The 70,636-nt window shown below is 47.4% G+C and overlaps 3 protein-coding genes across 3 annotated transcripts; 1 reads left to right on the top strand and 2 right to left on the bottom strand.

The window, feature by feature from the left end:
- Positions 1-13,788: 13,788 nt before the first annotated feature.
- Positions 13,789-23,463, bottom strand: CLDN1 (claudin 1). The gene is made up of 4 exons (XM_059822745.1): positions 23,241-23,463; positions 15,013-15,177; positions 14,456-14,540; positions 13,789-13,951 (listed from the first exon to the last, which is right to left on the bottom strand). Exons 1-4 carry the CDS (start codon positions 23,461-23,463, stop codon positions 13,789-13,791), a joined length of 636 nt encoding a protein of 211 aa, XP_059678728.1.
- Positions 23,464-37,885: 14,422 nt separating this feature from the next.
- On the top strand, positions 37,886-44,981 carry CLDN16 (claudin 16). Its single transcript, XM_009818855.2, has 5 exons — positions 37,886-38,005; positions 42,671-42,773; positions 43,034-43,198; positions 44,308-44,499; positions 44,842-44,981. The coding sequence occupies exons 1-5, from the start codon at positions 37,892-37,894 to the stop codon at positions 44,979-44,981; spliced, it is 714 nt and encodes a 237-aa protein (XP_009817157.1). The 5' UTR covers positions 37,886-37,891.
- Positions 44,982-53,685: 8,704 nt separating this feature from the next.
- TMEM207 (transmembrane protein 207) lies at positions 53,686-57,760 on the bottom strand. Its single transcript, XM_009818854.2, has 5 exons — positions 57,683-57,760; positions 55,853-55,890; positions 55,389-55,433; positions 54,800-54,942; positions 53,686-53,834 (listed from the first exon to the last, which is right to left on the bottom strand). The coding sequence occupies exons 1-5, from the start codon at positions 57,755-57,757 to the stop codon at positions 53,686-53,688; spliced, it is 450 nt and encodes a 149-aa protein (XP_009817156.1). The 5' UTR covers positions 57,758-57,760.
- Positions 57,761-70,636: the final 12,876 nt, after the last annotated feature.

Below are 70,636 nucleotides of genomic sequence, written 5' to 3'. Positions count from 1 at the left end.
CTCCGTAAAGCTGAATGGGAGAGTTGGGCTGAGTCAGCCACCGAGACTGCTGATCGACTGGTCTCAGCTGGTGGGAATGGGCTGGGCTCCCAGGCCGTAGTTCCTCACTCAAGGGTGTCCATGTACCCAGCAGGATCCCAAGGTTTCACCAAGCTGTGCCAAAGTGCCGAAGAGCTGAGGCCCTGCAAAGGAGCTGCTCAAGCTGGATGCCCTAAAGGAGAACTCACGGCATTGCCCCAGCCTCTGCCCCAGGCGTGCTCAAAGCCAAAAACAGGGCCAGCTTGAGCAAAGGCAGCCTGTGCAGGTGCTGGCAGTTGGGATGTCCACATGAGAGGTAGAAGATTTAATTCACGTTCCTGCTTTGGTCAGTTTGGAGGCTGCAAACGTCCTCCCAAGGGAGTGCCCCAACCTTGGGCTGGTGGCTGTTCTGGGTGGCTCACTGTCCTCCGCTCTGGTCAAGGTGTGCCTGGGTGTGAAAACACTTGTCGGGAAAGGTGGGACTCAGACAAGACTCCTGGTGAGTCAGTCTGACTCCGGACTTCTGAGTCACTCCGTATTTGTACCCAAAGGCCCGGCTCCAGCAGGTGCAATCCCTCCATTCCCGCTCCCCGCCTGGTGCTGCTGGGTCAACGCTGTCACAGGAAAACGGCTCTGCGGCTGGTCTTTGGGTGGCTGGGTACAAGCGTGCGAGGGACGTGGGGATCGTTAAGGTTTCATCAGACTTCTGAGACGCTGGCGTTGGAGCAAGCCTGAGCATGACTGAGCGAGGCAGTTGGGACAGCAAATTCCAGGGGAGGAGAAACTGCACCAGAACAAAGGAAGTTTGTCTGAGGACAGAAACACAAAGAAAAGTCCTCGTTGTTGCAGCTCTAAGAGGGAGATGAAACTGTTTCTAAAGTTAGGCAAAGCTCCCTGCCTCCCAGCCATCCCTCATTTGTCACCCAAATTACATTGAGTCCTGGGGCAGCACCTACCTTTATTAAACTGAGTTATTTGCATCTGAAAAGAGTCTTTAAAAAAGAAGGTTCAGGCAATGCTACTGATCTTGTTCACCTGACCTCCTTTAAGATTACGGTCTGATTTTGGATTTTATTTACACTTCTCTGGCATTTGATTCCAGTGGAGTTATACCTTGCTGCAGTGTAACTGAGCTGACAATCAGATTTATCGATGCAAAGAACATACTTCCCCGAGCGGTGCCAACAAGGAGCTGTGGCAGAGGCAGACGCGGGATGCCTTCCTCCACCTGCTGCCAGTGCTGCCAGCTCAGCCTGGCGCTGTGCTTAGGCAGCGTGCCCTGCCTGCTCCCCGCCGAAACTGCTTCTGACCTTAACGGAAAAGGGGAGAGTCTTTCTGGATGACTCACAGCATTGAATATTATGTTGGGAAATGAGCAGTTTAGATCAGTAAATTAGCTTGCTTTCGTTTTCGGGAGTGACTGTTCTGTTGGCCGGGGATCAGGGAGGCAAAGGGTGGTTTGTTTATGCACAAGGAGAAAGGGCTTAGTTGAAGTTTTGGTGGCTGATCAGAGTCCAGAGTCGGTAGGTGAAGATTGCCTTGGGGCACTTCCAGATCGGAAAATCTGATGGCATTTTCAAATAGTAACAGTCTGGAGAGATTGGGATCATTTCTGGACTGGAACTAACATGAGCACCCAAATGTAGCAGGGGCTCACCATGTGTTTTGTCAGAAGCTCGTTAATCACATTTAAGACGTTTTAGGTCAAAACTCAAGAGCTTTCTATTCGATCAGCTGCAGTCAGGAGTTTCTATCAACAGAATCAAGTGAGACCCTTTCCTAATGCGGTCCAATATAACCCTTCCTGCACTAGCGTAAGGAAAGGTAAACATGTTACATCTCTGATCTGCTGCTTGCTTAATTTAATCTAGATAAAAGCTGGCTGTAGCTTGTTACTGTTTACTGAATGGTAGCTACGGACCAGATCCAGTTTGAATACAGACCTCAACCAGACGAGAAAAGGGGTATGATGACAAAGGTAGCTGTAATAGCAGGATAAAAGGAAAACCTCTTCCCTTCCTGTGTTGTTACAGCAAACAAATGGACTTAGCCTTTTTCCCAGTGGGAACCCCATATAAAAATAACAGAAATTGCCCCAGAAATGGCAGCAGCCCCAAGCTTTCATTACTCTTATGATGCCGCTAGAAGCCTTTTTCAAGCAGATGCTGTGATCTTCTCTAATGTTCTGGCATTCACCCTTGCAAAGTTAGTCCAGTGTGCATATGTCACCTACACGTGTGTGTATGTCACCTACAGGTGTGCACACCTGCACAAACACACTTCTACTCCTGCAGGTCCTAGAACACGTACCCATTCTCCACTCCACTGAGTAGTTAAACTTCACCCTGCTGGAAGGCTGCCTGTGTTGGGTTGTGCTATGTTACGCTGACACACATGCGCAGCGTTTCCAAAAGACAGAATTATCCTGAGAGTCTAACTTCACCAGTCAGCTTAAAATTTGACTGATCATCTGTAACAGAATCTCGCTAACTGGTTTTCACAGATGAGTAAGAACAGATACTGCTGCTTTTTTTAATTGCTACCATCAAGCTTAATTGGATGTTCAAGCTGAATGAGTGTAAGTATACCGAGGCGGGTGTGGGAATGTGTCCCAGATTGCACCCACCACATTCTTCTGGTCTTCTCTGGAAGGAGATATCATCATTATAGTAACCATCCTTAGCCATCCCACAGGTTTTGGGCTGGATGGAGCCCAGAGCCTCCTTTCCCCACCCACCCTGGTCAACCAGAGATAACATGTGGGAAGCTGACACTGCCCCCACCCCGTTCTTCTGGTCTGAGCATACAGCAGCCTCCACAAGCTTGAGCTCTCTGCCTTTGCCAGAATTAAATACACATGAGAAACATCCACCAGAAGAAAAGAAGTCTCTGACACAGAAGAGATTGCACTGCCAAGGGGGCTCCGAGTAGCACAGGGAGGAAGGGAGCTGGTGCTGAGTCAGCAGTGTTAGGAGCAGACCCATGTGCCATGCTTGTGGGAAGGGACACCTTGTCCCATACCAGGCTGGGTGCTACGGCACATCCATCAGCAAGTGCACCGGTGGTCTCCACAAATATGTGTGGCCACCTATCCTGAGAAGAAAAACACCGCTACAGATGCTGACAGAAACAGCCTTACGTAGGAAATTACCTTGATTGCTCTTGAGAGGAAAAGGCACGACTCTGAGAGGAACCTTTCTGGTCTCAATTAGCTGTATTGTGAGTTGTTTTGCAGATGAATTCCAGGGGGAAAAGGAAGAGTGTTTGTTTAGCTTTTATCAGCATTTCTTCTGAACTTCTTTCAGTTCTGCAAAAAAGTGAAAACTCAAATGACCTGCAAGAATCTCCTGTGGGAAGTCATGGATGTTTTAATCACTGCTTTTAGCTCCCATTTGTCCAGGAGATGTGAATCAAAATCACAGATGTCGCAGGGGAACCCCAAACAAGCCTTTCTCTAAATCTCCTCGTGGAAATACTCACACTGCTTTACTTGCACATCTCCCCTCTGGCAGGGAGGCAGCAGGGCATGCCCTGCACTTCATGTGTCATCTGCAGCTGTTCTGTAAGAAATGCTTAACTGACCAAAACAGGGATGGGACTGTGGTCAGTCCTGGGACTCCACGTGCTTTATTTGTCCTATCATTTCCAGAGGTATCCCTTCTTTAAAATCAGTAGAAACAGTCAAGTTGCACCCTGAAGGGGAGTCCAGGTGCTGCAATTCCCAGTGCAGGCTCAGGGACACTGGAGGCAATACTGCCTGCTTCACCAGAGCTATTACTGCGCTTCGGTCATGCATGAGCAAGTTGATTTAAGTGTATATATTGGTTCTGTCCCACCCTTAATACATTATTTATTTTTTCAAGCTCTGAGCTGTTTGTACAGCACTTGGCAAAAACTAAACTGAAGCCACTGGTCAGAGGGGCTGGGGAACGGTATCATTTCTATAATACTGGAAGAATTGGGGTTAGCAGAGCACTGATGGAAACCTCTGCCAGTTTGCGTGCAGAGTTATCACTGCCCCTTTCACACAGCACGAATTTCATTATCCAGGTGAATAATAGGAGGAAAGGGAGGGCTAACTTCTGAAAGCCAGGACATAGATAAGCAAGTTTGCCAATATTAGGAGGGGGTAAGCTGGCTTAGAGCAGGTACTTTACGAATCAGCTTGAATTCCCTCCAAAGCCCTTGTGTTTTTGGGTCCAAGCAGACAAAGCAATGCAATCCTTCAAGTGTTCTCAGTGTTGACACACACTGCTGAGCTCCATGTATGCCAAGATAAAAAGAGGCAGCCTCCACTATTCCATTATTCAGTGCTAGACAACTTGATTATGATGGAAACAAACTACGCTTTTGCAATATTGACATTGTGATCTACAGTAACAAACAAGTTATAAAAGGCCTGTCACATTTTGAACTACTGCTATGGCTGTAATTCATGTTTTTCACTTTATCTGAAACACCTGATCTGTCTTCTTGGGGATAAGGTTCATGCATAGTGTGATTCTGTGAGAGCAATTTTCATGTGCTCCTAACTTGGGTCATGATGTCATCACCTTTCAAAGCTTGCCGGAGCCTGGTTCTGGGGAAAAATCGTAAGGAAATTCCTATTAAAGCATGGTCTTGTGGTGATAAGAGCTGCTCTGCGCCAGGACTAATTCATGCCTTCAGCAGAATTAGGTGTGTGCAAGGAAAGCTTGGTCACTTCTCTGCAGCATAAAATACCAGACAGAGTCTTACTTTTTGTGTTCCAGTGTCTGAGAAATTCTGCAGAAAGCCTGGGAGCTTTGCTGGCCTGCCATGCCCCGGGGCTCACCAGTGCCAAAAGCATGGTCCTACCCCACTGCTCTGCTGTTCTCCCCCACCTCCAAGCTGAAGGGTCTCAGCCCTGCTCCCTGCCTTCTTCTGCTGGTCTGACCACCACATGACAAACCTGGCAGAGAACTATTTGCTCAGCTCAGTGCGCTCCAGAGACGGCAAAAAGAAGGAGGCAAGAGTACACGGCCGGCGAGGATAAAGCAAGGCAGACCTCCCCCTTTCCAGGGCAGCTTGAGGACTAAGTGGTCCATCTTTATCCTGTGTCTGCACCCAGAGCAGAATAACTCATGACAGCTGATCAGTCCCAAACGAACACGCACAGAGCTCTCCGAGTGCGTGGTGGATTTGTGGAGGAGGAGAAGGAAGGTTAGAGCACCAGTACGGATGACAGGAGACTCACGTTCAAAGCCTTATAGGTCTGTAGGCACCTCCCTTGATTTCAGGGCTATAGCTTGCCTGCTGCCCATCTGTAAGCAGAGTGAACACACAGTCCTAACCCGCCAGGCTGCTTTGAGCATGATGAAGACTTCAGGTGTGCAGATCAAACTGTAAAGAGCCACGTAAGTCCTGTGGAGATAAATACCCACTCTGGAGTTGGCTTGAATTTCAGACAAGTACTTTGTCTATCTGCAGGGCTTAGTCCTGCAGACTTACACTGAAACGTGAAGCAGACAGCCTGGAGCAGTCCCATGAGGTCAAGTGCTGCATAGGTGTAAGCAATTATTAATGACAAATCTGCTAGGCAAATGGGGAGGTGTGTTTGAGCTATGACAATGTTCTGTCCCAAAGTAGGACCAGATCACAGAGCAGTACTTGTTTGCTCTTGGTGCAAGTCTGTCTGTCCAGTGTCCATGCAGGGTATATCACCCTGGCACCCCGGTCTGTGCCTTCAGATCATTCATGTTATTTCTGCTACTGTTGTTGGTACTAACAACAATATCCTCACCATCGTTGTCTGGACTCAAAAAGCAGCAGTTAGGGGAAAGGTTGTAGATGGGGGGTGGAGCTTTGTTTTTCCGCAGTCATCAGTGATTTGGGGCCAGTTTCAAAGCTTTAGGGAAATATTGCATGATCCAGTACTAACACTTTGAGTCTAATTAACCTGGGCAATAGCTCTTAACGAAGAGCCAGCATGACTGCAGCAGGTGTCAGGCTGGCACATCCGAATTGGCTCTAGAGTGTTCAGGGGGCTGCTCCCACCTCATGGATGCCCCGACAGCTCAGCCCAGCTGAGCTGCTGCCCCGTTATTTTCACAAGGATGGTCCAGCCACAGCCCAGTGTGGTGTTGTTTTTCATATCGATGGAACATACCACAGCTCCAATGTGAGCGAACACGTTAACATCAACAGAGCCTTTTCCCCAAGCTAAACATATTACAGCATCAGCAAATTACAGGGCACTGTAAATTAGACTCCCTTTCGTGCAGACTCTGCTTGCTGGGCCAAGGCCACATCCCTCCCTTACGGAAGGCAGCGGCAGAGGGTTTCGTTACTCCTCAGTCTCGCCTGCTCCTCGCACAGGGCTGTGTGCTTGGCCACAGGCACGGTTGCATTTCTGCTTATGGTCCCCAAGCATCCATCCCATGCATGCTCCCCAAGGGATGCTTTTGTCATGTTACACCATGCCAGTGACCAGTAAACTGCCACAAAAGAAACAATTCATAGGTCTGGGTCAGTGGTAGGGCTTTTTTACTGATAAAGAAAAAAATACACACAGGAAGGGACTGGCTTCCCCTTGCTGCCCCCAGTTTCTGAACACCTGAAGTGAGGAAAGGTTCAAACAACTCCCCAGAGCACCTGCTTTGAAATCCTGGAGTCAGGTAAACAAGCAGACCTGGCTCGCTGACAGATGTGTTTTGGCCGATGTGTTTTTACCAGACCTTTTCTAGAGAACTGCAAAGTGTGGAGAAATGCTGTTGCAGGTCTGGGAAAAACAATAATTAAAATGAACCGTTGAGCTCTTTTCTCTGGAAAAACAACAAATGTAGCCCACACTCTCCCATCCCCCTTACCGCAGCTGGCAGCTTTGCTCGCAGGAGTAACCCGGGGCCACCGGCTCCAGCTCTGGTCGCGTGTGGCAGAGCTCTGCCAGCTCCGGCGCCGAGGCTGTGCCACGCACACTTCAGAAGAGCCACCCCTCCAGGAGCTGCATTTTAGAAGAAAGGCCCTAAAAAAAGTACACACAGGTAAATGGTGATTTACAGCTACTGCGTGGGGAGCGTTACACAAGGGGAGGGTGGAGCGCGTTCCACCGCCCTTCCACAGCTTATGGGCAGAAAAGCCTATCACTGCCGTGGTGTTTCTACTCCCCCAAGATGGAGTTAATGCTGTTTACCTTGTAATAAGAATGCTATTTCTTGCTTTTTTTCCCCTCGGCTGAGCTTGTTTTCATGGCTCCCCAGCTGCTCTCCCGCTGGGGGAGCCGGCTCTGAAGGCAGCCGGGAGTGTTGGGCTGGGAGTACCAGCATCCCACCCCTCCCACCTGCCAAACGCTGCTGTGTGGTTCGCAAATTAAAAACCAAAGCCCTTGCCTGCAGTGGGAGGCGAATCCATGGCAGGAGAGAGCACTAGTACTAGCATTGAGCAGCTCTCACATAGCTGGGTCTTTCCTAGCAGCCAGGGAAATAGGAAAGCTTGGCACTAGCTAGTCCCATGTTTTTCTTCCCTCCCTACCTCCTGCAGGATAGAGTCTTTCTCACCTTTTTTTTTTTTTTCCCTTCATTAAAAGCCACCTGCAAACTATAGGGCATTGGCAAAGGCTGTCTTTGTACACCTCAGTCCTGGGGATCCTTGCTGGGAATGGAGGTCCTTAACTGTGATGAGATGGTTTGTTCTCAGCCCTGATGTGAAAATGCAGTTCTTTTCTTAAGTCAGTCACATCCTTCACCTTCCTGGACAGGAGTCAGTGATGTACCTTTCACAGGTATGGTATTTTGTGATGTGGTAGGTGAAGTACAAAAATACCATGGTCAGAACGGGACTTGTGCAATGTCCTAGACAGAATGTGCCAGCAGCTCATGTAATCCAGCCTGGCTGTGCCGGTCAGGAACAGCCTGGTATGGTCAGATGGACCTGGTGATGCAAGGACTTTGGAAAAGTCCTTCCTCAAGGAGGAGGACCTGGACAACTGTAGAGAAGAAGGGCAGGAGGGGAGTGAAGGCCAGCTTCAGAGCAAGGCAAAAACCGAACACACAAAAATACCTAAATATGGGAAACTTAATGTCAAAATTCAGGTTCCTGACATGAAACCTGCTCCTGGGCCCGGCTGATGAACCAAACAGGAGTGGAGGGCAGTGTCTGTGCCTCGAGGCAAACCCGACGGATGGGTTGCCGGGGTGCTTGCAGCCCCTGTGGCAGCAAAGCAGAAGCACCCACAGGTTCCCATGGCCAGGGGCTCCTGGTGTCTCCAGCAGGTCTCTGTAGGAAATGTAGACCCTAGAAACACCAAGTCCCTGACGCAGTATGCTAGGAATCCAGGCAGGGCTTTTCTGGAAAAGCTGTAGGAGTTGGGATGTTTTCCAATTGAGCACATGAGGCTCAACAAAGGAGTGTTTTTCCCTTTCTGCTCAGTGATGCAGATGCCATAGTATGCAGGACTTCTGCGGGGACTGCAGACAGGGTCAAAAGCAATGTGCTATAGAAGAGCAAAGTCCTTGACGCAGGCTGGACTTCTAGAAGCAGGGAAACAGCAAGCAGGCAAATTGAAGATCTAGTGGGACTGGAGGAATGAAGAGTCTAATGAAGGGGGATAATGAAAAAATCCTTGCAACGCTGTTTGTGTTGCAATCAAAGGGCCAGTTTGGAAAGTCCATGTCAGTTGCCCAGCTGGATGCAAAGCCCCGGCTGAAACATGTGGTTGTTCTGAGTCTGCGGCTGGTGGGGTAAACTGCAGCGCTCTCTGAAAAATGAGTGCACCTGGGCCAGGTCTGCAAAGAGCATTCTTATTCCTCTGGGACCTCTGCAGAGACAACAAACATCTGAACAGTGGCTGAGAAGGGGAATTTTTCTTGAATATAGTGATGGGGCTCATGGAGAGTTTAGAGGGACTTTGTGAGAGGCAAACCCTTCATAGGTGGGGTATACATATTAAGACTTGTGCAGGTTGAAAGGGAAGGAGGAATGAAAAAGCCTCAAGAAGAGCAGACAAATGCAGTCACAGGCAGTGATAAGCTCCTTCTGGGGATGCAGGTAAAGAGATCCAAGTTCCCGAGGTGGCAAGGTCTGCTGTCCTCTATCTTACCTCACAGCACCCATTCCTGTGGGCAAGGAGGGAGGGAACCCACTTGCACACCTCTGCTCTGCATGACACCAGCCATCTCCTCTGCCAGTTGATGGGCGCTAAGGTGGTGGGCAAACAACATCGTGGGGGAGAAATCCTGATGGCATACACACACACAGAGGTGCTACTTGCTGGCAGGACTGTTTGGCCACTTGCGAGGTTTTACATTGCAAAATTTGACTCCAGCTCTGCCACTGTGCAAACAGCTGACTCTGCAGGATGTCTTTTCAGGTAGACACAGATGCAAGACCTTGGAAGAAGATGCTGCTACTGTTGGCATCTTTTAGATGTCCGTTGTGAAAACACTGAGACAATTTTGTATCACTGTCAATTCACTGGCTGCCCCAGAGTTATTCCATATGTCTCCATGCTCAGAACAAAGGCTCAAGCTCTTTCACTCTGGTTACTTATCTAGATTTGTAAATCTGCTACATTTGAGCAACTTCAGGAAGTTACTGGCATTTCTGGGGTTTCCTCTTAAGCAGAAGTGCTGCACTAACTTCTTTCTCTCACTAATGCCATTATTTCTTCTTCTGCCTTATATTAAAAAGATTCTGAGCTTGTATGAATATTTCACAAACATTTATCACCAGCTGTCACCAGCTCTATTGGTTATTTCTGGGATCTCCATTGTCAGAGAGTTTTCAGTGCTTCAATACACTGTATCTATGTGCTCAGAGCAGTAGAGAAAACAAAGGCAGATTTATTATAAGAAGCTCATGCGTACATCAGAAGCTGAATCTGATAAAGGCATTAGCATGGACAGTTTCTTAGAATTACCAAGGTGGAGAAGCCAAGAAATCCAACAGGCTGATGCTATTCCAAAAACATCTTGAGCTCTCTTACTACTTTGAAATATCTAAGCAATATAAACAAGCATGTAATTCCCACTGACAGTGAAGTTCCCGGCACAGTATACACAGCTCTGGCACCATGTGAATAATAAATACGGTGTGTAAGAAGATGCCAAGAAGCAGTCAAAGTTCCCATTGTTTGTACAGACAAATGCCATCATTTCATTGCAAGATGGCTTTAGCAACAGGAATGTCGGTCACATGCAAGAATTGAAATCCAGTGGGAAACTCTTCCCCCAACTTTCAAGCCACATTACTCCTTTTCCACACAACCTGCAGCAGAGATGGCCAAAGGGCCGTAGAAAACACGGCCGAGGGGAATTGCATGATCATACATGGGGGAAAAGGGTTGGAAAGCTCCTTCCCAAATAGGGTCAGGGTCATCTCTTGAGACATAAGCCCTCCAAGAGATACTGCCCCTTGTCACCACTGAACAGGAATTAGGATCATGAGCCATATGAAATTGTTTACCCCCAAACCTCTTCCTTGGCTTTCTAGCCAGCCTGCTAGCAATCCACAAACTGCATCCAAATGGAAGTTTGGCTGTGAATTTTGTTGCATTAGAAGTACAGCAAACAAACAAGCTAGCCTCTGACTCCTTCCTCTGTGCTGGTCTCACACACACATCTGTCTCCCACAGCAGCCTGTTTTGGCCAGCAGCTGAGAAGTCCTACTGACCATTTTATAGGTGGGATTGCTTTCCTTCTCTGTTCTTCTGCCCAGGACCTTACTTCTGAAGTTTCCTGTGCAGAGTTAAACTTGCAAAAGTCCTTGGAGAAGGAGTGAGCATGAAAACATGGGAAAAAATTAATCTCAATGGAAATCCTTGACTAATTGACAGGTTGGAATAAGAATGACCATAGACCCCCAAACTATGCCAGGCAACCAGTCTGCTCCAGGCACTGCAAGCTCACTCAGCCAGCCACATGCCTGGCTGTTTTGTTCTGCCAGCTTTACAAGGCCTAATTAGCACTATTCCTTTTGTTTGTAATTACAAAAGCAAACAGCCCTTGGAGAGTGAGGGAATAGAAAAGGCAGCTCCTTGACTGAGTATAAGAAAATGTTTTAAATAAAGTTCACCTCTCATCACATGTACTTGAATATATGAAAGGGATGAACACAAGAGCCCTGGTGAATGGAAAAAGGTTTCCAGGCCAGGGAGAAGCAAGGGGGATAGAGCCTTGCTACCCTGGGGAGGTATCAGTGCCAATTAGAAGAGACCATCCCCAGCTGGAACCATTATCTACTTGGCCTGCAGAAATGGTACACCTGACTGGTTGTGCTCATTGTCACAGCTGGGAGAAGCTCAGTACCCTCCCAAGGGGCTTTACAGCAAGATGCATCCTCCTACAGCCCATCCCTTCATGATCCTGTAACCCAGAAATGTCAAGGAATTCCATGTAAGAGTTTAAGAGACACATAGATCAGCAGGTCTCTTCCTGCTCTGGAGGCAGAGCATCTCATGCAGATAGCCACAGCCTGTGCATACCCTACTCCAGATAAGCTAGAGAGCAAAACATCACTGAAACAGAGCACCTCTCCTGGGAGCGCCTTGGCTCCACACCCCCATCCCTTCCCCATTCCTGCAGCTCCCACTCCCCTGCAAGGGAGCCATCTGCCTTCCCCCTGCCCCTTCCTGCTCCACCCAGGGCGCAGCCAGCCTCGCCAAGGAGCAGACCTTCTGGTTCCTGGGCTGCAATCGTAGCAGATTACTGGGTGAGTTTCTGCCAGAGGCCACAACTGCCTGACTCACTGCAGAAGCTCTGTCCCCACCTACGACTGCTGTAGATACACACAGCTAAACAAGCTCCATCCTGGCAAGCAGGCTCCCAAAAGCCCAAGCCCCCCTCTTCCATGCACACTGTCCAAGTTCTGCTCAAAACCAAGAAATTAAGTAATGCAGTCTGATTTTCCTTAAAAAAGTCCATTTATTGAAATTGTTTAAACACTTTATACAAGTTCCCAATACAAGCGTCTGCTCCCTGGCTCAGGGTTAATGCAAATACAAAAGCACAGACTTCAGCAACTCTTTAATGTGACCCGAGCTGCCACCTCCTAAACAAGGTCTCATGAGGCAGCTGCTGTGCACAGGCAATTCCCCATGGAGAACTGGAAGCCACATGGTGCAGCTCCAAGTACAGGCCAACATCAAATCAAGCCTGAAGCAAATGCTCTGGTTGGTTTCTTTTAGTAACTTTGATTTATGTTGCAGAGTCAGGTCAAACAGAGGTACAAGGCTTACACAAACCACCAACACCATGGTTGTACATCACTCAGCCCCAGAGACTCTCCCTGTCTACAGAAGGAAACCAAGAAATCTGATGCCTCTGAACACATACACAATTATAAAGCTTGGTCAGAAACAACCAGTTTTCTTCTGTAGGAAAAAGCAAGGTTGAGCTTTGGAGAACTGGTACCATCCTTCTAGGAATTACAAGACAACTCCTGACAGCCTCAGCCAGTGTTAGTCAAACACCAAGTGACTGACTGGGTGTTTCAGAGGAAGGGTTGGGAACCTTTGATGATCTGCATTATTTTTTTAGATATGACTTAATATACAAGGATGGCTTTATCTTTAAAATGCTAGTTTCTTCCTCTTTGGTGAGCTTGGATTAAAAGAAAATGCCATAACCTTTGGGTAAGTTTCCTTGGAATTTGCCTTCATATCATCACTGAAAGTGTTTACAAGAAAAAAGACAGGATCAAATGGCAGCATGTGAGGTATCCTTGGGGAAACATCAGGGAGCAGCAGTGCATTCAGTTTGGTTTAACACATCTAGCTGCAAAAGGCAAACTGAGATTGGTAACTAAGCCTAAATGAGAAAGACTCAAGGAAATAAGAGAGTTTGTTAAAAAGTGGCCTGTAGCACACACAAGGAGATAAAGCTTCAAGCTCAGTTAGGTACTAGGATGGGAACATGGACAAACAATCACTGGCAGCACTTGGTGTCTAAGGAACAGCAGCAACAGCCCCACCAGAGACACCCAGTGAAAACAGAAGGCAGTAATTTTCTTTAGCTCTCCCCTGGCACCAGGGAAACCTTCAGCTGCTTTGGGAGTTTCCTAACCTCCGCAGTTACAATTTTGCAGCCTTTGGCTCAGACACAATCAACTTACAAGATCTTGTCAAAAGAGTGATGACATACAGTTAAGCCAAGCCACCTTACATCGCATCTTCTGTTGGCCAACAGCATGTGCGTGGACAGTTACAGATTTCAATTTAAGTAACAGCAATTTAATTGTGTCTGACCCTTTACCATGCCGATCTGCACAGAAAGGAGGGTGCTGAAGATGACACTGAGAAGACAGTACGAGAGCATTTTAGATCTCTTCAAACATTCCTACATGTAAAGTCTTTTCCCTAAAATTATGTTTCCCCTTAAGCTATTGGTTTCACTTTGTATAATATATGTTCCTTTAATTTCTACACACACCACACTGGGCTCTAACTTAATGGGATATGGGACTGAGTTGTTACCATCTATTTTTTTCTTTAAAAAACAACTAAAAAAGCACCAACATCCATCTAAAAAACCAGTATCATTTTTCCCTTTTACTCCCAAATACTAACTTAACCCAAGCTTGGAGGTTTCATCTTTCCAGTGGCAATACCTATGAACCTAGGCTAGCCTTCCTCCATGGGCTGGGAGAGAAAGGAGAAGTTATGTCCAGTAGCAAAAGAGGATTATAAAAATATACACATTTTTGGGAGAAGAGGAAGGCAGAACCTAGAGTCTGAACTCTGCTCAGGACAGTGGCATTGTAGTGTCCTCTCCAAAATGCTTTCACTACCAGCGCTGGCAGGTCCTCTTCTTTGTTTCATTATACATAATCCTTCCCTGTGGAGGGGGCATTTTTTGGATAGCCTCGGGTGGGTGGATACGAAGTTTCTCTCCGTGGACAGGAGCAGCAGAGGAATGCTCCCCCCAGCATGGCCAGAGAAGCAGCTGCCCAGCCAATGAAGAGAGCTGATCCAAACTCAAATCTGGGGGGAGAAAGAAGGAAGAAGTGAATACTACAAGTAATGCCTTTGGATTACAGTGTTACCATGTCCACACAAAGCAGAAGGGAGCTGAAATTGGGATGGAAGTGGCTTCCCGCAAGACAGCTGTTTGCAGCAGCCTGAGACTCCGCTGACCCTCAAAGTCCGGAGCTTTGCACACCGGGTTAGTCCAGTCTGGCAGCTCACCCCGCACGGCTGCAGCAGGGCCAAGTCTCTGCAAGCCAGGCTTTAAGCGTTTAGTGGAGGAAAAACCACAGAAGTCACAGCAGTTACATCTCTGGCAGTGACGGTGCCTTAAGTCTTGGCTTTGTTTTAAGAGCCACATGGATAATGAGATCTGGTCCTAACGCTCCATCTGCACAGTGTGAAGCCAACTCAGCTGGCTCAGGAAATTCCCTTCTTTGTTTTGAGCCACCGCTACTCAGAACTCAGCCCCGTGAGCATTTGTCACGCTATACCATAGTGTTATATCAAATGGGTCAGTACCTGGTATTGACAGGGGTGAAAGGGTCATAAAAGGCCCGAGCCACTCTGTTGCCATACCATGACGTGGCCACCAGCGCTGCCAAACCTGCACATGAAGGAAACACAATGTCATGCCTTAAGAGGAAACCCAAAATAAACAAAATCACTGCAAAAATTGTGTGTAGCAGAACCAGCATCTGGAGTGATGAGCTGTTACTTAGTGCTGGTTGGGAGAGAAATTAAGAACGGATTTGGGGTCACCCACAGTTACATTGCACCAAAAGCAGGACTGCTGACAGCCTTGCACTGAAGCAGGGAGTACAGGTCAAACTCAGCTCTGCTAATAGAGATGGAAGGCACGCAGTCCATACAGAAAGCATAATGCTAGTGCTAAGAGATTATTTGATGCCTCAGATAGCCAGCAGCTACTGTGCCAAAGTCTGCTAGGGAATTCCCAGCCCAAAGTGCTCTTCGAGCAATGACAGCAAGCCCTCCCCATCCTCTCAAATCCTATGCAGGATAAATACCATTTAGGAAATGGCACATTTTAATATTAAACACACCTGTATGTTACCAACCTGCAATGATGAAGATCACCCCACCAAAGACAGCCATCCGCATCTTCTTCACCTGGTCATCTTCCATACACTTCATGCATTTCATGCCAGTCACAGCAACAAATACAGCAACAAGGCCCAGGAGTATTGCAGCCACCATCAAAGCCCGAGTGGCCTGCAGACTGCCTAGAAGACATTAGGATTTGAGTTACCACAAAGAAAACTCAAGATACAAATAGAAATTCAAATTACTGGGCTCAGCAACCTTGTGTCAAAATAATCTACTCCGTGTTACACAGGACAGAACCAAGCAAGACATTCCTTTTTAGCTTTAAGCTCCAAGAGACTGTCAAGCATCAGGATCAGAAGACTCTCAGCCTCTTCTAAAATGCATGGCAAACAAGGGCATGCAGCTCTTTGCAGGAAATGACCTGGGAATTGCCCTCAGACATCTTTTGTTCCTTGATCATTTGAATCCCAATTGGAAGGACATATCTGTTTATCAAAAGAAGTATTCAGATTTAGGCTCTACCTTGACAATGCATTTAGGCACATGTTTTAATATGAATAGTGCCATACATATGAATAGTCCCACAGCAGACAGCAAGGCCCCTTTATTGCTCAACACTTCCAAAACCTGTCTCATACAAATACCTCAGTGCCCTCAATTTGAATCCCAGAGGGTACAAAAAACAATTGCAACAGAAACACGATTTTCCCAGCCAACTGAAAAATAGGGGGGTTTCTGCCTAAAATATTTAGACATCTTGAATATCTTTGAGTCTAAAGATATCTAAAGTGTTTTAAGAGCCTCTTGTGCTTTTGAAGAATTGGAGCATGGAGTGAGTGATGCCTCCTCTAGGCAAGGGTTGTATTTGCCTGGGTTCTCAGCAGACAGACTCGATGTACTTTATCCAAGATTTGGAGTTATATTGACTCATCTCAAGGCACAGACACATCAATCCTATGTACATGAGCTACTGAATTCAGATTTTTTTTATACCAAAGGAGAAAGAAAATAACGATATAAATTAAGTCTCATAATATATAATTAAGTCTCAATATATTAAGTCTCATAATATATAAATAATATAAATTAAAACTCAGGTGACAAACACCTGAGTAGCAGTGAAATAAGAGCCTGAGCTTTATTGCCTGGCAAGTCAGGTTTGTTTGAACAGTATAGGTTTCAATACACAGTCCTGTTAAGATCTGGAAACAAACAGGGCTGGTTAATCAAAGGAACAGGCTCCCAGGACCATGCTGTAACCAAGGCAAAAGTGTCCACTGACACAGAAGGTTATCCAGCAGTGACATATGTACAGTTTTAGCAAAGTATTACCAGAATCTGTTCCAAGTCTGGAGCTCACCCCTCAGAAAGCACACTGACTGAGAGCTCTGCAAAGCACTTCAAGCTTGGACAACTGCAGCTGCAAGAATTGAGCCTTCAACAGAGCACCTGCAAACTCAGTCAGCACTGGTATGGTGAACCCATTGGAGTCTGTGCTACAACAGGCTCTTTGGTTCAACCCGAAGCAGACTGGAGCTCAAATCTGACACCGGCCAGGAGAGTAGCACAGCCATACAACTATCCTCTGCAGCTTCTTTACTATACTTGGCCCCACAACACCACTGTGTGGGAAAATTCTTGTGACCCACACCAACAACAGGCTACCAGGTTCTAGTTCTACATTAAAACAGATCTGGACCAGCCTCTATATACACAACCTTTTTGTTCTGTAAATAGATTATGAAACCAGTTAAAAACAATACAATAAAAAGGCAATATTGAGAGCAATAGGAAGTGACACACTAAGTGGCTCTTGGCTTTCTCGGGAAAAATCCCACAATCAGCTTGGCTAGATGTCATCTCTCACTTCCTTCAAAGGGGAAGGGGTGACACATCTCTGCACCACCCAGGTGTTAATCAAAACCCATCTGCTGCATTGATTGCAGAAATCCATTCACAAAGCCGTTTATCACTTTAGCATAAGTCACTACAGCAGTGTCCAAACACATTTAAGAGATTTCTCCAATGTCAGAGATTACACTCTAAAAATAATTTCTAGCTTACAAAAGTATGCCAATTTTCAGAAAGACTTCAGATGACAGGTTACCTACCACCCAGACAACCAATTCAGCTACCATACATTTAAGGCTAAATTGAGCATTACAGCAGCAGCTCTGGAGAGGCCAATGGCTGAACACGAGTTCATACTTTGCATGAGGAAAGGACATTTTCTGCAGCGGTACCAAATCTGTTTCATCAAGTCTACAGTAAATTGGGCTTAGCCTTGCTGCAGAAGCAATTACTCTGTGGAGAGGGTTTTGAAAGAGTTCTTTCATGAGGCTGAAAATATGAAATGTTATCTCAAACAACTAGAAAACTAGTTATAAGGGTGGGAAGAGACCTCTCAGCCTTCAAACACAGTACTACAGGACAAACACAGGAAGATGCTTGAAAAAGTTTCTATGACCTGAGAAGACCTAGCTATGAAACCTGCTAAAATCTCAAGATGTACAAGTATTACCTGGATGCTTGCCATGACAGCTTTGCAGAAGCAGCCAAACAAAAAGCAGCATTGTGAGTATTTCCCAAGGCTGCCTGCTTTCAGTGCCTTCAGTCCCCTGAAGGGACATCTCCTGGTGTCTTCACCCCTCCCTTACACATGGCGTAAGAGGACAGAGGCATTTAGGAAACTTGCAGTAGGACAGAAAAACAGGTTGGAGCATTTGCAGAACGTACTGTCCCTTTATCCCAAGAAGTTTTAGTGTGACATGACTGTATCAGCCAACCATCCTCCCCTCTGCCTGACTGCCCTGTGCTCACAGCACGCACTGAGAGACAGCACTTTTGTCTTCCTACCACTTTTGCAATTGTGCAGTACATTGACTGCCATTAATCATCATAAAAGCTATTAGTTACTATGTACACATTAACAACCACGTTGTCAGTGGAAGCTGCACATCCAGAGGCTGAGAAAGGTAGTTTAATATTAGTTCTGTTGTTCACATGGGCCTTTCCAGGTGCTTCAAAAATCCCCAATGTTCTAACACACTAAACAGGACTGGCTACCGACAACAAGCAGAAGTACTCTACAGCAATTTAACTTTACAACTTCTACCATATTAGAGAGAAACAGGATTTTCCCCCTTGCTGCTGCAACTGTCTCACCAACAGGAACAGGTAAAGCAATTCTTGTGGCCTACCATGCCATACACCAGTGTCAGAAAGCCCAGGCAATCTCAGGAGCCCTTGGGGAAAACAGTTCTGCACAAGGGGAGACAAATGGGCCAGGCACCCAACAACAGCTGTCAGATGGCAACAGTATTTTGTCAATATAAACCACTATTGACTTGGAAGCCAAGCCTTTTTATTGCTGGTTAGTAATGAGACCTGGCCTGAAAAGCCTATAGAAAGAAAGCAGCAAGTACTGAAGTATTGAGGCTTAAAACTACTGAGGATGGCTAATAACAAATGTGAATTCTGCAAGCTGTAAAATACTGTGCAAGTCCACAAAAATGACATAGCAGCTCATCTGTTTCATGTAATGAAACCCACTTTTTTAAAAACATGTTAATAGCTCTGATTTATTGTTAGTGGGTTTGGACACAAACTACATGATAGAGTTTATCTGAAGCCTACATAAGACTTTTCCTTCCCGCAACTATCATTACCTGACACAGAAGTAATTGCCGGCAACTGCTTAGTTATGAAGAGGGACTTCACCAGCATATGTTTGAGGTTATTTTTCTGTCATCAAATTTCCTTATTCATTCTATAGTATAGATGATAAACAGAAAAGCTGTTGGGCAAGTGCCATGGGATTTTTGTAATGCAAAATTGCTGTAATAGCTCTGTGTGCAGATTATTTTCTGATAGGGATGCTCACTGACTGACTGCCTTGTTTGTGTTTAAGCTATGGACTTTCTTCCCATGGGCCTCCATACAACCAAGTGATGACAGAATACAGGTGAAACAGGCAGCTCCTTCTCTCTGGAAGGGAAGTTCCCCAGGAGTTACAAGCACCCCTGTAGTGCAGGAAGCATGTCACACTGTCCACCTCCAAGAAAGGTCAGCAGCCTTCAAAGCCTTCCCACTGGTGTTTCATGAAAGCTGAGTGTCCTTGAAGGAGATTCTGTTCTGCCCTGCCAGCATGTGAAAGTTACTTTTGTGCAGCAGGCAAGGGAATGAAGATCTGGGCAAGCAATAACAGCTTCAGAGGTAGCCAGCAAACATCTCTCACACTTTGCAGTCATTCTGGCTGGACCCAAAAGCCAGCTAATGGCTTGGAGGCTTTCAACGCCCTGACCAGCCCCTGCAAAGACCCTTCACACCCATCACCATCAGATACGCCAGGTCTGGACTCCAAAGCACCTCCCCACAAGTCTAAAAGACTGTACAGAGGATGCAGACCCAGACAAGGTCATGTTTCTTGCCAAAATGGGAAGGCTGAGAAGTCCTCACTACCTGTCCAGTGCAAGAGGCAAGTTCAATAGGTGACAATGGCCTTGTACTCTGCCTACCCCAAAGCAAATAAGGCTCAATGCCCTCCTGCAGTCACTCAAACAGCAGAGAAAGCTTGCTGATAAGACAGGCAACACAGTTCTAGATTCCTGTTCAGAAGAGACCTGGGCAGCCTGTTTTCCCACAAAGCCTGGAAATTCCCTTACCAAGAGATTTAGTAACACGTAGTAACACTAGCTACTAAAGCTGCTTGTAGAGCAATAAAGCCAGTGTATTGCAACAGACTCCGGTCCCCTCTTGCAGACACAACAGGGGCACCGCACAGGAACAGCCTCAGGAACAGCCTTGGTGGCATTCCAAGTAACCCTCTACCTTCTCAAAGCACAGCACAAGTGAGACTGCTTTATCACTCAATCATGATTTTTCATGAGGAAGGAACAGAGATTGAGAAACATGGGAGCAAATTAACCCTTAACCCACATGAAAGCACAGATACCAGCAGGTTCTACCTGCTTACTCCAGATCTAAAGATGGAGAGAGGTGACCAACTATTTGGACACTTTTGTCCCTCCTGCTATAGCTTTGTCCCTCCCTGGGCCACCATCCCAACTCCCCCACTACCAGGACAGAGCAGCAGTAGCCTGAGCATGAACCCTTCCTTCCCCCCACCCATCCTTTTCCCCAGCTCCTGGAACAGGCTTAGCTGAGGTGGTAAAGATGTAGGAGGGAAGATTTCACATTTCAGTGATGCTGTTTGACCCAGAGGGCATCCAAACCCTTGTTTATTTTCTGGGCTAGGGCACAAAGGCTCATTGTGGAGGTACTAGGTTTGGTGATGAAGTGGTAGATGAGTCTCAGCATGCCTCAAGCACAGAACGTCTCTCAGAAAAAACCAAACATGGAGATGAGTATCTTCAGCTAAAACAGCCTAGACAGGACCCAGAACAATCTCTGCTCTGAACAGGAGAGTGTGGTTAGGTGGGGCTGAGAGCTTCCAGAGACAGGTACAAGGAGCCCTTCTCTCTCCTGTCTGAGACCATCCCCCTGAGACCCCGGAGGAGCACAAAGCTGAGCTAAGCTCCATGGACGATGCTGGAGGGCTACAAGAACAATGCTGAGGCTGTGCAACAAAGCCTTGTTGCAAGGGTGGCTTTTGTTGCCTCTGTGCCTGCATGTGGCCACGCACTGCTTTTCACGTAAGCCAGCAAAACGCAGCCTTTCTATTGCCTGAATAGGAGCACTGACATAAGCCCTCAGCTGAACGCAGCTGCGGGAGAAGTGCCAGCATGGGTGCACTCCAGCAGTGTGGCCACACGGGAAGCTGGAGGCCCCTCAGTTGGCTAACGGTGCTCATCAGCTTGTGCCAACCCCATCTTTGACACGCAGCATCAGTCCAAGCCGCCAAACGCAGACACATCTAGAGGAATGGCACTAGCTACCAGATACCCAAAGCTTGCTGGCAAAGCTTTCCAGCATTCCCGCAACCATGAATTACTGCAGGTGTGAGGAGACTCAGTCCTTTCTACAGGGACAAAGTAATTGCAGACCTGAGCCTCTCCCATCAGCACATAAGGCTCTGACATGTGGCTCAGAGCATTCAGGGCATGTGAAGCTCTGGCAGGAGAAGTCTTCTGCCCACATGGCTGTACCACCTTCACCATGACAGATGAATATAGTAAGGGAGAATGTTAAATTGGGGGTTTTTCACACCTCCACCCAAAACAGCACTGCTGGTCCCTACCCAAGCCTATAAGACCTTGAAGGGAGAGCAGGCAGGGAAAACCACAAACAAAGTGTACGTCCATAGGCATGATCTGCTTTCAAGCAGGAAAGGGGCAACTTAAGCAAGCTGGGGTACCAAAAGAACAAGCAGTCCTTTAGCCAGCCCTCACTGACTTTCCCAAAGAGGAAAGCATCCCCTGCGATTTCCATATTTCTTGGGCTTCCTGGGAATTTTCAGGCAAGCATGCCCTGCAAGGCCAGGGGCTCTGTAGGAGCACAAAAGGCCACTAATGGCTCAGCCTCGGTCCCTGGCACCTCACACCTCCCTCCCCCGTAGCCCGGGAAGAGAAGAGCCCTTATTGTTTGCAGGACAAAGGTGAGGGGAGCAGCTGGTTTTCAGCACTCAGCCATGCATGGGGCCGGGCTGGAGGTCCTGGAACAGGTTTTCAGGAGTCTGTTCAAGCCAGGCTCCGCATCTGATTCTGCAGGCAGGTCTCATTTACAGCACAATGGGCTGCAGCCACACAGCCCCCGAGGCAAGTTTACCTTTCGCAACCCATCGGGGGTGGCTGGAGATTCCCCAGCCCTGCTGGCATCTGAGCCCCCCACCCCCAGTGCGAGATAAGAGGCTTGAAGCTGACCTTAAACATAATTACTATCCAAACCACCTCGGACTGTGTGCTTAGCCCAGCCCTAATTATCCACAGCCCTGCACCCTGTTAGTGCTAAGTGGGTGCACCGCACTCCTAAGGGAGTAATTTTCGCCTCTGCCAGCTGCAGGGCCCACGGGTGTTCGGGGCAAGGGAACAGGAGTGACTGATGTGGGCTAGCAATGAAGGTGGGGCCCGGGGTGTCCGGCTTCACTGCGTGACACACAGGAAGGGTTGGTGGCAATCCAACTTGGGGATACTCCCAATGGTCCCCAGATTATGTGAAACTGCCTGCCCATTCCTTTGGGAAAGAGAAGGTGACCAAGGTGGTAATTATTCTTTTATTAATTAGGGAGGGAGAGGGATGAAGGTGTTCTAGGACACTACTGGACTCGGGATGAGGGGAGGATGACTTGTGACCGCCCCGAGTGACACCCCAGCAAGCCAGGCTGCAGTTCCTGCATGCATGAGATGGCTTCGCCATCCCGGGACAAGATAAGAGACCTAGATATTACCTTGATGTACTAGTCTGCCTAAAAACTACAGGCAGTGCTACCTGGGCTGGAGTCCAGCTCACCTGCCAGCCCTTTGCTTAAAGCCGCACGGGGGTATCAGTGACTTTCCCAGAGAACAAAAGACCAAAGCAGTCAAACGCAAAAAGAAAAGGATCTGTGCTCGAAAAGACCACTTCAGCACCGCTGATGAACTTCGCTCCCCGCTGAGCCATGCCCAACGACGGCTGTCCCTGTCTGAACTTCTACAGCCAAAAGCTCTTGTTCGCAATCACGGCGCTTTCCCGAACACACGTGGAGGATCTGACCCTTCCCCTCCCGGGACGTTTTTTTGGGGGACGGGCAGCCGGCGTGCGGGCAAAGGGCTGCGGGACGGCTCCGGATCCCCCCCACCCCCCACCCCCCCAGCCCCCCCGCCCCGGGAGGCAGTACCGCCGCGGGAAGCGCTTCCGCAGGGGCCGCAGAGCCCCGGCTGCCCCGAAGGACAGTCACCGGGGGAGTCACCCTCAGGCCCGGCGGGGAGAGCCACCGGGGGAACCCTACGAGACAGGCATCTGAGCCCCGACGGGACGATGGGTGACCTCGAGCCCTGCACCTTCAACTTCCAAGGGACAGGCAGCGTAGCTCCAACGGGACGGATACCTTAAGACCCGACGGCAGCGGCACATCCAGCGGGACAGGCACTGGGCGAGGGCGGGCGACAGGACGGGCACCCCCTGTCCCAGCACTTCAGCCCACGCCCCGACACGACCGGCACCGGCGTGGGGGTAATGACCCTACAGGACCGGTACCCTCAGCCCCGACCGGAGAGCCATTGGGATGGAGGAGAGGACTCCAACGGGACGGACACCCCCAGCCCCAACAGGGCAGGCACCCCAACACCCAGCCCCAACTTACCCTCCAGCTTGAGCAGCGAGTCGTACACCTTGCACTGGATCTGCCCCGTGCTCTGCATGGCGCACGACATCCACAGCCCCTCGTAGAGCGCCTGGGCCGTGACGATGTTGTCCCCCGCGTAAGATGCCATCTTCCATTGGGGCATGGCGGTGCTGATGATGATGCCGATCCAGCCCAGGAAGGCCAGCACGAAGCCCAGGAGCTGCAGTCCCCCGCTGGCCATGTCTGCGCGGAGCCGGGCCGGGGGGAGCGCGGGGCGGGGCTGCTCCGCGCCGGCGGAGGGTCGCTGCGAGGGGAGCGAGAGAACGCCACCAGCTCCGCGCACCTCACTGCCGCCCGCGCACCGCCCCGCGCAGCTTTTAAAGCCGCGCAAAGGGCGCCCCCTGGCGGCCGCGCCCCCGCCCCGCCCCGCGGGGTTTTCCGCGGTGGGACGCGGCCCCTCACCCCCCCACCTCCCCCCGCCTTCCTCCGCGGTGAAGCCGGGGGAGCCGCCCTGGTTGCTGTCGCTTCCCCCTCCCCTTCCTCCCTAGGGCGCAGCGTCGGGGGAGGTGTCGACACCCCCGTGGTGAGGGCCACCAAAATGCGCCCGCCCCCCCCCCCCCCCCCGGGAGCGACCCCCTCCTTCAGGGTTTCGCCCCGATCCACAGCCCCTGGGGCCCACCCTCCCCCTCACTGCCTCTGGAGAAACGGCTGGTGCGACTGTCCTTTCTGTCCCCCACCGGGCGTGCCAGGGGATGCTTTGGCACCCTTGGAGGTTTTGGCACCTCCAAAGGGTGCCCTGGTTATGTCCGTGGGTCTCCCCCCTTCTAGAGCTGGGGGCCCTGAGAGCATGAACCCACGCTCGGTCTTGCTGCCTGTTGCTGCCCTTTAGCAGCCGGAGCTGTAAACTCCCCTTTTCGGTGAAGACTCGGCCGGGAACGGTGGAGACGGGGCAGTGCCACCCCCCCGCGTCCTGCGGGTGCCCGTGTCACCCGCCCTCCCCTGCCACCCCCGTGCCGCCACCGCGAGGCACGGGCAGAGGGGCATTTCCCACGCGGGGATAAACTGCTGCGAAGGAAGTAATGGAGAAGTCATGGAAATTACCAGTGCTATGATTTTAAAGGGCTTTCAAAGGGGCAGCTGAGCAAACACTCATCATCCATGTACAAATGCTGCCAGGACCCTAAATCCAAACTTTTGAACCTGCCGTTTTAATAAGGATGACGTGCTGTACATCTTTGCATTACCGGGTCTCTTTTAAAGAAGAAATTTCGATTTTTGAACGCTTCAGTGATTTACTATGGCTTACTGAATGAGCAGATTACAGACCAGGCAGGAGTGTCCTCTTTCTCGGGCGTGTATTTGTCCAGTTACTACAGCTTCCCTTTCTCCTACGTGCATATTTGAATATTGACAGATCCGGACTTAGAATAGGCGGAGTGAGGAACTACTGTCTCTTTCAGAGGGCCCGGGGAGCACACGGCATGGTTTGGGTGGTGCTGCCTGCCTTCATCACGGGCTGGATGGAGGGGACCTTCAGCCTGGACCTGCTGTAATCCCAGGCTCTGAGATAAACAGGTGATAGTTACTGATAAAGGTCCTGCTGGAGGTAGGGATGGGGTTGTATTGTTTTGACACCGTGGTTTGCTGCATTCTGATGACTTAGGAGATTTTGCTGGAGCTGCTTCCTGAGATTTGCAAGCAGACAAACACACAGACTCGTGATTACCTGACCAGTCCTGCGCAATGCCGGGGGGTCAAAGGGGAGAAAAGCAACCGCAATCTCCCCACACCGGGCAGAGACAAAGCAAGGCTGGTTTGCTCTGACAGCACTTGCAGCTGTCGGTCCCCAACCTCCGGGTAGCAGCGCTGCTGTGACGAAATCCATCCTAGTCACCTGGTAGCAAACTTTTCCAGTCGTGTCCTTTCCCACTCGCAAAGGAGTTAGGGAGCTGTGAATCTGCAGCTGAAGAAATGGTGTTTTCCTGGGTCTCTGTGGGCCCCGGTTTTATAGCTTTGGGAGCGAAGAAAGCAGCAAAGTTTTCCTTGGCAATGCAGAGATAACAAAGTAAATGCATCTCTCTCTGTACTCATCCAGAACTCTACTACAGGGAGTAGAGAAACCAGGGTGGTGCTGGCTGTTGGTGCTGGTCCCTGGGAGAAACAATTCCTTGCCCATGAAGAGGCAGGGCAGAAACCCACGCAAACCTGAGGACAGCAGGGTTAGGAGTGTCTGGATTTGATCACTGATGTCTGGGTAGTCATATCAGTCCGATAATGTCCATCTGCAAAGGAATGTGCAGTGTTTCCAGGTGCTGCAGAGTGCTGAACTGACTCACCCCACTCCTGGCCCTCCTGACACCCCCCAGACAGATCAGGCAGCTCCTTGCTGATTCCTGGAGTGTGAGGTCAGCTCTGAACAGGGGTACAAGTTCCAAAGATGCTTTTAGCAGATTTAGATCCTTTTGCTACAGGCTCCGAGCAGTCAGGTGGGGGAACAGGGATGTTTTGTGTGGGAAGGACTTGGGCTTTCTACTGAACCTTCTAGGAAAGTACAGGGAGGAGTCCTGGGTGGCAACGATCCAACTGCACTTGCGCTGGGAGGGACGTCAAGAGTGGTCTTGAGGAGATGCATGTAGCAGGCATGCAGGCATGTGCTATATGATGTAGCACTCCGATCATGCTGCTGGCTCTTGGAAGGACTGCAAACCGTGCACACCCTGTACTTGGGAAAAGCTGGGCTTAGGGTGTGTTCCTGAGGGGCTCTGCAGCCATCCCATTGCTCCTCTGTCCCTGATGGGTGCTGCACTGGGCAGTGGTACTGGGTGAATGCCTAACAGAGTGGCCTGGGGTTAAACAAAGCCGATGAAAGGCAATACTGACATACACCCATGCGCTCTTGGACCTCCCATAGTCCACGCAGGCTGCAGCACAGGCGCTTCCCTGTGCCTTTGTGCACACTTTCTAGGCACAAGTTCTGTGCCTGCACCTCGCTTTGTGGATGTGAGAGCTTGTAGACAAGTTGCTCATGTCTCTTTGACTATTGAACACCCCTGACAACCCATATAAACACCTCATGCCCGGAGTCCCAGCTTCATATTTTGCTTTCCAGGGACAGTTTGAAGTTGATACTTATTACTCACGTTTCATGAAAGATTGCAAAACCCAGCAAATCTTTCTGTGGACATCACAAGGAATTTACAGAGCAAGGTAAACACTGAAACTCCACTTTTTCCCTTCATCACTCATCAGTATTCTCAGCACTCTGGAATTTGATGAGAATTTTACAGCATCCCTAAGATCATCACTTCTCCTATTCTGGACTTCCTTCCTTTCTTTCAGACATGAAATATCTTCTTTCTTTTCTTTAGATGATTTTCTGCACTGGTTCAATGGACAAAATAACCCCCCTTTTTACTTAGTAATCACTGCCTTTCCTCCTCTGCCTAAGATTCTTTTTTCACTGGAAGTCCCAAAGAGTTTTCACTCTATTTTTGCCTATTTTTTCTACCTGACATTTGGAGAAATACCATTCCTTCAGATCACTAATCTCAGCTGAAAGACCTGGGTTTATCCAAGATGTTGCAATCTCTGTATTCTGTATTCTCTAGGCTAAAGGTACTCCAGTGCTGACAGTCCTTAGTGACTGGCCTGTTCTTAAGTAAACATGTGAGTCTTCATTTTTTGCCCTTTACAAAAGCAGGATCAAGTGAGAAGAGGCATGTCTATAGACAGTTACTGAAATCAAACTGGGATGTTTCAGTGTGCAGGTAGACAGACTCCTCTAATTGTTCATAGAGATTGTCCTTATGTGCAACAGTCCTTGCTGCACTGAGCAAATGCTTAACACCTTGGTCATGTTGCTCCTTTGGCTGTTGTTACTCAGACAAGCAGCCTCACCTCCGTACTCAGCAGATATTTGTGCTCTGTGGGTAGTAAATGATACCTGTTTCCTTTTCTGGCAAAACCAAGGTTTAACACTTGCCAGGACTTGCAAGTGAGCAGTCTGGTTTCCTCTTCTCTCAAACAGAGAGGAAGGTCTCAGTGTGCCATGCCTGTTTTTGGAGAGCACAGGGTTGCGTGTGATCCTCTGTCATGGCATCCCCTAATGCTGGCCCCTGGGCTGCCCTGAATTAATCCTTGAGCTAAACTGATGTATTAGGGGGAAGTATCTCACTCTGATTATACGTTATTATACGTAGGGACAGGTGTGCAGAGCAGGCACAGCTGCACAATCCTGGTTTCAGAGTGAAAACACAAGCTCCACATCTGGACCAGAAAATGGGAATGGGCAGACAACATCAGCCCAGCCCACTGTTTCTGGTGGCAGCCAGTTGTAGAGCCAGGGAGTAACACAAGCACATAGTGACACTAACCTAAAATATGTTGCAGCTCACCCTAAATATACCCTGAGCCAGTACCCGTACTTTTCACTTCAATTTTGCTCACTGTTTTTTTCCTCCATAAATTTGGCTGTTTGGTTTTTGAAACTTATGGCACTTGCAGCATCCTACAGTAAGGAGTTTTGCAGGTTAACTCTGTGGTTCACAGGAAAGTACAACAGCTTGTTTCTTTTGAACCTTATGACTTGCTGTTTCATTTGATGTCCACAACGTTGTGGGAAAAAAAGGGCAGATTGCTGGGACCACATGCATTTAGCTCTAGTTTACATTGTCTAGAAAAAACCTTAAAATTACTTTGTTGTTTATCTGCAGGCTGCTTTTTCTTCTCTCTCTCCCACTTACTCCCCCATCCATCCAAGAGAAACACCCCTGCTGAACCTTAGCTCTAAACACTGTTTTGCAGGCAGCGCCCAGATGTCTTTGCCCAGATGTCAGGAAGATCTAAGGTGGCTGCGAATCTTCCCTGGGATTAGTCAGGGATTGTGTCCAACCCAGTCTGCAGTGAGGGGCAGACACTGTGTTTGACCATGGTAGCAGCTGAAGCAGCCAAAGGTCACAGCTTGCAGGGCTGCAGAGCACAGCAGCACAAAGAAAGCTTAACCCTTCATCAGCTGCTCACTATTGCAGGACTGCCATTTAGTACAAAGTTTTAAAAAAGGTTGTTGGAGAAGACCTGCTCCAAATGGCTCATTGCCTATAAGGCTACAGGATAGCAAATAGCACCAAAACTGGAGCTTTTCCCTGCACACACGGATTGAAATCTCCATTTCCAGGAGGAAAGTTCAGATTTCCTCTTTAGAATTGAAATTTGTGGTTGATGGAGGCAGCATCAGTTAGAGAGACTGACTGCACTTACTTGATACTAACCACACACAGGGAATATATTGTGAAAATTGGATTTAAAATGGGCTGTCTGAATTATTCCTTCTCAAATGTTGGGGGTCAGAAACACCATAAACCTCTCTGTGTTTGGTCAGCAGACATGACCTGGAATTCCTAATCTGCTGGAGATAAACCAAGCTAATAATCAACCCTCTTCTTGCAGTCATTCAAACATTCATGTTTCCTCACCAGCTGTAATAAAGCTACAGTTTTGGGAGTAGTTTCACTCTACTCTTCACTTGATGGATTTCATCTGGCTCTAGTTAAAATGTGCTTATATGTAACACACTGAAGTTGCACGAGGCTGGAGGCTGGCTGAACTCCTGGATTCTCCTCCAAACCACCCTTCATCGAGGGCTCTGAAAAGGATCGTGTCTCCTCCCCGGCTTCTCGGTTTTCACCTGTTGCCTTTGTTTTTTCTCCTCTCCTGAATCGGCAACCCACAAATAACCACAAGGCTGAAGACTGTCCCACAGAATGCCCCAAAACACTGAAATCATTCCCATCTATAAACAAGTGGGTTTGGCACGTATAAAGCTGCACCGTGTGTGTCATTACCCACAGCTCTCAGATCGCTGGGGTTGTCTGTGCAAGGCAGCAAGCTGCTGAGAAATAAAGGTGGTCCTGCATTTGGCCGCTCACGTGTTGTTTTCCAGAGCAATATTGGAAGCTCTGATAGAGATTCCATGGCACGAAACCTATCCCATGGAGGCCAAGAGATTTGACCCATACGGTAGGAGTTATTTTGCTTTTGCTTTTCCTATTTTAGGATTGTTCTTTCACTGGACATTCTGTACCAGAGGCCAGATAGAAAACAAAAGTCAGACACAATCAAATTAATGGAAACAATAATTTTCATAGTACTAGAGAGGTAATGGTGGGAAAAGCAGGGAGTTACTAAGCTTGCTTCTCCATGCTGTCGATAGACAGTAGCTCTGTGTCATATCATCAACAAATGTCTTTCTCAAAATGTATGAAACTAATCATGGTGTCAGATGATGAGACAGGTGTGGTGGGGCATCTAGAGAAGAGGCTCAACAGTGAAGTGACAGGTGGAGAGTGTGCCTTGTTGGAAGGGTCAACCACTTTCCCCGCCATGTGTCACTAGGGCCAGGTGAAGAACAGCAGCTTCTGGTGTTGGAGTCCCAGGGCAGAACAGGGATAGCAATGAGAATAAGTGAGACCCAGGCCTGACTGAGAGGGGGCAAATCCGTGTGTGTGTGAGTGTCATACTCAGCACATGAGCCATGACAGATGTGCACCAAGGTCCTGACAAGATAAAATTCATCCCTGGTAGCATCCATGGAAGAGTTTTCTAAGTGCAATTAAGAAAACATCTCTCAGCTCCTCCACGGATGCCCTTGGCATCCAGCCATCCTGTTTGCTCTCACCGTGTTCGCGATGCCTGCAAGATCTTGGTGCTGATCCTCCAGGGACCAGTTGAAACAGGGATCACATTTCTATCCATATCTCACCAAGTTTCCACCGGGGACTCAGGGATGGGTGGTGTCTGTGCTCATATATGAGCTTGATGGTCTAGTTATAAAACTAATTTCCTGAGGTTGATGAGTGAAGAATCTGATCACCTTCAGGATCACCACTGAAAAATTTTCTTCTTTGGAAGAATCTCAGGTGGTTCTTCCCGACATCATAGGAAGGAAGGAGGGGGGCATTGGAATGATATAACAAACAGATAGAAGGAGGAAGAAGAGAGGATGCCTGATGACTGGATCTGAAGTCCTCTGCAGGAACTGCTGTTAAGCCAATACTGAAGACAGAGTTACCGCCATGAAGCCAGAGTTACTACCACTTATGTTGCTCACCCAGTGAGCAACTAAGCTATCAAGTTCAAGTACCTGTGAGTCTGGTTTTGGGGCAACCTTCATGTCAAGGAAAAGCCCAAGCCATAGTCAGCATTTTAGAGATTGCTCAAAGATTCACATCCCAGGATATGGCTATGTCTCACTTTTTTGTGCCTGGATCACAACCATTTCCTCAGCCCTTACGACATGTCAGGTAATCGGTGCTGGGAAGATAAAGTGATCCAGGGTCCTTCCTAGAAAGGCTCTGCTTTAAACTGCTGCAAGATTTGTAGATCAGACTGTTCAGGGGCAACATAAAGGCTAGGAGATGAGGTTTCAGGTCTCTTTTGGGGTTGTTGAACTCAGTCCCTTGCACATATTACTAGGAATTCCTCTGGCGATGTATTTAACCTAACGTTTTTGGGATGTACTTGGTTACTGGAACAGTTCAAGATATAGATTACTGAGAAGTAGAAAATCTTATGACAGACCAGAACTGGTGAGCAATTGCTCAGCATCCCAATGGATAAGCTGACCCTGTACAGCCATCTATCAACAAGTAGTTGTCTCTGGAAAGTGAGAGGACCAGTAGGATGGGATTTTTAAGTACTGATATTCAATATGCTTCAGTCCCCTTTAAGACACTGAAATCAGAGCCAGGTATTTCTGAAGCACTCAGTAGCTGCTGCTGTAACACACATGGCTGGATTTTCCAGTGGGGAGCAGGGTCAAACATTTAAAGAAGTCTTTAAATGTGGCCAGTTATTCTAGTGCCTATGTGGAAATGAAACTCTTGAAAATCCTTTGCTAAGTGCAAGACCCATCTGCACTGGAAGCAGAGCTTGTGCATGCACATGTGTGCAAGGCAGAGGAGGAGGGAAGGAGCTTCTCCCCTGGACTTTCTAACACACCCTTTATCGTTAGGACTGGGAGAGCACATTGGCAACCCAAGGTCATTATTTCAATGCCTAGAGGTAGTTTAAAACCCCAGTTATCTGGCTGGAGCCCAGAGGCTGGAGGTGTTTCTCTGACAGCTGTGTCTCTCTCCTGTGCTCATGAAAACTCTTCCTTAAGCCCAATGTACACAGAGGCTTAGCTGATGGGTGATTTGGGAGCACTCGGGTGAGCCCACACCCTGTGCTGTTGGAAAAGAAGGCGTGAATGAAGCCTAAGCCAGAAGCAGGCGGAGGGATGGTCTCCTTTGGGAGAGCTTGGATGAGGAACAGCACGTCTCCATAAAGAACAGAAAGGGAAATGGAGCCCTACATGAACCACGACCACCGGGGCAGAATAGGGACGGAATAGGAGAAGGAGGGAAAGCACATGCCGTGCTCTCCTCTCCACTAGTGCACAGAGTGACTCCAATGTGGGGGAGAGGACAGGGCAGGAGAGAGAAGAGGAGAGGAGGCCTCTGAAGACACTCCCTATATAAATGCTTGGGCGAGATGAGCACGGGAGGCTGGAGTCACCTGCTGTTGTCTCCTGTCCCAGGGCTGGGACTGCAGCTCTGTCCCTCTCTCCCCATTTCTCGTGGAGTTTTCATCAAGGATTAGGCTGTCCTTCCCCTTCCTCATTCCTCTTCCTCCATGGTTTTGTCCTCCAGCCTACAGCCCAGCTTGGCTGCAAGGTGAAGGCAGAGGGTGATGGGGTGTTTGTGAGCCATGAGGGGCTCTGCTCACACTAGTTTTCTCAGTGGCAGGAGCAGAGGCATCCCTGCCCCGTCTCCTCCCCGTGAAGAGAGAGGACTGGAGTGAGGGGGTGGCCTCCTGGGAGTCTTTGGGCTGTTTGCAGTTGTCTTCTCCCCCTTGCTGGAGCCCAGCTGTGCGCAGTCCTGCCCGTGGGTACAGCGCCTCATGGGGGGGCAGACCTGGGGGTCACCCTGCGTCAGCTTCGGGCAGCATTCGATGTGCGGTTTGGATGCTGGGTATTAAACAGAAGGGGACAGCGAGTGTGTGGTGAGGGACTGATGACAGGAAGGTAAGCAGACACTGATTTTATGAGAGTTGCAGCCCCAGAGCTCTGCAGGGAAACTCCTTAGAGATCCCGTACCCAAACCTGACCCACACTCACCTAACCAGGTCCCAAAACTGTCACGGGCTGTGAATCACAGCAGCAACTGCTTTCTCTGAGCCTCAGCTCTTGCCTTCCTTGCCTTTTTATAGCAAATCAAACATCCTGTTACCAAACCATGTATTTCTAACCCAGTAGTTACTTTTATCCCCTCCTCAATGAGTCTTCTAGAGGGTCTTTCATCACTCTCCGATAAGCAGGTTGGTGAATAGGAGCGAGGGGCACAGAGGTCTGAAGCGGATGTTTCTTGTGAAAAGTGAGTCACAAGAGGGGCTGGATTTCAGCCAGGAGAGCCTGCAGGGTGAAGCGCACGTACGGCGGCCCCTCTCACTTAGGCAAAAGTGAGACGAGTTTCTGAGAAGCAGCCGCCGGAGCACAGAGACAATGCAAATCCCTTCCACCACAGGACCTTTCTTCTGTTGCTTTTCTCTGGTACTGTGGAAAGAGCTAAACATTCACCCCGCTCACCCTTCCCTTCCTGCACGATTGCTATTAGTGGCACAGACCTTGTGCTTCACTCGCATTTTATCGCCTTTGCATCAGGGCACGGGAAAGTTCAGGCTCACGCTGGGAAACACATGCTTGGATGAGGATGACGCCACCGGGACGTGGCAGGGCATCAACAGCCCCCGGGGAGCTTGGGGAAGAGGGCTATTCACTGGAACTACTGACATGCCGAGAAAAGGTGTGTCTAATCCACTGCCCAGCTCCTCTGCCTATACACGCCTGTGTGAAGCTGGTATGCAGCGACAGCACTGTGTGTTCTCGGTGGTGGCTGCTTTCAGGAAACCCGAGTGGTCACGCATGTTTTCACCGATAAGGATCTTACCACGCCCGTGCAGAGAGTGCTGCCCCAGTGCTAAAGAGGAGCGGGGCTGTGACTCCTCGCTCTCGATCTAAGGCACTTAGTCAGTGCCTCCGTTTCCCCAGCTATAAAAGGGGTTAGTAATACATCATTGAGACTATGTGTTTCTCAGGTGTGGGATTCCATAGGAGCTATAAACCAAAATTTATTGTACTGAAGAGAGGTTGCAGGGTACTTTGAGACCCTGAAAAGACTCTGTTGAAATGCTTATTTTATTTTTTATTGCGTTGGAGTGATTAAAAGAACTCTTTTAAAGGAGTGTATGTAAGCATCATACCTGTGTGTATAGTATACACACACATAGAGTTTTTGCTTACCAATCCTTTAAGCTCCTATCTACTAGAAAATGCCTTTCCTTTCGTATTTTCTTTTAAACCTATATATTGCCTTCTTGAAAAGTCACAGGTTGCTCAGAAGTCTTACTGTTTTCCTTGGGGTTACCAAGCTAACTCCAAGCTAAATCCTAGGGTTTTGTGACCATATGAGCATGGCTGGAGTGGTTCATTACAGCTGACCCACACTGCTCCATAATTCATGTTTGCACGCATCTCATGTCCAAGGAGCACTGATCTGGAGATGAAGGCACTTAGAAGCCATGGGTGGTAGTGTATGAAGCAGGAAAATGGAGGGGGTACAGCCAGGAGGTAGGAGTGGGAAGGGTCGGGCAGACAAGCCCATGGAATCTTCCACAGCAGCAGAAGAGCTCTTAGGGAAACCCCTCCCGAAGCTCTCCATCACCTCTGGCTCCTGAGTTGTGCCCGTTGGACAAGCCCCTGACCCTGAACATGACAGTCACACCACTGACTGCTTGCTTGCCTGCAGTTAGGTCCATATTTCATGCATTAATGCACAGCATCACCGCTTCCCTCTTGCTCAAGTCCCTCTGCTACACTATATTAGACACTGTGGAAGTAAAGTGAGGACACAACCCTTCCCTGATCACAGGACCTCATTGGGGTGTTGCTGCAAGAACGGTTTTGTAGGTAGACAGATGAAAACCAGCTATGATCCTCCCAAGAGCGGCACTAGTTTCTATCGCTCTGTCTAATATAATGGCTTGCCTTTAACGGAGAAGCCAGACCACTTTGTGTTAATGAGTAATAAAAGCAATCGACCCATAGTGCACTCGTCTCTTAGCTGTGACTCTGTGTAGACAAGGTGATAAGGCTGTTACAGTAGCAAAGTTATGCTGCATTGATACCGTGCAGTTTAAGAGCCCTACAAGGCCAAGCTCTGATAATTAAGCATTAGGATGCTTTTGTTAGTGTCAAAGTACTGTAAATGTTAGGTTAGCCAGGAGAATAAGATACAGTTAGCATATATAGTACAGCCTACAGATCCATTTGAAAGCTACACTGAGTCATGTCATCCAGGTTTTAGGCTATACAAAGACATCTTGGGAGGTTATTTTGGGAGAGCTGTTTTCTGAAGCTGAGGGGACATCTGTCATGCTAAGTTAGGAAAGCAGAGTATGATGAGAAACTGCTACAGAGTTTGCTTCACAAAAATGCTGACTTGTTTTAAATAAAGAGTATTAAATACAAATGGCCTCAAGTTGCACCAGGGGAGGTTTAGACTGGGTATTAGGAAAAATTTCTTTACTGAGAGAGTGGTGAAACACTGGAATAAGTTGCCCAGGGAAGTGGTGGAGTCACCATCACTGGAAGTGTTCAAGGAAGGTCTGGACGAGGCATTGTGGGACATGGTTTAGTGGGCATGGTGATGTTGGGTTGATGGTTGGACTTGATGATCTTAAAGGTCTTTTCCAACCTTAATGATTCTGTGATTTTGTGTGAAATATGTACCTTGTCAGTTTCTACTGAATAAGAATATTGTATTCTTTCTAATAATGCCAGCAGTTACCATGGAAATTTTTGGAGACATGGGCCTAATGAAGGACCAGATACTGCATTGGCCTCTCTGTCAGGTGAAAATCACAATCTTCATTGTGTTGCACGTTCTGGAGCAGTCTTACACCAGGGAAAACTGGAGGATCCTGACCTCCTCTGCCACCAAGGCCAGGATGCTCCTGAGCCCTGAGCTAGATGCAAATGTCTGGTGTGAAGCCACTTCCCGTCCCCCAGTGACTCACGGCCAGGGAAGCGCTGGCATCCTGCTCTAGGAAGGGTCACTCGCCTGCCCTGCCCTGCAGGGAGGGTGAACACAGGGAGGTGGATGGAGCTGGAGCTGGGACAGCAACAGGAATTGCTGGGTATGCGGAAAATAAACAAGACTTTGCCAGGACTGCCGTGACAGCTATGGAGAGATGGAGCAAAGCACAGGCAGCACTGGTAACTGGACACGTTGCCTTCATCCCTTAGTGGAATTTGCTCCTTGGGCTGTCATGTGTGGACATCTGATGTGCTAAGCTGGAAGAACAGAGTATGAAGTGCCCATTACAAAAGCTTAGAAACACCACTCTGGCTATTACCGCAGTCCTGCTGTTCCCCTGGGAGTTTTTTGCTTTCTACCTCGGTCATGCTAGTATCGGGCACACTTTCACCATGCACCAAATGAGGAAAAATGGTCCCATTCTCCCCAGCTGGGTTTATCCTCTCTGAAAGAGGCCTGTATTTGGGTGCAGGACAGAATGAGAAGGCAAGGAGATCCATATGGCTATAATACATTTGCTGGCTAATTCTCTACTACTGTAAAACTCTGTTTGTGGAAGGCTCTCTTAAATTTTCTGAGTTACTACTAACAACTGGCTAAGATATGTTGTTTTGAAAACTGATGCAGCCACAGGTTAATTAACACAGTGCAAGACAAGCATAGGAAGATAATGCATATTATCAGCACCTGTCTCACATCAATGCAATCTATACCCATGTGGCTAATGAAAGTCATTATGCTTTATGGGACCTGCATGGCCAATGCCCCGTCCCTGTGGGTCAGAACTGTTGGAAACACAACTCCACCCTTGTCAAAGAAAGCCATGAAGTGAAGATCATGGGTGGTTTTGCCTTATATAGACACTTGGATGCCAGAAAACTCAGCAGAAAGCATCATACTTGCATAACCATATCAAGACATGCATCTGGCAGAGAAGGAAGAAGAAAAGTTCCTCACTTGTAGGCTTCTGAGAATGGAATTAGAAGACAGAGAGCAGAAAAGCTAAAGCAGCAGAGCGTCCTGCAGACCCTGGCCTTTTGACTTGGGAATTTTGTTCTCTACCCAGTGTCTCTCAAAGCACGTGCTGAAGGACCTCTTCTACGGCATGACCTCTGAGGAACAGAATGATCCTGGGATCAGGGCAAAAAATTGTTAACTCTGACAGTAAAACTGCCTTACGAGGTTATGATAGGAATTATACAGGTTATATATTGTAAGAATAATAAACTTCTTATTGCTATTGTATTTGGAGGGAAATCTCGGAGAAGAGAAAGCAAGGTTTGAGCAATTCTGTAGAAGTACCGATTGGCTCCATCTGGAGGTGACAGCTGAGATGACAGACGCCATCAGTTTGGTCAAGCAGATTGTAAGCAGAGCTGAAAGCAGAGTGAGAATCTGCCTCTCAGCCCTGTGTTGAAGACTTGCCTACTAAAGGCAGGTCCCCAGTCTTTTATGGCTTCTCTTTTCAAAAACAAAGATCATTGAGGATATGACGGTTTCTGTGCATTCCTACCTTTGGGATGGGAGGAATTTCTAGTTCCACTCCCCCTTGGTTTTCCTGGGAGTTGCCCTGGAGCCTTGCTGTGTTTCTCAGCTCTGCGTGAGAGGAGGCACTGAGTAAGAAGCCTCCTTACAGAGGCCCCATCCTTTTGTCCCTGGCAGCCTGTGTGACCCCTGTCCACCCAGAGAGTCCTGCAGGAAAACAGGAAAGTTGCAATGGCAGTAAGCGAGCAGACAAAATCCAACCAAAGAAAATTCCCTGAACTGGCACTGGCTTGAAAAGTTCAAGATTCCCACATGGGAATCAGACTCAGGCCATGAACAAATTGAAGTCCAGGGCATGAGAAGTATCTAGGTTTGGCTTAAATGCAGAATACAAAGCTCCATATCTGAGCTGGGATGGTTGTTGGTGTTGGATCTGAAGACCCATGACTGCTACCTTTTCCCTTTCCTGCATTGAACCAGATCATCACTGCATCAGAGACCAACAGGGTAACCAGAGGGCCTGGGATCTACACCAACACACTGATAAGGCATGAACCAATGTACACGAATGCACACGAATAAACATGTGTGTGCACAGGAGAGCTCGTCTGTGCATCCCTTAGCAGTGCTCAAAACTTCTGCCCTGAAGAACAAGTTTTGATTCTTTTTTTTAATCCCTACTTTGCCAAAACCTGCAATGATACCTGTTTTCCTTGCCAGTCCAGGACTCCAGTTACCTGCATGCCACTTCTGCACAACCCCATTTCTCTTCAGCCAGGCATGACAAGAGCATTAACTGTGCAGGGCGGATTGGCTGCAGCAGCTCCCGTGGGTGCTCTCACCCTCCTCCCGTCCCGGTTGCAGGTGAGCGTTGCTCCTGCGGCCATCACTAACGGATGGCATCTGCGAAGTGAAAAGTTCCCACTGTTCATGGCCACTGGAAGAGGGTGGCAGTGACCTGGGACACTGAGGCTCTGCCTCTACCCCAGCTTTAAGAATAAAGGCTGAGCACTGTTTTTCTCACCCCCCTGGATGTGCTGATCACCTGCTGGCATGAGGTTTTTCCTCCAGTATGTGGGCTGTTTTTTTGCTTTTTTCTCTACTGGGTTTTTGATAGCATCTACCTGGACAGACTGCTGGATGGTGAACGCTGATGATTCCCTGGAGGTAAGATTGGGGTGAGGAAAGCCTGATCACCAAAACAAATGTGTCTTAGAGAGAGTTTGGTTTCTGGCACCATTGCTCCACTCTCATGTACTTTTTCCCTGTTGTGCTGCATGAAAGTGGATGAAAATGAAATGAATGACTCTGGCAAGAGCAGGGAAAAAGTGGTATTTTCTGTAATTCTCTCTGCCAGACTTTATTATCCAGATTCTGCTCTCACTTAGTAATTTCAGGAAAGGTCTATAGGCTCTAGGTTTAAATGTGCGTGAACTTAAGTACAGTTATCCTGCGTCTCCAGCCTGCATGGATATTTGGAGATGTTTCTAATTCTGTAGGTCAGACTTCTTGGTGGAAAAGTCCAGCATGTACACCTGTGCTCTTCAAGTCTTTTTCTTAACAGCCATTGAGCTATAGGGCTAGCAGAAATTTATGGGGAGCATGGGGACATGAGTGCGTCAGATCCAGCACTCAAAAATATCTTCTTGAACTTGTGCAGACAATAGCACCCTCATGTTAGAGAAAGGTATTGGCAAAAGTAAATTGCAAACAAGGGAGCAGAATGCCGCTTACATGCAAGGTGTGCCCCAGAGACTCCAGACCCCAAACCGTCGCCGTTTCTCCAGCACTCAGTATGGCAAGTTTGTATTTTTCTTCCCAGAGCAGCCAGCACTTTCTGTACGTTTAAGGGCTGCAGGTCCACAGTGTGGGAATCTGCTCTCTGGCAAACTGGATACTTTATGCAGTGAAGCTGAAACACCTTCCAAGACAGAGAGTTTGGCTGACTATATCAGGAGGAAACTTTCTATCTGCTACCCGGCATAGGAAACCAGAAAAGCTCCTCTGCACTCAGTGATTGCAATGCAACGTTTAGCTGCATCACATCAAGGGGTGAACTATCTGAGGAAAGAAGGATAAAACTGATTACAAGAAAAATACCTTTTTTCTCTATGCCACAAGAAATCCTGACAATCTGACTGCCAGTCCCACCCTGGAAGGTGGTTGTAGATGCTGAAGTGGTCATAGAGCCAATGCGGTGAAGTTGCTGATGGTCAATGTCTCTGCTCAATGAGCCTCTTGGCAGGGAAAACAGTGTGCACCCACTGATGCTGGCTGGGATATCACTCTTCATTTATCATCTTAATTTAGGAGATATTTTAGATTCATTTCAGGAAGATGCGAATTGTGTGTAGTCAGCTGAGGATAGCCGTATACTCAGAAAAGCCAAATGGATCCCAGATTGTAGGAAAAACAGAAGAGGGAAACCCAACTCTTCAGCAAAGTGAGCCCAGGAAAGAACCAGTCCGTTACCCTGAGGCTGTGTAACCTTGTCTTCTTGGCACAAAGGCACCTGTGCTGGGCTGCCCTGAAGTGCTCCATTAACACCCAGTTTGGTTATTAGCAGCCACTACTCTCACATTCCTGCTCTGCGTGTGAATACTAAATAATGGAGCAAAACGCCCCCAGCCTTAATACCTGACCACTGATCTCCTTAATGGCCCTAATGACTCACTGCCTCTCTAAACAGGGGAATGCAGGTAAACTGTCCATGGCCAGAAAGGCGTGGAGTCCACAATGACTCCTGTTTTCAGCTGGAAAAAGGGTAATTCAGGCAACTTCGACCTCAGGAGAAAGGAACTCCATCCTCCAGCATAGGAAGTCGCTTGGCTTTGACCCTGGCCCCCAGCAGCTGGGGGGGATGCAGCCCTCACTGTGGTCCCTCTGGAGAGGAGCAGCCCAGGGGAAAGAAGCCAGGGAGCGCAGGGAGCGGCTGTGGGGGCCCCAGCCAGCGCTCAGCTCTCACAGCCCCTCACCTCCCCTTCAGAAACAACCAGGTCACAGCAACACAGAAAGTGGTTTAAGCTGGTGCACTCCGGGTGAGCATCAAGACAAGCCTGGGTCAATTTTTGCAGCAGTTTGTGCTGGAAAAAACCCATAATCTACTTCCCAGCAAGCACTGTATTGTGTACACAGTCCCTCCCTGTTGCAGGCGGATTAAAAACATTACCACTACTGTTAAACGCTGCCTGTTTTACTCTCGTGCTGGGCTTGTAATCATTGTATGTTGGCACCTTTTTACAGTGCAGTAAACCACTGTGACTAACATCGCTCACATGTTTGTCTGCTGCGCTTTCCCCAGAAGGGGAAGTGTGTGCTTGTTCTGTCATTTTTTGGTATTAGAATTATTTTAATATTATTTCTACATTATGCATAGGATATAATTATATATATATTACAGTTATTATGCCGTTTATGTTTTACATGCATACTTGTGTTAGGGAAAGCAGGTCGTGGCAATGTGTTTTGTAATCAAAGCGGGAGATGAGGTGTTTGGCCATGATGCTTTAGCTTCTCCGGGAGTCCTTGGCTGGGCCCAGGGAAGCTGGAGCAGATTTGCTATGGGGGGAAAGAGGTGATGGGGAACTAGTGCTACCAACATGGTGCACGGGTGCGCCCATGGGATGGAGAAATCCATGCCCCCACATGATGCCGCAGCCAGCCCTGACCCCTCTCCCATTTACAGCAGCGAGTTCCTGTGTGCCTGAGGGTCTGTGCTGTCTGCGCAAGGGCAGATGCCCAAGGGTGGTTTGGGAGCAGATTAACAGCCAGAAGGACAAACGGTTCACAAAGCAGAGGGGAGCAAGGGATGGCCAAGAAGGTTGAGGCAGATAACAGAAACTGGAATAGCTCAGCAGTGGCTCAGGCCAGCCACAGATCCCCCCTCCGACGTCTGTTCCCATCACTCCTGCGCAGGCAATGAGACATTTATCCCTGGCTGTGCACGTGCTGCATAGACATGGGCTGATCCCTGCTTCTGCCCATGTTCAGCGCTAGCAGGAGTAGTTGACAACTGAAACATCCCAAGAAACACAAAACATTTATCACGTTTTTTCTAGTCTGGGAAGGGGGTTGTTTTACAAGCTAGACCATGATCACAACTGTTGCACCTTAAGGCCTCTGCTTTGCTTGGAGGCTGACAAAGCCTGGAATCCTCTTAGTGTCTTTGTAAATAATATAGATGAAGATGCTGCTTGTAAGATTTAAAAAACAGTACTCATGTGAGCAAGTGAGGAAGTAACTGAGAGTATTAGCTGAACACAGAGTAATATGAATAAGCCTATGGTGGTTTGGGAGGAACATGAAATGATATAAATACAAGTGGAGCAATATGTAATTTAATAAAAATACACTAATTTCAAGCACTGCCAGAATGGTGGTGAGTTAAGACAGCAGAGAAGCTGCAGCTGGATTAAGAGGGCCATGGTAAAAACTTACATCTAATACAAACATGGCAAATTGTTTTACATGGCACTGTTCTCTTGAAAAACACAGAATCAATGAAAACAGGTTTTTCCAGCATTGCTTCTCATTTTTTTGTGATATTTTTCATTAAACCTGACCCAAAATTCTCAGAAATTTTAAGTAGTTTTCATCTTTATGAAACAAAACATGTAGATTGTTTTCATTCAAACATAAATAGTATCTTTTTTGCAAGTCTGAAGTAGCGAAGAATTTTTACTCACCTTTTATCCACAGTGCAGTACCACAGAGAAGGTGTACAGTCTGGCTTGGACATTGCATTGTGGAGAAAATACAGCAGCTGGCTACAGACTACAATACAACCTGAATGAGACTTCATTAAGTGGCTGAGATATGTTATTATCTGCTTTGTGACTTACACAGTGCAAGAAAAAATGAATTTATTGCGTCATCCAAGCAAGCCCGGTACCCTTCCCCTGCGTGAAACCCATTCCCCGGGAGAGTTTCTCTTTCCATTAACTGCAGTGGGTGTCGCTGGCAGCAGCGGGGCAGGCTGGAGCCCACAGCTGCACCGACATTAACTCCGCTCCTTGTATGAGCAATTCCAGGAATGTTTTAGAGGTGCTTGTTGCCATATTTGCATCGGTAATGAAAATACCTCCCATATTAAAGTGATTTATGGAAGGCTGGGCTGGGAATGGTATCTACGGCTTCAGGACAACGGAGACGATTAGCCATGATGCTACTGCAACGTCTGCCGAGTCTGGATGTCTCAGCGATGAGTGTGGCTCGGGCACGCGTGGTCCCATAACCGGCAGTGCACCGGGAGCCCCAGGGCCGGGATCAGCACTGGCTGCCTCTCATTTTCCAGCCAGTGTTTATGGCTGAGTCATTTGGGGGCAGCCCTCCACACGCCTCTGGAGAGGGGCTCACATCCACACCTTTGCTCTGCAGCAAAGCACTCCTTCACCCCGCCACAGCCACCTCTGAGCAGGAGGGTGATGTAAGGGGAGCATGGACAGCAAATTCTCAGGTCGTCTGGTCCATAGCCCTGCCCAGCTCAGCCTAGACAAGCAAAGAGTGCTCAAACCTGCTCTTAGACCTCTCCTGTCAGCCACCCCCCAGCTCCTCCCAGAAATTTCCTTCAGAATTTTTATCCTTACCAATAGGAAGTTTTTTTCCCTAATGTCTAGTCTGAATTTCTTTTGCTCTAATTTAAAACCATTAGTAGGGACACAGAAAACATTGCCCTTTTTCTCCGTTCTGCTGCTTTTTTTCTTCTTCAAGCTAAACAACTCCGGTTTGCCATCAATGTAACTGGACCAGGATTTCTGTTGAAAGGCCTAGCTGACCATCCGTGTGTTGGTGGATATATTAACACATGGTCTTCTTTCTCTTCTCATCCCACAGGTGAGTACAAAATGCCGTGGCCTGTGGTGGGAATGTGTCACAAACGTTTTTGACGGGATCCAAACTTGCGATGAGTATGATTCCATCTTCGCCGAGCACCCGGGTACGTAAAAGTCAAAGGTGTTTCTACAAGCGGTGGGCACACCTGAGTGTAGACAAAAAGAGCATCTGTTTTACTCAGTGACAGATAATTTGGTGCACATACATATTAAAGCCATGTTTCTTTTATCAGAGAGGTATTACTCCCAGGGGAAGCTGGAGAAAGCTTCACCCCAGAGAAAAATGTTCCTGCGGGATCTGATCCCATTACCCACCTACGTTTCCATTCCTTGTATACTAGAACAATCTGCTTTTGTCCCGCAGTGAAGCTGGTGCTGACCCGAGCCATGATGATCACAGCAGATATCCTGGCAGGATTTGGAGTTCTCTTCCTTGTCCTGGGACTGGACTGCGTGAAATTCCTCCCCGATGAGCCGCTCATCAAGCTGCGCATCTGCCTGGTGTCTGGAGTTACATTGCTCATTGCAGGTATTCCCCCGCTGTGCTCCCACCCTGCAGGACACACTTTAGCAAAAGGGGGGAGATTTAAAGCCTTCTCTTATTTTGGGGAGAGTAGTTGGTGATTTTCTAGAGGGTAAACATGGGGGAAGGATGTCTGTCTGCTTTATTTGTGCAGTAGATTCCTCTGTTCACTGCCTGCCCCTAACAGCACATAGTTGAGCTAATCTGCTTTCATTTCATGTATTGACCAGGTGACTTGGCCCTGAGCTGACTGACTTCCATTTACAGCTGTTTTACTGTGAAGAAGTCAGTGTTGTTGGTAAGGCAAAGAGACCTAGTTGCTGAAGGACTAGAAAGCCCTGGCATGCTGGTTCGGTTCCTGGCTCTGCCACAGATTGTGTGACCTTGGGCAAGTCACTTAGCCTAAAATCTCTGCAGCCGATCTCTAATAAAAGGATAATAACACATCTGTCCCTCTCAGGTGATAAATACCCAATTGACTGAGGTGCTTTGCTGTTACAGAGAGTGGGAGAATTTTAAATGCAAAAATAAATAGACAGCCAACTAGGTACCAACTAATTTCATTTGACTTTATGCCAATATCGAGCATCTACCTCGGCTTCAGTGTAAGCAAATTTAACACATAACTCACCCCAGGCACTGGGAGCACATGTGAAACACTTTGAGAGGTTCTTTTAAACATCATCCATTCGCCTCCCAAAGTTTGTCTAAAAAACACTCTCAAAGTGCTGAAAGTCAAAACAGATTAGAACATTAAATTCTTGAAGCAACTTTACAACAAGTTGATAAACAAGCTGAGAAGGGAGGAGCTTTCTGCCTTTTACTGCAGAAACCCGAGTGTTGCCAACCAGCACTGATGGTGTCTGTGAGTGCCAAGCTGCGAGGCACAGCCTCTGCCTGACAGTGCTCCAGCTGATATCAGTAGGAGCCAGAGTGAATCCGCCAAAGTGACTGGGCTGAGACTGAACAGGGGCCAAAACTTGCCGTCCAGGGAAGGTCTTCCCATCCTAAAGTCTGACCCAGCAGACAGCAGGCTATAGCTCCAGATTTTATGTTTGTGATCTCCTCATGGTCCATCTGGGAGCTCTGTGTGGCACCTCCCTCCTGTCCTGCAGGTCTCCCAGGCATTACCGGCTCAGTGTGGTACGCCGTTGATGTCTACGTGGAGCGCTCCTCTCTGGTCTTCCACAACGTGTTTCTGGGCATCCAGTACAAGTTTGGCTGGTCGTGCTGGCTCGGCATGGCGGGGTCACTCGGCTGTTTCTTATCCGGGGCTCTGCTCACCTGCTGCATGTATCTCTTCAGAGGTGAGGAACCGTGGCAGGGCGGAAACACAGTTCAGAGATAGAGCCATCCCCCGGGGCATGCTACAGGCACACAGGGTGGGGCAAATTCTTCAGGGACATCTTTCAGGATGGTTGGTCATCCCCAGTAGCAATATCTTCAGCTGTAAAATGGGAATAGTGTTATTTCAGTAGCTCTAGAAAGCACATCAAGGTCTTCAGGTGGGAGCTGAGGTGTAAGTATGACATAAAATGTGTTATTACGTCATCTCTTGGAGTGCTACTTTCTCTGCATTTCGAGGCTTTGCAGCTGAAAGTCACCAAGCACTTGTTAGCAGATCCTATTTCTTTCCCTGTGCCTCACAGAGACCAGCTCTGGAAGACTCCACTCTGCTTACTCCTTGAGGAAAGGCTATTCCTCAGCTGGGACAATCGTAACAAACGTGCATTTGCCATCCTCACAAACAGCTACTGCCAAAATGTATGCAGTCGACACAAGAGTCTGAGGAGGAGGTAAGCGCTCCAGAAAGAGCTCTACATTTGTTTCTAGCGGATTGCATAGAGACCCAAGCTCCTGTGGTTGTGATACAGATGCAAAGTTAAATTTCAAGGATGTACTGTATGCTACAATGTTTGCATTATGAGAGCTTCAAAAAAACCTTCCTTCAAGAAAGTAATCTCTCAGAAGATCTTGCTTTAGGGAATCCTGCTGCCTTGAGTGCTGAGGCCACTTGCATAAGCACGGACTGAAATAACCAACACAAACTCTTTCAGCATTTGGCTCAACACTATCAGTACGAGCGAGATAAATCAGCTGCTCCTGGATCAGACCCCAGTGTTCCACATGAAGATCCCCAAACTGTAGGATGGATCTGTTCTGTGTCTGGCAATGTGTCGACAGCATGTACAAAGCAGAAAATACAGGCAAAGAGAGGGACTGATCGTCTGGCCAACATCTGGACCCTGTGCACCCAGCATGAGGGTCTGCTCCTCTCAAAGGCAGCTGGAGAGTTCAGCAGAAGATAAAGAGCTGTGTTAAATGCCTGGCCATCTCTTTGGCCCATGAACCTCTGCACTGAGGAAACACTGCAAATTCAGGTGCATTCTTCCCTGCAAAATACAGTCCTTCTCAGTAAGTGTTAAAATGTACATTACAGATGCTCTAGACTCACTGAGATCTGGAAATTGCCAGCTTCTTTCTGCGTAGTAAAAATTTTGCCTGGACAAAGCGAGTGAAGATCCAAGATGTGACCTTGTGCATGACAATATGTCTATACCAGCTAGAAACTAGGATAAATGATGGTAAAATCTATTGTCCCTTCCTAACAAAAGATATTTGAATCCAGTTCAGGACTGCTGTTCCCTGTTGCAATCCAGGCTGCCATAGGCTGGATGAGGCTAGAGCATCAGCCATGTCTTCACTAGGGTTGGTGAAAAAACCCAGTGTGGTTTAACACATTAGCTAAAGATGGATGCAAAAGTGCTGACAGCCCTTCCATGCCTTTGAAAGAAAGAGAAGCTGAGACACAGTTTTCTTAGGCTTGGTAGGAACTGCCCAAATCCAGTCCTTTCTACCATTGGCACCACATTATGTCAACGTGGGCACCACATCATATTGTCGTGGGCACCACATCATATTGTCATGGGCACCAGGGGTTGAGAAAAGGCTCTCAGCACAGAGATATACCTGTTCAGGGGGAGTGGAGAAACAACAACGGAGTCTCGGGAGGGTGTGCACAGCCGTGGGTACTGAGGCTCCACCAGAGGTAGGCTTCCTCCACTGACTGCTTGGTGGGAAGACTGGATGGACAAACGCCCTTCCTCCCCACAGGCGATATGAAATGAAGCCTTATGTTATGAGGGCCAGAGGGAGATGGGATGGCTGTGGATGGAGTGGGCTGTGTCCCAAAGAACACCTCTGATAGCCCCTATGATGGAAGATGAGGGGCTGAGTCCTCTCACGGATTATCCTGGAAGCAGCATCTTGTGCTGCAGCACAGAACTGACCAGCAACGGTAAAACAAAACCCAATCCTGACATGGCTCCTAATCAAATAACACTCAGGCCCTGGGACAGATGGGACAACAGCAGGTCCATACGGCTTTGCTATGGGCTCAAGCACCTCCACAAGGCTCAGACCACAATGCAACCATCTCAGCAAGAGCCCCCGTGGCAGCACTGCTGCCCAGGCGAGGGAGGCTTCGTGCCTGCAGAGTTCATGCTGCTTTGGTTGGCAGACGTTTGTGTTAGCCAAACTGAAAGCAACTTATTGCCAACAGATGAGCTATAGTGAACAGATGTAAACACAGTAGGAGAAGTGACAGAGGCTTTTTTACATAGTCCTGAGAGATGAGGAGTACAAGAGTTATAAGCAATGTGATGAATTCACAGATTATACCAAGAACACACAAAGAGATCTGGAGGTGATAGGCATTTCTGCCTGTTATTACAGGAAACTGGAGAGGCAAGGCCACATCCAGAGCTTTTTTTTTTTTTTAAAACTTTTTCACAGTCACGTCAGAAACATGTATTTGCTGTGGGGCTTTTGGGATGGAAGAGCTGGAGCTGGTACGCTGTGCTGGGGAAGGGAAGCTCCGGGGATGTTTGTGGGTCTGGTTCCTGGGCTGTGCCTCTGCTCCCCTGCTCCTTCAGGGACATGCCAGGAGGGAGAACTCGCTGCAGAGGCAGAGCTTTGCTCTGCCACTGCTCTGACGCCTGTGTCCCTGCTCCTCCCCAGGGAGGCCAATGCTGCCTCATCCTACCCGAGGGAGGAGAGATGCCCCGACACCCTGGGCTGCCCCAGCCTGACTCACCGGACGCATAGAGGCTCCTGAGGAGGAGGTACTGAGCAAAGACATCATCACTTGGACCAAAATCCTGAATCTAATCCTTCCCAGACTATGCAGCCAGAAGCATTAGCCCTCACCACTAACACTCAGGGACACCCTCCAGCCTCTTGTTGCTGTTTTCTATAGCTCTTTCTGAGGCATGAAGATTACATCTTGCTGGGAAGATTTATTTCTTGTTTAGCGGAGGAGAGATAGTCTGGGATCGCCTGCTAACGCGGGTGTAATTGCGGATCTCAGACCATTGATTTCTCCTGTTCTTTTTCTCCTGCAAGCTGTAGTAGAGGAGACTTCAGGGCCTTTGTCCTAATGGTCTTCAGCTTTTTTTAAGGTGGTGGGAGGTGTTTTGTGACTTGCAACGCATGGGTCACACCAAGCAGCGTCTCAGTGGACACTTAGGGATTGAACGTGTATGCCCTGGTCAGGGGTGAATATAGAGGATTGGTCTCATTAGTCCCTCCAGCCCTGTGCTTCTCCTGGGGGTACACAAATAAGGCACACGGGTACCCCAAATACTACCTTAACTCAGGGTGCATCATCCTTAAGTATATATGTATACAAAGAATGTTGCATAAACATTTGTGAGCCTTTCTCTTCTTCAGTATCTATGTAGAATAAGGGTTAATTCTTTAACCATGGTCCTGTTCTAGCCACACTCTAAGGATCCATCTCCTGCACAAGAGGACCAGGAAAAGGTCACAGCAAGCTTTTGCCAGGTTAATGTTTTGTAACAAACAGTCCAATGCTGCATCGCTTCATTATTCAAATCCTGCTGACAGTCTATCTGATGTTTTGATCAGTTGTTAATATTTAATTGTTAATTCACTGTTTGATTTAATTCTGACTCTGATTTCATGACTGCAGTATTCACTCCTCATTAGCTCATTACCGTGCCACGATGCAGGTCTATTTTAGTTTGGTTGTTTATTTATTAGCAAGAAACCTCCCATAAAGTACACAGGACTTATTTTTTCTTTCAAAATCACAAGCAGTCACTAAGGCTAAAGACGTTGCAGGTGAGCTCAGATATTAAGGTATTTCCTTAACACCCACCTACATCCCATTCAGCAGCAGCTCACTAGGAATGAAAATAGACTGACTTTGCCTTCCTGATGGCCACTGATGACTTACCAAGGCTCTTTGCTCAGTTGCAATTTCCAGCTGAGGCCCTGCATTTAATCCTTCAGTGCCAACAGCCTTTTAGGTTTCTCCAGATTTTCACTAACTTCCAAGGAGTATTTTTGTATGTTTGGGCATCTCAGCCTCATTGCTTCATTTCCCAGGGAATAGGCAGAGTCAGAGACTTAGCTGAGAGCTGGGCCTCCCATGTTTCCTCCCTCCTGTACCCGCCCTGTGGTGTCTCCTTGAACTTGGGGCTCCCCATTGCCCTCCCCACTGACAGCACACAGCTCAGTGCAGTCTGCCACGGATCTGGCTGGTTGCAGGTTATGGAAAATAGCAGTCTTGTAGGTAAGCTCTTTGCTAAGTTGATTTCACATTACAGGTAGGTATTGATTTCCCATTTTGATATACGCAAGTGAGAGAGAGAATAAAACAATGGCATCTGCAACGGCTGTCCTTTCCTGCATGCAGTATTTCATCCTCTCACTACCTCGATCAGTCTTGTTCGTAAGGGCTCTTAATAACTCCGGCTGTAATTAGGACTTACTCTTACTGTGACCTTGTGAACTAGACCATCTCCTACTGCAGCTGCACGAGTATTTCCCAAAATATGGATTTCCCACCTTTTCACACACATCGTAACATGATTTTGGTGTGAATTCCATAGATCGGAACAATTATTTTCAGTAGATAAGAATGTTATTTCAGAATTCTGTTTTCCTTACATATTGTAACATTAGTGAGATATAATAAATGCAATTGCCTTTGAGCGTCGTGTTTCTCTAACCCACGTCCAAGTTGCGCCCAGAAGGGTGCTTTAGCAGGTGACCTGCTCTGACTCCTGTGAGAGAAATCACTGCTCTCCTGCAAGGACACACAAAAGGCAGCAGCACAAACAGGACCAGCCCTTGAGAAGGCGGGGTGTGATTTCAGAGGCTGCCCAGACCTTTGCTAGTAGCTACAGAACCCAGTGCACACCTTCAGCAATGGCTCTTTGACAGCTGTAGACTTTATCCCCAGTTTAGACACATCTACTTATTTTATAAACTTTCCAAGAGAGAAAAGTAAAATTCCACCAAGAAAGAGAGGTTTTCTCTCTCAGCTGGGGCTGGACCCCCACAGTTTGCTGTTCTGCATCTGTTAAATATTGTGGGCAAGCGATTAATGACCGAAATACTCCATCCAAGCACTGTTACAGGGAGCAGAGAACAATTTTCTCCCCATAACTCTTGGGTCCCTGCTGTAAGATGCCTTTGGGCGAGAAAAGAAAGAGCCAGAATCGTGCATCTAGTGACCCGAAGAGAGCGAGCATCTGTCCCCGGCCCCATCCTCTTCCTCCTCGTGCAAAGCCCCTAATGCAGAGTCTTCAGATGACAATAAAAAACAGATTAATGAGCATTTCTATTATTTTCCCACCTTTTGTGTGCAACCCTCCTGGCAGCCCTGTTATGACTCAGCTGCCTTTGATTTTGCTGTAATTTGCCTGAGAGCCAGTTTATGACTTTATTACTCAGCTCTTGATCACAGAATCACAGAATCATTAAGGTTGGAAAAGACCTGTAAGATCATCAAGTCCGACCATCAACCCAACACCACCATGCCCACTAAACCATGTCCCACAATGCCTCATCCACATGTTCCTTCAACACCTCCAGTGATGGTGACTCCACCACCTCCCTGGGCAGCTTATTCCAGTGTTTCACCACTCTCTCAGTAAAGAAATATTTCCTAATATCCAGCCTGAACCTCCCCTGGTACAACTTGAGGCCATTTCCTCTTGTCCTGTCGCTACTCACTTGGGAGAAGAGACCAACACCCACCTCTCTGCAACCCCCTTTCAGGTAATTGTAGACAGCAATAAGGTCTCCCTTCAGCCTCCTCTTCTCCAGACTGAACAACCCCAGTTCCCTCAGCCGCTCCTCATAAGACTTGTGCTCCAGACCCCTCACCAGCTTCATCGCCCTTCTCTGGACACGCTCCAGCACCTCAATGTCCTTCTTGGAGTGAGGGGCCCAAAACTGAACACAGGATTCGAGGTGCGGCCTCACCAGCGCCGAGTACAGGGGCACGATCACCTCCCTACTCCTGCTGGCCACGCTATTTCTGATACAGGCCAGGATGCCGTTGGCCTTCTTGGCCACCTGGCCACACTGCTGGCTCATATTCAGCTGGCTGTGCAGAAGTGAAAGTCCAGCCGTGCACCTCACCGTGTTCCCTTCATCTTTTGCTTCCAGATGTTCACCAAGCAATTAGCGCCTCTGCACTGCTCCTGTTTCCCCCTCTCAAGGCTTACTGACAAGTTCCCGCACAAATACATCTGCCTTCTAGTGTTTTCTGGGTTTTTCTAGGGCAGTTTGCCATTTCTTCTCAAAGTCATCAGGAAGCGTAAGTCAGAGGATGACTGGCAGCCAGAGGGTCACAGCAGAACAACTGCTTTTCCAAAGTGGACCCTATTCCTAAGGTGATGAATTATAAAGAAATGGCTCATCTTTCCTTGTAACTCTGGAAATGTCAGCCAAACTGCATTAACTGCCCTCACTAAGGGCTGAGTGCTTACAAAGGCGTAAGATACCAGGCAGGTATCTTATCTCTGCTTTTGTAAGAGTGGGAACACAGGTCTAAAGAAACCTTGTCCGTTCTGCTGGAGCTCCTGGGAGTAAGTAGGCAGGCTGGGAGAAGCAGCTTTCATAGGCAATGGTAGGTCGGTAAGGCCATCCCGAATACATTTATAGAAGGAAGGAACCCATCTTTTTCTCCATTCCAATGATCAGGAAGCCAAGGAACAGGGCAGTGCCCACTGAGTGCCCTCTCAGGGTACTCTCCTTCCTCACCCCAAGCCAGCAGCAAAGTCAGTTTATGACCACCCCTAAGCAACCCTACATGAACTCTTTTTGCAGATGGGTCCAGCTGGAGCCTAATTTTGTGACAGCCAGTAGCTTTCTTTACTATAAGCCACTTGACCCAATTTTGATGGAAGAATTTTATTCCTTTTGTGAATAACTAAAGCACCCTAAACATGAACCTGAATGCACTTGAATGCATACTAGTAGCAGGGAAACACAAACCTGTTTCCCACAAACATTTCTGCAAGAGCAGCAGCCTCCTGGGTGCGTTGCTGAAAGCCTCGCTTGCCCTCTGTTGGGTGGCTTGGGAAGGATTTACTGCCTCGGTAATGAGTGCCGCTTACTGGACCTTGTGAAATAGGGATGCAGAGTGATGGAGGCACTGAAACCAGAGCAATCCTTGCTTGTTAGCCTCTCCAGCCATCTGATTAGAAGGTGACATTCAATGAAATTAAAGGCAGCAATTTATTTAGAGCCAAGCAATTAATAAGCGGGAGATGGTAATGTTTTATGCAGCTTATAAGGCAGACAACCTGTGGAGCTCACTTCCATGAAGGGGTCGCTGAAGCAACTGCGGTGTGCAGGTGGGAAGGAAACGATGGCTGATTTAATACCCACTAGCAGCCTGTGCAAGCTGAAGTGACAAACATAATCAAATCTCATGCTTCAGGGCATAAATTGAAGGGGTTGACTAGTGGAAGCAGTTATTTATATAAAAGGTCTGATCCTGAGAGGTGCTGATTACCTGCAATTCTTACTAAGTTCAGCCAGTGAAAGGACACTCAGGAATTGCTCGACTTCTCTGCTGGCTGAGTCTGTACTTGCTAATTTTCCTTATTAATAAACCCTGTAATATTTTAGCCTGCTGGCACAAACATTCATTTTGCTACAGCAACATTTATTTCCTTTCACACAAGAGTCAAACATTAAAGCTGCTTCTAAAATAAGATTTTATGGAGATAATTTGCAGTGGTGCTGGCAGAGAATTTGTCTCTAGAAATATGCTATAATTCTTTATCTAGCAAATGTACTTATATAGTCTCATTATGAGAATATGTGAGCACTTCATAACCTTTAGTGAATTTATCTTCCCAGTTTTCTTCCTGAGCAGGGGAACTGCTACTAACCCCCCTCTACAGGCAGGGAGCCTCTCCACGAGGCAGGCTGTGGGCTTCCATTAATCTTCTGGGGTGCCTAAGATGGACCTAGCTGCCCACTTTGACTGTGAGCTCGTGGCTCCCCGAGCACGTGATGCATGGCACTAGGTGTGACATTTATCTTCTGCACCAAGGGGCATCTGATTGTAGCCCCCAGCCCTCACCATTGAGAGAGCAGAGGTAGGGAGGTCAGGCAGGCTGAATCCAGCCTTCAGTGACCTGCCCATGACAAACAGGGGAAATCTTTCCTTTCATCTGGAATCCAGCTAAGGGGGAAATTTGGCATCCTTCCTCTGGAATTTGAGAACTAGCCAGGCTAATACCTCCTAGGAATGGCTTAGGTAGAGCTGATCCTGCTTGGGTATAAGGCCGTCTTCTTGTAGTCTCTTCCCACCCTGTCTGCAGTGGTGACCTCAAAGAAAATGGCATTCTTTATCATAATAAATTTCTGTAGCTAAGCACCAAATACCTAACCCCATAATTCATGTCTGTGGGGAACTGCCATGTGGGTCCTGAGCCATTCAAAACTTGTAGGTCTGCAATGTTAGGGCAAGACTAGCTGGGGACAGTCACCGTGAAATTAAGAACAGCTTAAATGAGCAAACTCACTTTTTTTCATGTTCTGTAGCCAGCTCCTGCCGCTGCCTACTCCCCCCATAATCCCCATCTCTTGCTTTCCCTCCCCAGCCATAAATTTGCTGCCTTTTGCACTAGACAAACCTGGTATGCTGTGCTAAATATTTTAAATGTGGCAAACGATCCTTCATCGCAGAGTGGCATGATTGCATTACAATGTATTAGAACAACATGACTTTGCCAGAGGGTGTTTGTTGGTACCGTGCCGAGTGAAGGAGGCAGCCCAAGTTTGAGAAGTAACTATCAAACCATTTATCAACATTTGGTCCTAAAACACACGGGGTTGCACCAGCTCAAGCAGCCTTAGAGAGATAAATCTGGAGGCTGAGCCAGAAACCCTGAATACAGACAGACCTTTGAGAGAGCTTCTCAAAATCCAGAGCCCTATCAAAATGTCAAGCTGAGCTCCTGTGACAGATTCAACACATGCCTTTGGCATTTATTCGGTTGCATTTTGTCTCCCCTTTTAGGTTCAGGTGAAGTATGTGCTGCTTTTCAGTCTCTTGGCCAACCTGTGGAAAGGGCTGATTTGATCTCACACTACTGTAGCATAATGGAAGATCTCCAGTGAAGCAAGTGGAATTGTAGAAAGCCAACATGTGGCATCTAGAGCTTGTTCTCCTTCATAATATCCTCATAGGATGGAGGCAACTCAGTTCCCCCAAGGCTGAAGCGTGGGGCAGGAGAAGAGGACATCTCCGCAGTCATGCAGGGGCTCAGAGATCCGGAGAACGGGCACTGAGGCACTTCACTTGCTGGAAAAAAAGCAAAGCCGTAACCGTACAGTAGACAGGCATGAAAACGAGCGTGGGGGTGAGAGGGGTGAGCCTGGGAGGAGCTGTCAAACCACTTGGAAACAAGAAAGGCATGGATGTAATTTTTGAAGCATGGCATCACAAAGACTCTCACCACAAACTCCAGATGCAGGAAGTGAGAACAGAGGAATTTGGGTGGGTTTAGGGTGGGTCCTCCCTGTGGAGACACTGTTCATGACCACCCAGAAAGCAGGCAATAACTCCTGTGGGAAGGGCTTAATCTAACGACAGAATTAGCTTTATTCTTCTCGGAGGGACTGTTGCCTGCCCCAGCCTGCTGACGCTGTTGGCAATAGCCCAGGTCAGTGCTGGGTGCTACACATAGTCATTATAGCCCAGTCCTCAAAAGCCTGGGTGCTCCTGAGGGAATGCTGAGGGTGGCTACCATGATGACTAGCACCCACCAAGACAACTTTTTGACAGACCCCAGGGTGTATCAGCCAGTCGAGCTGCCTGCTGGGGTGGCTCAACTAGACTGGTGTGGTCTTGCCTGAGTGAGAATTTCAGGTCAGGTGTTGGAAAGGACTGCCTGACCCCAGGCAGTGCCTGCGGCTGAGAGTGTCGGGTAGCTGAGTGCCCCGGCACCAAGGAGAAGGTCCCATGCATCTCCGGTGTTAGCATGGCCAAGCCCTGACTAGGCGCCTTTGGGACACACGGACAGCACTGAGTTCAGCTGAAGGTACGGCTAGGGAAAAGAGGATGTAGCTTGCTTAAGCCCTCCAGTCCATGGTTCGAACATCCCCCCAAGATGCCTGAGCTGAGCACCCCACTGTTCACCAGAAACAGCACTCGGCTGCAGTCCAGCTCCCACTCAAGCCTGGCTGCCTCTTACTGGGCTATGGATGGGCCAGGGAGAAGCCCAGTGGGGCCAGTGGGACCCTGCAGCAGGTAGGGAGAGGACTAACCGCAAAAGGCATCCGAGCTGCTGAGAGCAAAGACGGCCAGGGTGCGTCGGTGGGGGAGGCAGCTCCGCCGTTTCAGCCAGCACTGCAGGCAGCAGCAGATCCCGCAGGAGAGGAGGAAGGCCAGGAAAAACAACATCAGAAACCTGAGGCAGAGGCAGCAAGGGAGGAACAGTACAATTGCCATCTGCGGGGAGCACTGACAGATGGCTGCATGTCTTCAAATTAACATATTCATTAACATCTTTTGCAAATAGCCGTTAAATGTTGCGGTTTCCCCATCAGCGTACTGGACATGATCAAAGTCCCCGGAAACCAATGTCTCAGTGCTGAGTGCTCAGCGCAGAGTGCTGGCTGGAAATTCAAACATTTCTCCCCGAGATCATTCATCAGTTTTGCTCAGCTCAGTTGTCAGCGTACAGTGAGGAGGATATGGATAGATGGTTCCCATTAGTCAGTAAAGACAGAACACAGAGACAGCCCAGAAGCAATGCTCTCTAGTTATCAGTCTCTCTTAATGCCTTTCTCTCTGTATATCCATCAAAGAATATTATTTGCCAGTTTTTCCTTCTAAAACAGATCTGAAACTTACCACACATACCAGCTGCTAAAGTTTTCATCGCTCTGCCCAACACACCTAACAAGGGAAAAATAGAAGGAACTTTCAGTCCAGCGTGAGGGGACCATACCAGCTCCAACGCACATGTATCAACATGAAGAAAAGCATCACCAGTAAGTAGAGGTTTGAGAAGTTTTCCTCCATCAAGTGACCCCTATTAAAAGTTTCTCTACATAGATGGGAGCAGGTGCAGATGATGTACGAAGCAGCATGCAACTGGTTTGCCTTTGAACACTGGCACCCGCCACCAGTGTTTTTGCCGAAAACCCAAAGGGTTGCCAGCCTCCCTTTCCTCTTTTTGGAAGAAAAACTAAACGACCGTTTCCTGGAATCCCTCATTCCTCTGCCATGTCAGTGTGCTGGGCAGGAGCGCAGGATCCCCGAAAGAGCCCAGGGAGGGAGCAGCCACGGGTGAGAAAACAGAGAGCCACACTCACCTCTCGCCAAGCTCACAGTCCGACTCAGAGTCTGCTAACTGAAAACACGCATGTAAATCAGAGAGGGCAGATATGTGTTTTTATAATTTACCAGTATAATTACTGATCTTAGAGTGGGAAGTCGGCGAGGAAGAGCCATGCAGGTGCTGGCTCCTGCAGGGATGAAAACCAGACCTCTCCCTATGGACCGCAGGACTGAGCTCTCGCCTCTGCACATCTCTAGTCTGAGCTAGCCTGTATCGAAACCTCGCAGAGAGCCTGATAAATTCAATAGTTTGCAGATGAAAGCTAGGCCAAGGGGAAAGTGTTTCTTTTGATGTGAAAGAGGGAAGGATGAGAGCAGGGAGACACAAGCAGGTGTCTGTTTACAGAACTGGGCTTTGCTATTCAGAAATGTCTGCTGAAAATGTTCTGTGACCAAATTCTTGGTCTGCAGCTCATTTTCCAGCAGCTAATTGTGAGTGTATCTGTAAATTGGAGCTGTTTTGACCAGACATGTGCTCTACCCAGCATTTTCCTGTTTTTGGATAGTAGCGGTGCATCATTCCCAGAGTCAGGTTTCAGGTATTGCAAATATGTGAACCTGAAACTTGTTTGTCAGGTATATTTTCTACTTTCCACTCAAGCAAGTTTATTTTTGCAAGCCTTGTTGATCTTAGCCTCAGTTTCAGATTATCTGGGCAAAAAGTAACTGGAGTGGTTCATCAGTATGATTGAATCAAATTCAATAAAATTTTTGGCTGACTTGCGCTAGGTGTGTTATAACACTTGCCCAAATGTGCTACAAAAAACTTCAGATCAGGTATAGAATTGCAATAACACTGGGAGGCAGAATGAGCAAGATGGAAGAATTTAGATTTATTTCTTGGAGAAAGCTATTAGAATGTAATTTGTAAATCATTACTTTATGTTTCCCTCTGCATATACCCAAAACACATAGAGATTTCTGACTTTCTTTCAGTCAAGCTGGAAAGCTGTTGTGTATTAGAAATTTGTATCAAATATGTATAATTGAGAGATCTTGTATTACATCTCTAATTAACAGGACTTCGTTGTGAGGATTTTGTTGTGCAAAGCTTATGTCACTGTAAACAGCAAGAAATCACCGCACAAATCTCTATGACGTGTCTGATCTTGTGCGCAGACTGCCCTTCAGTCCCTAGTTTCACCAAAGGTCTTTAGGTATAATAAGTCTTTCATATAAAACGTTAGCTATGAAATTTCATGAGCAGTTGAAACCCAAATGAGGAATACAGAAAAAAACAGATAGAGAAAGAGACAGAAGCTTCAACTCTTCCAGACGTGTCCTTTTAAAACTGAGCTAATTTGCCGTGTCACACATGCACCCTGGTCCAGAATATTTTAAATTTTTTTTGCACTTCAACTGATTATTAGAATAACAGGTCAAAACCAGACAGCCGATTGCTGTGATTACGTGTACCCTGAGTATTCTTCATGGCTGAGTGACAACCTCTGGACTCTCTTTTACCATCCTTCAAACTACCTCGGCAGAGCTACCTTAGCGTAGTTAAACTGCAGCAAAGTGCATCTGCTCTGAGGCAGTAATCTATCAATGCAGCCAAACACCCACTCGTGCTGCTGAAGACCCGTGCTCTTCCATTTCAATAGCCATAGACAGAATAAAGGATTAAGGCAGTCATGTTTTCTCTGCATTAATTGGAATTGCTGCAAACATTAAATCCTCCCCATATTCATCAAGTCCTCAAAAAATTCTTCCCAAAAAAATAAAAAGGGCTGATGACTAAATTTTATAAAAGTTGAAATCTTTCCCCCCAAAATCAGCCTGGTCCCAGTGAAGGGTTTGGTTACCTGGAAGAAGGTTAAACACAGAACTCCAGTTCCTGTGATCCATGAAGCAAAACACAAAGCTCCAGGTCTCTGCATCACTAGCAGGAGAAATGTGGGAAGAGCTTTGTCTGCAGCAGTGTTTTACCCTCTGCAATTTGGAGCTTTTAAAAGGTCTCTGCACATTGTGCCTTCAGCCAGAGAGTATGTTACCCAATGGCTTCCTGTGCTTCAGAAATCACCGCTAGCCAGGGAACAAATTTGGGTTTGCATGGACACACTCAAATAGCTACTAGAAGTTAAAGGAACACTAGTTTAAGGTCAGCACCTTGCAGTTGTTTTAGTATTTTCATAGCTGTTCACAAATTCCTGTTGCTGAAGCTTAGTTCCATATTAACCCACAGCGGTTTTTAACAGGACCTGCTACAAATAAAGAATCACTGGAGACCATATTGTGAGGCCATGCTTTCATTACATGTTGCCTTCAGCTGCAATTCTGGCATTACAGAAAAAGCAGAGCTACCTCCAACCATCTCCTATGCACTGTGCCTACCACCTCAAACACATGCCCCAAGGATGAAGGAAACCCTTCCCAGCCTGAGACAACCACCACCGGCACCTCTACTGCTGTTATGCAGCTGCCAGGGGTTGGTTTGCTAGGAAAATGCATGTGAAAAAAAATGCATCCCCAGTGGTTCTCATAAGGGGTACAAAATGTCATTGCACAATGTAAGGACCGATTTGATCCTAATGGATACATCCAGGTGACGTAGTTAAAAGGGGTGGAAGATGGTTTGCACCTTAGCTCTGATCACTACAGAACGGACAATCCCAGTTTGTTCGGCAGTCCGTAATAGATTGTCACTGAAGTTTACAGCCCGTGGCTGAAACGCACCATTAACTACGGTTCTTCCAGATTTAACACAAAGGGTGTTGCCATGAATACGTTTAGCCGTCACTCCAGAAGTTAAGCATTATGTTGTGATGCCATTGCTCTGGTAATGATTGACAAAGCTAAGCTGCTCTTGAGGTATACCTCTGTGGCTTTGCTTCAACTAAAAGGTCAAGAAGTCTAACCAACTCTGATACACAAACTCAACCCAGGTTTGTTATTTATTGTTAAAGTTTTGTATAAACCCAGTCCAAACCCTGGTGTTCTCAAATGTTTAGTTTCAGCTCACTGCTAATTAAAGGCAAGCCTCTGAAACGATGCCTTCTGAGAAAGCACCTCTCATCATGTTGCTGAATGCGTGTGCTACACAATATAAATGATATGAACATGTAGGTGTCCCAGGTTCAGACCAATCTTTTTCAATTTTGTTCAACAGTAAATTGCCAAACCAATTTCTTAGCTGTTTTCTTAAAAGAAAAAGCTCCTGCAGTATAAAAATGTGCACAGCCTTGCTGTGAACCTTGTGACTATTACAATTTCAGCCTTCAAAGAGAACATCAGTGAACTAATTTCAGGTTTCTTCCTCTCACAATTACTTCCCTCTTGCCAGCACCCAGGGTACTTCCAATTTAGAGTTACCGAATGGATCATCCCCAGTATTTCGGGGAGCAGGTACCAAAATGAACTCCTGGTACTGAAAAATAATGCATAGCATCTGTTCTGGGCCTATTTCTAGAAGAAAAAGGGAAGAACTGAATTCTGTCACTGCTCAGCTTCTTGGCCTAAAGGCAAACTTTGAAGTTTTCTGCTAGTTGGTCCCATACAGAAGTTTCAAGCGGTGGCGGCAATTGGTGGAGCCTATCTCTGTATTCTCGGTAACGATGTTGGGAGGGCAGAGAGTCAGCTAAGAGGGGGTCCGCAAACAGCCCTGTCTTGCTTGAGGGGTTGATCCCCATACTGCAAAGAGCTGCTGCTTCAGCAGGAAAACCCTCCCTGTCTGTGATCTGCTGAGCAGCTTGAATACGTGAATATCATAAAGAGCCCCAGCGCTTGCTCTAAGCCAGCCAGGACCTGACACCAAAAGCCCAGAGGAGCTCTGCAGAGCTGCCACCCCTCCTGCCTGCTCCCTGCCTACTGCAACACTGCAATACCGAGAGACTTGTCTTCTGGGTAGCCTTGTGTCTGAGGGTTATCTCCAATCCGAGGGAATTTTCTAGGCTTTTTGTCATTCCCCCCATGAGGAGATATGGACACACATATGTATACACATATGTGAAAGGTAATCCCTGCTCCCTCCTCCTCATCCACTTGCTGATGAAAAGTTTGGTATCTCTTGCCTCCTCAATCAATTATATCCACCTCATCAGTGGACTTGGGAGGCTGCTTTCTGATAGATGTTAACTCATGGCCATTAGATTAAAAATCTGTTATTTCTTTGTCACCTTATGTTGTTGCTAGGTGACAAATGCATCTCCCAGGCAGCAACAGGGACTACTGCAACATACAGCAATTTATGATTGTCCATTATCTTTTTGCTTAAAGTGCCTGGTCCTTTTGATGAGAGGAAGATGTGCAGTTCAAGGATCATCCAAAGTGTGACTTTTAGGGTTGCCACAGAAACCACCTCCACTGGGGCTGGTTCTTGCTGGGCTTTGTGAGAGGGGATGCAAAACTGGGAGTCAGGAGGAATTTGGGAGACACTGATTTAACTTGTCAAGTCTGATGGTGCCAAGTTTGGATTAGGGGTCTGAATTTCAGGAACTGAGCTCATTCTTGTATGTATGTGCACTAGAAGATACGGCCTTTGCTTGCTTGAGTGTAATACCATAATTTTCAGTCATGCTTTTAGTTTGAGCCAAGGTTTCAGGGAACACCCTGGGGACCTCTGGATTCTGGTGAGAGTGGGAGGAGATTTACTGGCAAACAGGAGCCCCTGGCAGCTCATAAGCACAGCTAGCAGTTTAAACCTGTTTAAAGCTCTTCCTTAGCTGCCTTCAGAGCATTTGGTGGCTGCTGGAGATGAGTTTTGGGAAAGCAATCACCTTGCTAAGCTCTGACCCGCCTTCCAGTACAGTCCAGAATGGGAGTGTGAAAGACTTTTCCAGAAAGAAAGCAAGAAGGGAGAGTGGCAGGAGGAGAGATGGGACAGACACAGGGAAGGACATAAGACAGAAAACACAGAGATGTGCTGTTGAAGGGAGACAAGGAAAGGCAGAGCAGCCCTGCTTTCTACTTTAAGGTCATTTGACAAGAGTTAAACATGTGTTGGCTTTTTTATGACACAGTGTTTTCACATCACCACCAGAAACAATTTTTCCTCTAGCCCAAGTCCACTGGGAGCTCTCCCCTCCCTACTTGATTTCACTGCTGTGGCTGGCTCAGTTTTTGCTTTTGCAGCTGCATCATCAGCATCTAAGCTCAGCCAGGTTGCAATCATCCCAGCTGCAATCATCCCTCCTGGCCTGTCCTGGGAAGACTCAGGGCAGGTAAATTCCATTTAGTCCAAGAGAAGAACAGGATAACAGGGAGGACTGAGGATCGAGCATTGCCTCTCTGCAAGAGGAGAACTAAAGCAGCTTTGGTCTCATCCTCATGAAATGAAAGCTGCAAGGAGCTGCTTGCTCCCTACAAACACACTGAGATGAATAAATCCAGTGCCAGGGAGAGATATTTAAGCTAATGGCCAGTGCTGGCATGGGAACAAATGGAAGCAAACTGGCCATGAATAATTTGAGGCTGGAAATTCAAAGAAGGTTCACCCCATCCGGAGCAGCAAGGTTGTGCAGCAGCTTGTCTGTGGGAGCATTGTGGGCACAAAACCAAACAGCTCCCAGGATGGAAGTCATCAAGCTCCCACAGGGAGCTTCAGCAGGAAGCTGACCCAGGGAGTCCTTTCCCACTCCATGGAACCTATCCCAGTTGGTCCTTAGACCCTCAACCCATCTGCGTACACAGGAGTCAGCCAAGATAGCCCCAGGCTTGCGTGAGCAAGGAAGGATGAACCCTTTAAGACAAGCTTTGGTAGAGCTGGCACAGCCTGTCGTCTTTCAAAAGGATTATAACTAGTTGCTGCTCACTGATGAATACAGCCCTTTGTGAGGCTGTGCAAGGGACATGCTGCACAGGGAAGGAAAGACTCCAGGTGTTGATTTAAATAAGTGCAAACAAGGCTGACATTGTTCTGCTGCATCCCCCCCAGAAGCAAGGCTTTGCAGGTCACCCTCAGATCTGAGACAACTGCAGCTACCTCCACTGTTTTGAATGGTCCAGAGAGCCCTTTTGTTTGTCTTGGTGTATCAGTAGGGAAAATCCAGCAGAGAATGGGGTCAGTGAAGCTTTTTGCCTGGCAGAAAGCTAAAGGAAAAGGAATCTCCTTTTAGATTACTTATTTGTAAAAGGGATTTCTCCTATATGTGCATGCATATCCCAGACTGAGAACTACAGAAAACTGTCTTCAATACATAGGTGTTCATGGAGTCCTCAAATCCTTAAATCACATGTTCATGGGAAGTCAAAACTATCCAAAGTATAAGGTCCACTGAACTGTTGTAAGAAATTGCTGTGAATTGTCCAAATACCCCTGTCCAACCCTACAATGAACACCTGAAATACATACCGCAACAACTAAAATATTGAGCATACATGAAAGGATTTAGGCAGGAGCTTTCTTGCTCTGGAATTCACAGCAGGAAGCAACTTTGAGAAGCACACCTTTCTAGCAAACATCTTGTGTATGCCTACAACTCTGGTACTGACTCTGCTTTCACCATTAAAAACAGAAAACAGTGTGCAGTGTTTTATGAAGAGCTGTGTTGTGGTGGGGCAATGGGAAGCTGAAAGAATTTAGAAAAGTTGTTTGGTTTTTTTTTTCCTCTAAGCTGAGTTTTGTTTTGAAAACTTAAGTTGGATCCTAAAAAAAAGTTCCAAAATAATAGGATTTAGGCTAAGCTTAGCAGTTGTTTGGTTTGACAGAAGAATTCAGAGCTCAGAATCACATTTTAAGACCTACTGCACCTGCAGAATAAATAGTAGTTTGCCTTCTCTTATTTCTGGCTTGGACATTAGGACTTGAGATAATTCCCAGCTCTGCCACTGACTTCCCACATAGTCATGAACTTCTGTGTACTACAGCCCACCTGGAAAAAGGGTGCAAGAGACCGTTCATCTCACAAGCTCTCCAGATAGGCACTGTACCTCCCACAGAGCATGTCAGAAATCAGTTCAAAGGACTGGATAACCCTCCAGACTTCAGGAACAGAAAAGCAGAATTAAGGATAAAGCTGATAAAATTAAAAGCAGAAAAGCAGCTTGAATAAAGAGAAAGATGAAGTATACCAGAAATACAGGCAAAGTAATCACCAGCAGAAATTTTCCCCTTTAGTTTAAGGGGAAATTGAAACTGATTACGGCTACTTAAATCCTGAAGCCTGCTGCTGTTTCTTTGTCTCAAACAGGTCCTCTTACTTTTAATCAGTTAAAATTGTATTTGTATTTTAATCATAAGAAATTGTATTTGGGTTTTAATTTTTTTAATTTCTTTTTTTGTTACTCTGTTGCCAGGAGCTAAGAAATTACAGTTAAAAAATTAAATGTCTTTTGTATTTTAATTCCTGTAATTTACTTAGCTGTTGGATGTAAAAAGACAAAAGCAGAATAAATTGCTTGAAAGCAGATAGAGGCTTCATTTTCCCCTGCCTTTGAGTTACTGATAGCACATTGGACACCACATGGGAGGTTTTGGCTGCGAAATTAGCATGAGAATATCTGGCACATCCTGAAAAACATTTTCAAGTCAGTTTTCCAGGCAGAACCACTTAGCAATGAATGCTGAAATACATCACACTGCCAGTCATTATCAGCTGGCACATGTGCTACTCAGCCAAGAAACCCCCCAGTCCAGGGGTTAGCTCTGCAAGAGGGGCCACATACATGTCTCTTGGTGCCTCCTGCAACACCCAGACCCAAAGCACTGGAGGCTCAATGTGCTGTGCTCTTAAGCAAAGACACCTGCTAACATTTCATCCTAAGGCTTCCCCAGATTTTCCAAATACATAGTGACTGTTGCCACAGTTGATTGCTTAATAGCCTTACCTTGCATCTTGAATTCTTGCCAGTTGCCCTTTATGGGCTTATTTTGAATTGTCAAGGGCCTGAGGTGCAGCCTGTCCTCTGCCAAGCACCCCCAGCCCACCTGGGCTCCAGGCAGGGAAGAGCAGTGCTCTCAGACCCTCCTTTCTTGCACGCAGAGTCAGCTCAGGACAGGCTGCAGCCAAACACCTGCACACACAGAATTAGGGAGGGCTCACAACAGCATTTGTGGGTTCAAGAAACACAGCACCAGCAGCCTGCTCTCTAGCTTTTGTCTTGTGACAGGTAGAAAATCAAATGCTCTGCCTAGGAACATAGCGAGTTGATGCTTGGGGTGAGATGCTGGGTACCCACCTGCCTTGGGCTCCCCAAGCATGCCGCAGCAGCATAGGTGGGATCAGGGTAGAGATGAGATGATGAGGCTCCTCTGGGTTTGCTCCGTCCACATCAGCCTCCAGAGCCCTGTGGCACAGCCACGCTGCTCTCTGGCCACCAGCTCAGCACACCTCCTCTCCGGGCTGGTGCCAGGGTGAGAAACCCTGGCTGGAAGACCAGATGGAGAGCTTGCATATTCCTCCCTGCTCTGCAGGAGTTTGCTGCATGCATAAACTGAGAGAGGGAGATGGGGGATTCTTCCAGGGCAAATAAGACCACAAAAGAGACATGCTTAGCACAGCCCTTTCTCCCCCTCACCTTGCAAATCCCCTGCCAGCTTTGCTGTTTCACTTAATCTCCTGGCTTTATATCTTCCCCTAGTAATACATCTAAAGAATGCACTCCTGTTTTTAAATTCAACACATTGAAACAGGAAGGCTCCGCACACTTCTTTCATTTAATCTATCCCTTAAAACTCACCCTTTGATTTCCCCACCGAATCCTGCTCCTGCTCCCTCAATTTCCCTCTGGCCAAGCAGCATTATCCTAGCAACATGAGTCTTCCCAAGCTCATCTCCCCTCCCTAGAGATCTAGCTTAAATTCACCAGAAAGCCTTACTGTGCCCTGAAGCAGGTTTTTATAATCCCCCACATCCCACAGGCCTTTGCAGCTCTGGAAGCAAAAGGTGCAAACACTCGGAGCTGCCCTTAAAGCAGGTGAGGGTGGTTGTGTAGGACCTATTCAATAGGAGGAGAAAACGATCTCTCCCCCCTTTGCTCTGATGATAATTTCTCTCTTTTAGAGCAAACAAACTCCAATTAGCCACTTTTGTAAACACCTTCCTTGTATTTGGGGGGGGGGGGGTTATGCTGTAATAGCACTTAGAGGTGCAGGGTGATAGTGGCAGTATAAACATAAGTCTCCTGATAGATATGAAGAGTCTGGATGTACAGAGAAGTTACATTCTTCTCACTTCCACCTGGACAGCAATCAGCATTAGATATGGATCTATTTTTCAGACCTCCCCATTCTCATAAGGTATTACTCCTGCACCATCTCTCCCTGAGTCTCTCCAGGGTGCTACAGACATCGACTAGCCCCAATCCTGTAAGAGAAGAAGAAAATACTTAGCTTACGTTGCCTCTTGGGATGCTCAGGCACAGTGTTTGAGTGGCAGAACAGAGACTTCCAGATATGTGGTGGCAGTGCCGGGGCTGGAACCCAGGAATGCTGAGGTTCAGCTGCATTGTGGTAAGTATCACAGCTTGCACACCTAAAAGATATGCCTCGGGAAGGCTTTCTAGAGGAACATCCTTGGAGCAACAGAGCAACACCAGTATGAACACTGAAAATCACAGCTCAGACACCCACCTCATCTCCTGTGCACAGACCTCATCTTCCTTGAGGATGCCATCCATACTTTCACGCTCTCCTTACCCCTGCAAGCTCTGGTGTCAGGGGCAGGAAGAACGGGCCTAATCCTGCAAGATGCAGAGTTCCTGCTGCCTGCAGGCAGGGTGGATGGTGCCGGGTCATCCTTGGGGTGAAACCCAGCCAGTTGGCTCCTGCCAGGGAGGATGTTGCACCAAGGACTCAACACTGCACTGGCTACAGCCAGTGTGAGCAGAGTGGGTCCTGAATGGAGCACAACCATCTGTGAATTTACTATTCCTTCTCAAATGCTAATTAGTTATTTACATAAAACTTTGGAACATTTTAATTAGTTGCGTTAATTTAGAATTCACAGAAAGAGACCTACAAAAGTCTATTATATGGGATGCTTATTCAAATGAAGCTTGAAATGGCACGTGGTGATGTACTCGCAAATCTCCTGCCAACACAGTGAGAAAAAAGAGAGAATGGCCAGGCTTCGAGTGAGGCAGTGGGGACACTGGCATTTCTATGCACTGGGTAAAGCTGAGAAGCCAGTCCTGGTTAGGGAGATGGCCCTTTCCCATTCGAGGTCTGAGCTTGACAGCCCCAGACTCATATTGTCCCAACGTCACTGTATTTGACGTGTCCTCCTCCTCAGGGGAGTGTTAACGCTTCTCTCTTTTATACTGGTCAGCTATTTTTCGTAAACTGGTAGGAAGTCACTATTATGTTCGAGTTGATTTGAGATGATTCAAATCAGACTAAAAATGGTCAGCAGCTTGTGGAGCCATGGGAATGAGATGGATGGACATCAGTCCATCAGTCACATGATCACGCTGCCCTGTTTCTTTAGGAGATTAGGTCATGCAAACAAATGCACCTCCAGTATAGATTTGCCAGGTGGGCTATAAGCTCCCCTTGGACTGCTTCACAAGTCTTTGCCATTCAGCTCAAGCCCTGGGATGGGCACCACAAGGCAGCAAATCTCCCTCCTGCTCTGTGCAGGCAGTGACAGCATGCCCAGACACCGTTCCTCTGCCATCCCACCTGCGGTTACTGCCTGCACTGGCAATAAAGGCAAAGTGTGCTGGTCCTGCCTCAGCTGGACCTTTATTCTCAAGGCAGGTGGAGAAGGACTTTCTTTCATCAGGTTCTTCCTTTCCTCAGCACTAAATTCAATTAAAGCAAAGCCGCTGTATGTGGCTAGACTGATAACTCTGTAAATCCATCTGTCTCAAGTTGTTACAGAATCTAAATTACACCGTCACCATTAATCCCAAGATAGAGAAATGCCCAAGCAGCTATATAAAATAAGAGACACTCTGCCCTAAGATTTCATCTGGCACGGAAAATTGTTTTCTATATAAAATACAGCACACATTACCTCTTGAGGTTAAAGACTTGATTCAATAAATCTAGAATTACCCCACGTATACTTTTACTTGGAAACCATCTTCCTTGAAGGAAGGTAAGTTCCAGCGTCATACCCAGTTGTGATAGAGCTGCTGTCTGCCTGAAGAGTTTGAGGACAGCACGGAGCAAGGGAAACGCAATGCTATATCCAAAACATTACAAAGACAGTTCATGGGTGGTGAAATTAAAAGTGAGAGGGAGCCACAAACTCTTCTCTGCTTCATGACAAAGCACCTGTTCTTTTGAGGCTCATAAGAAGTCTAGGAATCATTTTATGTCGTTTTCTAAAAATCAACAGAACAGTACGAACACTGCACTGAAACAGATCCACTCCACTAAAATCAATGGGTCGTTGGGCTTCCTGTACTCCTTGGATGACCCATAGTCTGGCATTTTGCAGGCTGTTGGGCAAATAGTGCTAGAAAGACTGTTTTCAAACCAGAAAGAAGGTTTTGGCTGCATAGACTCCATGGGCATCTATTACTCTGCACAGTTACTGGAAAGTGTAAGTCATTGTTTATAGCAGGGAAAGATCACAGAGGACTGTCATGAGAGGCAAGAGGTGACTATCAGGAGCAAATGACCTGTTCATTAGTCTATGGGTTACGCTTGCAGAATAAGAAGCAGTGGAGAACATGGTATAAAGTTCAGCTCTGTGCTCTCTGGGAAAGCAGGTGGACCACTTCACCTAAAGATGGACTAGTTCACCTGGACTTGGAATAACTAACCTGGAGGTGGCTGCTTCCATCTCTAATGTCTTTGGCTTCAGGGGAAAGGATTGGGGCATAGCTCAAGACTGTGGAGTCCCATGGGAGTAGATGTGTCGATCTGATGGAGGCCAGTCTGCGACTGTTGTTTCAGTCTTTATCAACAATGAAGAGCCTGAAGATACTTTGAGAATAACTGCCACCATCAAGGCAAATTGGAAATATTCTCTGGGCAAGAATTTGCTTGATAGCAACAACAGAAGGAAATGAAGCTAGAAGGCACTGGCAGCCAACTGGCAGGTAGTTCATGGGTGTCAAATCCTTTAATCCAACCTTTTAAAGCCCATCAAAAGATTTTACAGCCAGTATATAAATGCTCCCTGAAATACAAGGCTGCTGGAAATTATTGAGGACAAGAGCCAAGCACAATTCAGAAAGAAGTTGGACATCACCATGGAAAAGGAGAATTTGCAGAACAATGAAGTATTTTTTGGAAAGCCATTCCATTTTGATGCATAAACTAGATCCACACTAACAGAGGTGCAGAAGAAACATAATTCATAATTACTCTCTTACTTTTCTCTGGCCGTTGTGGGAGCCAGGACACCAGAACCGTGTTCAGCAGAGCAATCCCTATTTCCAATTTTGGGCTCTTGCTGTTTATTCAGAGCTTGCCGATTGACCCATTTTCCTGTCACAAACTGATGAAGTGCACATGTCAGAAGGACTGCCTGCAATATAAAGCAATCAGTGAAAAGGAAAAAGGAACTGGAGGGTATAAAACAAGTAGCTTTTTACTAGCGACTTCACTCTGAAGGAGCTGGAAGTCACGGCAGGGCAGTGGCACATGTCTGGATAGTCCAGAGGAAAGCCATGGAAATGGCTGGGGAGCTCAGCACAGAAAAAGCACCTGCAGTCTTGTGCTGGCCTGAGCGTCGATCCCCTTCTCCAGGGATATAAATGCAGGCTTCCAGGGTGGGCTTGGAAAGGCAGGCACAGCATCACATCACTGTGCACACAAGGTCCACCCCAAACCTCATTGCTACTATCCCCACCCCTCGCTGGTCTGTCTCAGCATTGCCTTACATGAAAGCCTGTGGAGGATGAGCTTGTAGGAAGCGGGGACACACCGCCAGGCGCCTGTGAGTGCAGCGAGCAGGCCTTCTCTCATCATCCAAGTGAATAGGCTTGGTCTCAAAGTCTTCCACGTGCTGGATTGAAATCATGGTTTTAATTAAACTGAGGAGGAAAGGGCAGAGGAAGAATGATAAAATGGGCTTTGGGGTGTGGAGGGTTTTTTTTGTTTATAAGTTCAGTATCTTGTGAACGAAGAGAAGTGGAACAACATGGCAGAAACCAGTGCTGGAGGGCGTTGGTCCATAGCTTCAGGGCCAGGGGGCGTTAGGAGATGATGACCCAGTGCTCAACGGCTGGCCAGCGCCTCGAGCGACAGCCTTGCCATCTCCCAGGCTGGCCAGGTCTCCCCAGGGCTGCAGCCAGGGTGAGAGGAAGAGCTTTAACGAAGAGGTAGATCTTTCCCCACCAGCTGGGAAGGGTGAGTAGATCTAACTTTACACTTCATCAGAAAACAGTTTTGCAAAGCTTGTGTACTCAGGTGACGAAGAACTGCACTTGGCAGATAGCAAATGTGTATCACATCCCATAAATCTTTCCTAAAAGGGCATCACAAATTAATCTCTCTGCTGGAGTTCTTCATTTTTTTAGAGCATCATTTATCAATTTAATTTTACATTACTTCAGTTGCTAAGGAGTCATGATTGGAAACCTGCACCAAACAGGTTTGAACGCTAATGCCTGGTCATCTAATTGGAAAATATTAAAAAAAACAAGCTGAAGTCTATCCTCTCCAGCCACACTGCACAGAGACACAGGGAAATGTTCCCTATTATATATAATAACACTGTTTATTAGTCAAGACTTGTAATTGTTGGAGAGAACAGCAAAATCACAAAAGGTTCAATAAAAGTGACTTGCAAATTAATCTCATTACGCTTGAAATTGAACTGCTTTCCATGCTCGTGGCAGAGATACCTCAAGGATACCGAAATTGCCTGTGCCTCTGCATTGAATTTCATATCATGATCCTTCTGCTTTACACAGTAATGCAGTAAGTCTCCACCAGGCCAGTGATGGGAAGGGGGATGTTCTTAGTGATGTGTGAAATGATGAATAAAACTTCAGGAAATTTTCTGGGGAGAGGGCAGTGAGGGGAGAGCTTTAGACATTATTGGGACACCATTGACTCCAGAAATCCAGAAATTTTTCACATCTTTCAAATAGTGAACATCAAATGGGAGAAAAAAAGAAAGGTTCAATGCTGGTTCAAATTTCTGCACATCTGAAAATGTATCTTCATTTCAATTAAATCTTGACCTATTTTTAATCAAAAGAGCTCTCTGTGTCTTGCTACTTCAGAAGACTGGCATTGCTAGCAGGATGCTAAAATCTCAGGTCCCGTCTCACCAGGGAGTGATGGAGGCTTTCCTTGGGGCAGCGCAGTGCCAGTGCAGCACGCAGGTGGGTCTGCCTTCACGGGGCCATGGACTGCATCCCGCCTGTGTCCAAGTGCCTCTCCTCCCTGCAGGGGAGGGCTACAGCAGGCACGAGGAGTGAAACAACTTGTCTGGTGTAGTACAGCATGTCTCAGATGTGCCAGCAACTGGAATCATGAGAATGAATCAGGCCCTCCATCTCCCAGCCCATGTACAGCAGAGGCTGGGGCATTGCACTGAAGCCCACCGCGGGGTCACAAAAAGGGACCCAAGCTGTTACTGAAAGGAACAAGACAGAGAGACAGGCCAGTAATTTTTCTAGATGAGTATTTTCAGAGAAAAAGATAGAGCAATGTTTTGAATAAGGTCCCACCACATAAATAATAAATAAGCAATATAATATCTGTATACAGACATACACACATATACACATGTGTTATGAAAAGCTCTTCTTTACTCATAAATTCCCTTGGGAGTTAGAAAATCACAGCTGAAAACAACCATTTGTATGCAGAAGTAGACAGCATTTTCTGGTTTTTACTAAGACAATACTGTTTGGCAACACCCCCCCCCCCCAATTAATGTGTGCCATACTCAATAATTTTGTCTAAAAAA

Source organism: Gavia stellata, chromosome 11 (genome assembly GCF_030936135.1).
Source record: "Gavia stellata isolate bGavSte3 chromosome 11, bGavSte3.hap2, whole genome shotgun sequence".
Classification (NCBI taxonomy): domain Eukaryota; kingdom Metazoa; phylum Chordata; class Aves; order Gaviiformes; family Gaviidae; genus Gavia; species Gavia stellata.
This window is presented reverse-complemented; position numbering and strand designations above follow the sequence as displayed.

Coding starts and splice junctions, on each gene's coding strand:
- CLDN1 (XM_059822745.1), bottom strand. CDS start 23,463: ATGGCCAGCGGGGGACTGCAGCTCCTGGGCTTCGTGCTGGCCTTCCTG. Junction 15,178..23,240: donor CTCGCTGCTCAAGCTGGAGG/GTAAGTTGGGGC, acceptor AATGTCTTCTAG/GCAGTCTGCAGGCCACTCGG. Junction 14,541..15,012: donor GGTGATCTTCATCATTGCAG/GTTGGTAACATA, acceptor CTTCATGTGCAG/GTTTGGCAGCGCTGGTGGCC.
- CLDN16 (XM_009818855.2), top strand. CDS start 37,892: ATGAGGTTTTTCCTCCAGTATGTGGGCTGTTTTTTTGCTTTTTTCTCT. Junction 42,774..43,033: donor CATCTTCGCCGAGCACCCGG/GTACGTAAAAGT, acceptor TTTGTCCCGCAG/TGAAGCTGGTGCTGACCCGA. Junction 44,500..44,841: donor CTGCATGTATCTCTTCAGAG/GTGAGGAACCGT, acceptor TGTGCCTCACAG/AGACCAGCTCTGGAAGACTC.
- TMEM207 (XM_009818854.2), bottom strand. CDS start 57,757: ATGCAGAGACCTGGAGCTTTGTGTTTTGCTTCATGGATCACAGGAACT. Junction 55,891..57,682: donor TGTGTTTAACCTTCTTCCAG/GTAACCAAACCC, acceptor GCGTGTTTTCAG/TTAGCAGACTCTGAGTCGGA. Junction 54,943..55,388: donor TTTAGCAGCTGGTATGTGTG/GTAAGTTTCAGA, acceptor CCTCTGCCTCAG/GTTTCTGATGTTGTTTTTCC.